At 42.9% G+C, this 72089-nt stretch overlaps 1 protein-coding gene across 1 annotated transcript; it reads right to left on the bottom strand.

The window, feature by feature from the left end:
* Positions 1–20741: 20741 nt before the first annotated feature.
* On the bottom strand, positions 20742–39388 carry LOC147614516 (uncharacterized). Its single transcript, XM_086781070.1, has 3 exons — positions 38939–39388; positions 21553–21868; positions 20742–21422 (listed from the first exon to the last, which is right to left on the bottom strand). The coding sequence occupies exons 1-3, from the start codon at positions 39208–39210 to the stop codon at positions 20997–20999; spliced, it is 1014 nt and encodes a 337-aa protein (XP_086637196.1). The 5' UTR covers positions 39211–39388; the 3' UTR covers positions 20742–20996.
* Positions 39389–72089: the final 32701 nt, after the last annotated feature.

Below are 72089 nucleotides of genomic sequence, written 5' to 3'. Positions count from 1 at the left end.
GAACACTCAAAGTGGGTTTCATTGATTATGTTTGTACCAAAAAAGAATGGAAAATTGAGAGTATATGTCGATCTCAAGAAGGTAAATGTGGTTACAAAAGAAGAAGAGACCATTACCCCCTGCTATATTTAGAACACATTCTCAAACGCATAGTATTTTAGGAAAGAAGCATACAACTTCTTAGATAGATCCTTAGGATATAATCAAATTTACCCTAATAATCAAGCTAAGATTGGTTTTGTTATTATAGAATATGGTGTATTCATTTATATAGAGTTATACCATTTAGTCTCACAAATGTACTAGCTACATTCCAACGACTTATGAATACTACTTTTAAGGATCTCCCGAGGAAGATTCTTGAAGCTTTCTTAGATGATTTATGCTTTTATTCGAGAAGGAGCATTTATCTTGTTTACATAAGGTATTTGAACGATGATTTATGCATTTATTCGGGAATTTTCTTGAAGTTTTCTTAGATGATTTATGCATTTATTTGGGAAGGAGCAGTTATCTTGTTTACATAAGGTATTTGAACGATGTAGACTTTATCGCATATCCTTAAACCCTTTCAAATGCTAATTTTGGATAAAACATGGGGTCATATTAGGACATATAGTGTCCAAAAATGGGGTTCTACCATGCAAGAGAGCAAGATAAAATTTATCTTAAGATTATCCCCACCTATGAACTCAATGGAGTCCAAAGGTTTATGCAACACATAGGTTACTATTATACACTTCTATTCCAATGTTGCTCATCTATTGTACAAGCTTCTCATTGTATTTAAGTGGATGAAAGAGTGCCAACATGCCTATGATACGTTAAAGCAAGCTTTGGCTCTCCAATCTTACAAGTGCCAAACTGGGATATACTTTGCTATTAGATACATCGTAGCTTACCCGAGTGAACACAAACTAGACTACCCAATAAGTTTTGCTAGTGGACAATTGTGTGAGGCTGAGATGATTTATACCACCACAGAACGTGAAGGATTAGCTATGGTGTATGTGGTGAAGAAATTTTAACATTATCTATTGGATAATAAGTTTTTTTTCTATAGTGACCATCAAGCCTTACTGATCAATCTTGAATTTGATTTTATAATCATTGAGACCTTAGCAAAAACATATCATGGGGTTGATCATCTATCTCGCGTACCTAACGGCGATGAAAAACTAGTTAGAGTAGATGATGATCTACTTAGTGCTACATTGTTCAAGGTTGAAGCTATACGAGAGTGTAGTGAGAAAATCATTAACTTTCTAGCTAATGGTTTTCCAAAACTGAAAAAGTTAAGGCTAGATCTAGGAATAAATTATTGAAAGAAGAGGAACCTTACCAATTGATTGCTAGAATCCTTTATAGAAGAGGTAAGAATTACATCCTAAGATGATTCCCTAGGGAGGAATACTTATACATCTTAGAACAAGTACACAAAGGGGTAGCTTTGATGAATAAGAAAAAGTGGCATAGGCCACAAACTGTTATGTGGGCCAACTATCTTGTAAGACAAGATTAGGATGGATCTGGTAATGTTTAGATGCCCAATATGTGGGAGTACCAATTGGACAGTGTGGTCCAACATACACACATATGTAGGAAGTACACTAAACTATTCAAAGAGACTAAGCTGATGCAATGAAAGAAGATTTCAGAGTTAAGAAAATCCAATAGGATTGTACTACTATAAGAAAATGCAATAGGACTATACAACTAAAAGAGATAAGAATACAAGAGAAGATTACATAGTTAAGAAAATGCAATAAGACTGTGCTACAATACAAGATAAGAATACAAGAGAAGAGTTGTTGTACATTACTCTATCAAAATGCATTATAGCGTGAGTGAGTGAGTGAGTGAGAATCTAATTCTCTCTATTAAGTGAATAACTCACTATTTAGCTATCTACTACTCACTATATTGTCTAAGTGAATAACTCACTGGTTAGCTATCTACTTACTAAACCATCTAAGTCTGCATATGTTACTTATACATCCGCCCATGCTAGTTACATTGAAATCCTAACCAATTGATGATTACAAAGAATTGTACAAGGTAATAGGTACATGGGAAGCTACCAGCATGTGGCATTATGGAGGAGTTGACCATGTGGCAAACTAAAAATATCAAAGTTTACTAAGGGGTGAGTGGCCACCTTCATGAGGTTAGACAACACTTCAAGTAAGGGTAGATCCCATGGATCAAAACCTAGGACACCTCTAGTTGTTTTGCTTCAATAGCCTTCTTATCATTGGTAAAGGGGTGGAGGTGGCATCGTTTCACTTGCAAGCTTCCATGCCTCTCTCCTTTCTCTATGTTTTTGCTCCACTTCATAGGCATTGCCTACTTTTGCATTGCATCCTACACTACCTCATTGGTGACCTGATAAAACAATTTTTATATGGATGGGTGTAAACTATGATAAGAAAACACCTGGACATAAAACTTTACTTCCATCTAAAATTGTATCCACCATGGGTCTAATGTCTGTTTATCTTTCTCATCCAATAGAGTCGGATTGTCACCTTCTAATGTAGAAGTAGCCCCTTACTATATCGTAGTACCCAAGGTAGCATCTCATGCTAGTAACAAGATGTGACTCCCAAATGGTATAAATCAGCCTGGATGGTTTGGATAGATGTGGCACCTTATTGTATAGTATTTGAGGGTTTGTACATTTGGATAAATTTCTGCACCTTTTCTTTATTTACCAATGTTGGCAAATTGTCTTTATCATGATCTTCTACCAGCCTTGTCATACATTGAGCTGCATAGTGTAGGTTGTTCCTTTATAACATTAATCTTAAGCTTATGCTTGCCCTTTTATCTTTCTACATCTGTAAAATATTTTGTTGAAGCTCTTTTACTTATGCATCTACTAGCAAAGATTGTGCAAACACACTTTTCCTTTAATTATCTAATGTATATTTTAGTTTCTTAATTTTTTCATTAGACTCAAGCACGTCTGCATCTTCATCTAATTGGCTTTCTCATTAGCATTTGACTATAGTTTTTAGTTATATCACCCTTGTTTTAAGTCTTTGTGTTTCAGCAGTTACCTGTGGTGTGACCTACTGCTTATGTGCATATACTACCTTGTTAGCCTATTTTGTTTTGGACTCTTTCCTTTACCTGACACATTTGTACTGAATTCTTTGGAGACTCGTGTCCTCCATCTACTTGTTGAATTCTTATAATTCTCTTCATAGCTTGGTTGCTTCCTTGGCCTTATAGCCTCCGTAGTGTGCTACATCTCTTGCACCTTTGACTATAGATTTTGATTCTTCTTCTTTTATGATTCGGAGTTCTTGTAGCTTCTAGGCTATGTTTGTCTCTGTTTTTCCTTCTTTTGCTACATTTCTTTCTTTTTTCTTTTCCACAAGTTGGGGATTTGCACCCTGTAGCTCCTCCACTTTATCAAATAGTTGAATATTCTTAGCAGTTAGCTTATCCACTTGTTCGAATTATTTCTGATGATCTTCTTAGAAGCCGTCATATTCATGTTTGAGGTCTTCACGTTTAGCTTGATATGCAATGTTTTTGTTTCTTGTGATCTCTAACTACTACAAATATGATCTCACATTTGTGATAGTTATACTATCAAGGGCATTATTCCATTTCCTTTATCTTTCCTACCTACATTAAATATTTGCATGTGGCAATTACTCTTTTAGCCTTTTCTTTTTCTACTTCAAGGCTCTTGTAGATATTTTATGTGCTTGCAGCTCTTATAGAGTTTGGCTTCCACTTGCAAAGGGGGGTTGTTGCTCTTTTGTTTTCTTACTATAGTGAATCTTTGGGCTCCTTGTTGTTGATGCTATTTACTATTTTGCTAATGGATGTTTAGTCAATTTCTTAGATTCTCTAACTCCTCTATCATGTCTGTCTTTGTCAATCTCTCTAGATCTTCTTTGGATCCTCTATCATGTCTATCTTTGTCAATATCCCTAGATCCTCTATCATGTCTATCTTTGTCCTTTTGTGGTGTCATGAGAAATGGCTTGCATGTGGGACAAGGTAGAACCATGAAGCCCTTAATTATCAAGTTATGTTCTCCTCCCAACATGCTCACAATGTGTGATTTCTTCATCTCCACAGGTTGTACTGCATTGATTTCTTTATCTGCACAAGCTGCAATACATTGATTTCTTCATCTCTACAAGCTACACTACATTGGTTTCTTTATATTCATCTTTTGCCTCTTTGATTCATTGCTTACTTCATCTCCACAAGTTGCACTACATTGATTTCTTCATCTTCATCTTCAGCCTCTTGGATTTGTAGTAGCTTGCCTTCGATGGTGAAACAATTATTTTCTATCTACCTCTGTTACTTGTTCCATATTTGATATTATTTTTGTGGCATGGGAAATCTATCCCCTCTAAAGGATAATACTATCTTTCATTGTACTTGGGAGTTACATAAAACTTGAAAGAGTCATGTTTAGTTCCGATATAAAATGTAACTTCAAAATAACTGACGGTCATGAATTGGGAATGATTTAGCGATGATGGTGGCTATAGATGGTGTGAGGGGTGGGTGCTCTAATGAGGTCCATGTCTCCAAAGACAACATATTGTGACTAACCTTAGTGTGAACTAAAATAAGGCAAGCCCTATAGCTAAGTGGCCTTTCTGAGGGAACTCTAGCTTAACATGATTGGTTTCCATTGATAGTTTCTATTTCAAACGTGTTATGAGGTATCAATAGGGATATGATTTTGGCACCATCCAATCATGCAAACCTTGTCCCAATATTTTGTGGAAGAGTATCCATGATCGCCAAATTATGAATCTAATCCTCAGAGTCGGCAAGCTTCAAGAGGGGCTCATATTATGGTCCTCATATTCACCATCCAACATCTTGTTATTATAAGCTCTATAGATATCAATTGATGTGATTTAAATGGTTATGTATTAGACTCATTAGTAAGAATGCCTCAACCCATGGAATGAGTCTTTCTTGTTTTTAAGTTTATTTTAAAGGATTGGTTACCCTTGGGTATATTAATGTGATTGGTTTTCCAATTATGAACCCACCTTGTATCTCTCATCATGATTGGTTTTTGCCTTACATCTCTCATGTAAGACCTTATGAGGATCGTGGTGTATGACCCTCTTCTCTAAAAATCCATCACCACAAATGTGCAATGGAAGCTCAACCCAAAGGTATTAATCTTTGCATCCTAAAGGATACCCAAAGGTTTAGCTATGCTCCCGCCCATTAGCAATGTTATTGAGGATGAACTCATGGAATATTTTATATATTCCCATGTTGTGTATGTATGGATTCTTAAAATAATTCATGGATTATTTTATTTCTAGGTTTTTATGTTATGAATTCTCCTAGATAGGTTTAGATTGGGATGCCTTTCTAAATCCGGGCGATCGTAGCTTACTTTATGCGTACACGAGTGAATCCGTTCATGAGTAGGAAGATTTTGGATGCATCCTCTTATTAATATAAAGTTTCAGATGAATGTCTATTTTTAATCAATTAATTTATTAATTGATTGGCTTAGTTGATGCAGCTGCAGAGGATAATGGAGGCAAGTTGGTGCTAGTCAAGAATATCTTGAGATGATTAAATTTTGAGTATCGACAAATAATATTTAATTTTGTGACGACACGTGCCATTAATTTATTTGGATACTATTCATATTTATTAGCGATGTGTATATGTTAATTGGGACATGTGAAGGCTCCCTTGTGCATATTTTATTTTTCAAGATATATGCAATTTTATAAGGTTCAAGGCTCACACCTATTTTTAAAACAAGCCTAGCTTGCACACTCAAGAAAGCTATTTTTGAAGCAAGCTACTTTTGAAGAATACCAATCTTGAAGAAGTCGTCATTTTTGTAAAGCATACTATTTTTGAGCCCCAAAAGTTACTCATGAAATATATTTAAGTACACCGAGAGGAAGCATGGGCTCACTCTTGTGTGGGGACAAATTGGACCCAATATTGTGTATTGAGTATTTATTTTAGTCTATTTATCTTCAATATTTTATTTATTTCAATCACTATTATGGGTTCATGTGAGCCTCCCACAATAGTGGTATTAGAGCCAAGAGTGATTCCAAATCTTGAAGAAGTCAACATTTTTGTAAAGCATACTATTTTTGAGCCCCAAAAGCTACTCATGAAATATATATAAGTACACCAAGAGGAAGCATGGGCTCACTCTTGTGTGGGGGCGAATTGGACCCAATATTGTGCATTGCGTATTTTGTTTGTTCTATTCATCTTCAATAATTTATTTAGTGCAATCACTATTATGGGTTCATGTCAATCTCCCACAACAAGCAAGCATTGACCGAAGGTATTAATCTTTACATCTTGAAGGATGCCCAAAGGTTTAGTTGTGTTCCCGCCCGTTGGAAAGCTTTGACCATGAGACTTGTGCGTACGAGTGGGGGCTTCCCCAGGCCTCTCAGATACTGACACTAGCACCACCATCCAAGATTATAGAGACTAAGGTGCCTTTATAAACAACAGGTAAGTAGCATGGCATTCATTTCATCACTTTTGAAATAGTATCCCACCTTTTTTATGTTAGTATTTATGGTGGCTTAATCAAGATCCTAATCAACTGTAATAAGCGTGATAAATGTAAATAAAGAGTGATTAAGGTTAAGCACACAAGACTAATCAAGCTCACAACATAATGATAATGTAGAGAGTAATAAACATGATGAATGTAGATAAAGAGTGATTAGGATTACACACGCATGACTAATCAAGATCACAACATAATGATAATGTAGAGAGTGGAGAAAGACTTATATATATTCATTAAATGCCAACCTATTTATAGGCTAGGTATAAAAGTAATTAAAATATGATTAAGAAATAATCACATTTACCTAATCCAAAAGTTGCATAAAAAAGAGAGCACCCATTGCCTAGAATGGAATGCTATTTGATGTATATATGGACTACTCTCTATGATATCCATAAGCCCACAGAGTCTTGTTGAACTTTATTGATGAGTAGTGAAGTACACCAATGACCATGGTTGTCCATACAAAAAATTTACAGCAATGACATCCTTCATATCATCATCCAAATCCATGCAAATACTGTTTAAAAAAAAACACCAACAGCTGTACACTTTATCCACTTTGATTCATTGCTTGTAGAAGCTCTGGATGGTCTTTCATAAAACCTTCGGACTACCAAGAAGCCTCTTCATTAGGCAAGCCTCTCCGCTTCACAAGGTACTCAACAATAGACCTATTACGAAGGTGTCTTTCCCTCATTCCAATCACCTTCTCCGCCACATATTGAATCATTCCCTCTTCATCCATTGGAGGAAATTCATCAATTAATTCCAATTGAGGACTCACATACTTCTTCAAATGTGCCACATGAAATACATTGTGGATCGTTCTGGTAGAAGGTAACAACAATTGATAAACTACTTCACCAATCCTTCTCAACACCTTGTATGGTCCATAAAAGCGATGAGCAAGCTTTGTATTGGTGTCTCCCTTCAAAGAAGCATACCTTGACTTAGGGATTCTTAAGAACACATAATCCCCTTCCTTGAACTCCACATGCTTCCTCGATTCATCGGCATATTGCTTCATTTGGTTTTGTGCCTTAGCCATGTTATCCTTGCACCTTTGCATTATTGCACACATCTTCTCAACCTCCTCTTTGACTTGAGGATTCACCTTTTCCTCATTGAATGCAATGGAAGGTACATGCACCTTATACCCATACATGGCTTCAAATGGAGACACACCAATACTCATGTGATAGGTATTGTTATGGCAAAATTCAGCTAAGTGCAGCCATTTATCCCATGAAGATTGAGTGTCATAACAATAGTGCCTCAAATAGACTTCAAGCCACTTGTTTGCCCTCTCGATTTGGCCATCCGTTTGCGGATGATAGGTTGTACTTGGGGTGAGTGTAGCTCCCATGGAATCAAAGGCACACTTCCAAAAATGGCTCATGAACTTGGCATCCCTATCACTCACCACTTGCTTTGGCATTCCATGCAATCTAAACACATGCTCCATAAATTGTTGAGCCACCATAGAATATGTATATTGCACCTTTGTGGGTATGAAATGAGCCACCTTTGTTAGCCTATCCACCACCACATAGATGCTATTCCACCCTTGCTTAGTAGTGGGAAGCCCGATGATGAAATCCATAGCTATGTGGGTCCATTTTCCTTTCGAAATAGGCAATGGTTGCAACAATTCACTCGGCAATTGATTTGGATCCTTGTTTTGTTGGCAAGGCAAACACTTTTGCACATAATCATGCACATCCTTCCAAAAGAAACTCTTCCTTATCTTATCATAAGTCTTGAACACTCCCAAATGATCCGCCATTGGTAAAGATTGCATCTCTTGTAGGATTTTTAGCTTGAAGGATGAGTGAGGGACCAAATAGACCTTTCCTTTGTACCAAAGCATTCCATTGCGCACTTCAAAATGTGGATATTCATCACATAACCCTTACTGTAATTTTTGAAACATTGGACCAACCATGTCATCCACCAAATACTCCTCTTGTATCTCATGAATCCAATCATAATGCACCTCCAAAATAGCATGTAGAGTGCAAGCCCACATCCTAGAAAGTGCATCCGCCACAACATTATCCTTTCCCGCGGTGTAAAAGATCTCAAAATTATAATTTTACAAGGTAGCAAACCATCTCTTTTGCTTGGGAGAAAGGTTTTGTTAGGTGAGGAAAAATTGGAGTACTCAATGATCGGTCCTTACTTTGAAATGCCCACCATACAAATAGTGATGCCACTTCTTTCTGGCATGCAAAATGGGCATAGAAAAATCAGAGCAAACCAATGTTGGAGATGAAATGAGTGCTTGCTTGAGCTCTTGAAAGCTCTTATTGGCCACGGCATCCCAAAAAAATGCTTCCTTCTTAAGCATATCGGTAAGTGGGGCTGCCATGTGAGCATAATGCTGTATAAACCTCCGATAGAAGGATGATAATCCCAAAAATCCCCTCAATTGAGTAGTGTTGGATAGTGTAGGCCACTCTTTCACACATTGCACCTTCTTGGGATCCATGTTAATACCATCATTGCTCACAATGTGACCCAAATATTCCACTTCTTGTGACATAAAAGTGCACTTGCTTTGCTTGGCAAACAACTTATGCTCCCTCAATACCTTCAACACTTGCTCCATATGCATCAAATGCTCTTCCCTTGCCTTGCTATACACAAGTATGTCATCAAAGAAGACCAAAACTGATTTGTAGAGGAATGGCTTCAAGACTTTGTTCATGAGAGCTTGAAATGTGGCCAGGGCATTTGATAATCCAAAAGGCATAACCATGAATTGAAATAGACCCCGTTCAGTCCGGAATGCCGTCTTAAACTCATCACCATCTTTCATCCTTATTTGATGATACCCGGACTTGAGATCTATCTTGGAGAAGTATTTTGCTCCTTTCAATTCATCAAGTAATTCATCAATCCTTGGAATGGGATATCAATTCTTTGTAGTGATCTTGTTGAGATCCCTATAATCAATGCACATTCTATAAGATCCATTCTTCTTCTTCACCAATAAAATTGGTGAGGCAAAAGGTGATTGGCTTGGTTGTATGAATCCCATTTCCAAAAGCTCTTCCACTTGCTTTGCCACCTCTTCCCGCTCAACCTTTGAAAGCCTATAAGGAGGCTTATTGATTGGTTTTGCATCCTTCTTAAGCTCTATGGCATGATCAACTTCACTTGTAGGTGGCAAGCATTTAGGTGCTTCAAACACATCTTTGTACTCTTGCAACAAGGCATCCATCCCTTCATCTTGTATTTGCAGCCCATTGTCCTCTTCTCTTGACAAGTGAATTGTAACATGTAAACAAGGCATAAAATCTTCAACTCCCTCTTCATTTGCTTCATGGACACCAAGGTTAAAGCATGGCTACAAATTCCATCCAAGCATAGCTCTTTGCCCTCATGCATAAACCATATTTTCATGTGCTTCAAATCCATTGAGAATCTACCCAAAGTGTGTAAGCACCACATCAATGGGGCCCATATCAAGCACAATCAAGCGGGCATCATAGGCATATTTGGAAGATAAAGAAATCCTTGTTGCAACTCAACTCTTGCTCAGCTCATGCTGTCCATTTGCAATCTCCACTTTAAGAGCCTTCATCATCTCTTTTGGGCATAGATTCAAAGAATTTATTGATTTGGAGTTCACAAAACTATGTGTGCTCCCTGAATCACCAAGTATATGAACGGATCTGCCCCCAATCTTTTCCAAAAGCCTCAAAGTGTTGGAACCTTTGTATCCCGCTTTAGGTTCTTGTGAAATGACACAAAGCATGGCTATCTTTTTTTTTTTTCAACTTCTACCCGAATCAAAACGAAACTCTTGAGAAGGATCAAGAAAAGGCTCTTCTATCACCATATTTGCACAATCTTGATGCTTTAAGGTCCAGCTCTACCATGTGGTGGAGCTAGAATTGCATTTGAGATCTAGCTCTACCATGTGGTAGAGCTAGACTTTGCAAAGACGTACGGAGGCGACTAATGATGAGCCACTCCAAGGTACAGCGGCAGGACCATCCCATAGACCAAAGATACCTAGAAGAGCCAATACAGGAAGGAGACGAGGTCTAGGAAGGAGGGGAGTAATTCCTCAAAGGCCAAGGATGGATCCAATCATTGACCTTAATGTAGCCACAAGGACAGACCTACTAAATATGGTAGCAGAGATGGACCGAGGAATGGTCAGAGAACTAAGCACTACTCTAGAATCTCGACCCTTCTAGTCGAAGCCACATATCATTTCCAAACTCGTCTAAAAATTCTTTGGGAATGGAGATCCTAGAGATTTTTGAATCCACATGTGGAACCCGCGGGCCTGGTAGTGATGTGACAATGATTCATGCCTTCTCATTGACCCTGGAAGGGCCTGGAAGGGAAAGCGCATCAGTGGTTCCGAACCCTCAAGCCTAAGGATAAGGTTAACTTCACAAGACTCAAGAATGTTTTTGTGCCCAGCTTTGCCCAAAGTGGTGACAGATGAAGCCCGGTGGCACAATTACATAATATCAAACAAAAGGAAGTTGAGTCGATAAGAGACTATGTGTCTCTACTTAAGCACTTAAATTCAAGGTGCAAACTACGGGAGAGGTTAACTGATGACGATCGTGTATTTCCTCGCTTCCAGAGAGGGATTAGAGACCATAAGATGCATGATTATCTGGTACTAGCCCGACTTGCTACTCTTGATGCATATTGCAAATTGGCAATTGAATATAAAGATAATATGCTGGAATTGCCGCAACCTGAAGATGTCAAAACATCTTCAACAACTACGACTTCGCGTGTCACCAAGAAATTGAAACTCAGAGCAAGCAAGTCAGAAACATGACTGTGGAGACGAGCTCAGTAATGCGATATTAGAGAAATTGAAAGTAAAGGAGAGAAGAGAAACATCTGGGCATGGGCATAATCATCTTTACCCCTAGCAGGGAATTGGTGTGGTACTCTATGTGCAAATTGAATCACACTACCACTGAATGTCCATAATTAAGAGAAAGGCCATTACTCTATTGTGCCCACTATGTAAAATTAAGAAATCATGACACTTAAATGTGCAGATATCCAACATTTCAAAATGTTGCATAGCTATCAGCACACTTAGAGCTTTATTGGCTTTACCTACGCTACCTCTATAAATCACCGCTACTCCAGGAACTCTTCCTACTTACCTAGGGGGATGTTCCGGGTACAAGACACTTCATCTCTACCACCACCAGTTCTACCACCACAACCACCGCAGGCTAAAATCAATCAAGTATTTATTGAAGAGCCATCAGAAGATGTTGATATGGTGTGTGAAGTAGAACTTAATGAAGAGTACTATGAGGAAATAACGGAGGTCATGCTTGAATTCTACGTCCTACAGAATAACACACCAGTACTTGTGTTTCAAACCACGGTACAGTGGAAGGGCAAGGACATAAACTCAAACCTGAGAAGAGGACCGCTACAATGTTTTGGCTACGGAGGGTCGCATCGAGTCGTCGAGTGCCCAAACAAGAATATGGTTCATATGCACCAACCCCAGCAAGTGGCTGCTACACCCAATAACATGCCAGTGCTCACTTGTACTAAATGTGGGATTGATCATTTGATCAAGGATTGTCCATACCGCGCAAGTGGTTTGACTTCTACTATCAATCAAGCCACCATCCGAACCATTAGTGTGCAACTTGAAAATATATCACCTCTCAATGTCCTGATAAGAGCTCAAGCTCAATTAGGAGACAAGGGAAAGAACCGAGCAGATGCGACTATTTTCAAAACTGGCTGCAGGAGAAGAGTGAGAAAAGTGGGTAAGAGTGACACACTCCAAGATGGATCCAAAAAAGATACAATCGACACGGATCCACCCAATCGAGAGAAGAGGAGGATCAAAGGATCAATCACAAGGGGTCAGATCTAGAAGAGCAAAGGGAGCAACCACCAACTCCTAAAAGGGTCGGTGAATACCCTAATGCCGACGAAGAAATAAGAAAGCTCGAAGACACCAGGGCCTTAGTCAAAGAATGCCAACGGCTTCATGAAGCCAAGCTAAGGGCTAACCGGGTCACGGATACAATTTATCCACGAAACGAGCCAACCAGGGAAAGAGAATTGGACGTACCTACTCCAATTCCGGAAGAAATAGAAGAGGGATCCCAAGCTAACACAATGTCCAGAATGTTTGAGGAAAATGCGTTGGGGGAGTCCATCCATTCCTTCCCTAAGGAGGAATGCAAATCACACACATGGGGAGAACCCTCTATCTCCAAAGAACCCAAAGACATAGGAAGTATCGCGGCTGTACTGTCCACACCTATACAAATGCCATTGGGGAAACTGTTACGCAATTCACCAACCCTATGGATAGATATAAAAAAATAGGTAGAGGACGGACTAAAGCCAACAAGTACTATAGACGAGGCTCTGCGAACCTTGAGACACATAAGGAAAACCTGAGTCATTAAGATACTTGTTAATCAACTGGGACATTATTACGAAAGCGACTACACTAAGGAGCACCTTTAGAAAGAGGTCACCCACACAAATGAGCTCACTACACTTCATGCCCAACAAGTATAGGAGCTCCAAACCAATGCCAGGGCCAAAGAAGAAGAACTGCAAAGCCAAATCTAGTAGCTAACCTCACAACTAAAGACAGTGGAGGAGAGGGCAACTCACTTACAGCAAGAGAGGGAACAAACAAACAAGGCACATGTAGAAAAGATTAGAACACTTGACACAATAAGTGCAAGCCACGTCGAAGTACAAAGGAAAGAGTTGGCCCACCAAGAAGCAATGGCACATCTTACACAGCAACTACATGACATTCAGAGGCTGGCTACCCAAAGGCTCCAACAAATCACCGAAGCAATGGCACATCTTACACAGCAACTACACGACATTCAGAGGCTGGCTACCCAAAGGCTCCAACAAATCACCGAAGCTCAACAGAGAGAAGCAAAGACCAGGCGTGCCCAAGAGGACGCAACCAGAAGATTCAAGGAGTTAGATGCTGCAAGGATGGTTCGGGAAACTACAATTTCAAACCTTGTCAGTAATACTGACTCTCGCTTACAAGAGTTGGAGCATCGGCTGGCGATCCAAGACAGAAGTCAGTAGCCGGAGCCTAACAATGACCTCCGCCTCCTCCTTGAGCGTGCCTACGAGTTGGGTCGGTTGCCAGTAACTCCTTGGGCCCTTCCTCAAACTCTCACCTTGTTTTTGTCTACACTAACATTCTCTTTACTTCAGTATGATATAAATCTATCTGAAGATATAGGCCTAGGTGAACTAACCCTAATTAAACAAAATACTGAAAGAGATACTGACCCTACCATAATAATCGAAGTTTTGCGGGGAAGACTTAGTATTAACTAATCCACAAGACATATTCTTATACCCTTTACATCCTATATTGCTAAACCTTCGTAGTTGGTGTCGGGTCCTCCAAAATTCAAAAATTCTAAACAACAGTGTCGAAAAATTAGACCTGTTTGTCCCAGATGACATTCCTGAGACACTGGCCAACTATGAGGTAGTAGCACATCATTACCAGTGGATTATAAGTCATGGATGGCTTGAAGTATATAATACTCACCAACATCTAAAATTATGTGAGTCAACTTTATATCATCCTTTTGGCATTCTAAAGCTATACTCTAATATTTACAAGCACTTAGAAGCCATGTTAACAAATGTACAATACAATTTTGATGCTACCCACATTGAATATCCCACTATCAATTCCGAAGAGATCCCCGACTTACAAGAATTTATAAAGTCTCACAAGCCTAGCCACCCACCCCCTAGCACAGATCAGGGTCAAGAAGAATCCTCTTCCTCATCTTCAAAACCAACTTACCCTGTCTATTCTAATGTCGCTAGTAAGCTACTTAACCCCTATCCTAACATGTCACCTACTAACACATCTCAAGCTGACTGCATTTTCTCAACCTTCATTCCTCCACAGACAGAGTTTTCCACTAATCCTCTCGCCCTCGAGGAGATACTCGCACCTTACCTGTCTCCACAACGACACTCTCAAGAGGTACGAAATCCTATTCTAGAGGATAATATTGAAGCCTTCACTGATGACACCATTTTGCAATCTTTGTCAAGTGCAGAGTACGAGGGTTTCATTCACGCTGGCAACCCTCTTTTGAAGCCAAATTTGATGTTCAAGGTCCTCATGCAGATCATTCCATTTGAGCCGACTAGACGAATCATGCCAGAAGCCTACTTTGAGATCACCCTAACAAAACAACACAATGTGCCATACCCTCTACAAGCTCCACGCCCTGATTTAGACGAATTAATTCCTTTGGCTCGAGAGGGCACATTATGGGCAAATGTGGCAAAGCACACAAAGTTGGCAAACCCCCAATTAGCTGACCTACTGGAAATAAGGATCGTTACCTTCATGATCAGCTCAGCTACTGCTTCCGCAGGTCTCAGAGGAAGGCACACCCTGTACACACAAGAGGCTGTTATGCCACCATAGTCACCGATGAAGAGCATTGGAAGATTTTGGCATACAACCAGACTGGCGGAAGGAGTACTTGACAATTTTGAAATACAGTCAAATCTATATGGGCGCGCCACCAACACAACGGGTTGATCCTTTATACATGCCAGTTAAGACAAGATGGACACCTGCGGGAGTTTCAGGAAGCCAAAAGACGTGACTCGCATGTTTGCTACAACTTGCCAATCTTCATGCCAGCAACATTTGCAAACATACGGGAGCAAAGACAACAAATGCTTACATGGATACAAGCATGGCAAAGAATTCCAGACCCAGCAATTGTGGCTAGCGTTAGATTTTTAAAATTGCTGGTGGTGCTGATTGATCAACCCAAGGAGCCCTACGATGGCTATGAAGCTGAACAATTGAAATTCGACATGAACCAACGGCCATCTGACAAGGGCATGATGCTCTACTACCACCGTCTAAGATGTCTTCCGGGCTACATGCATGTAGCATTCGAAGACATGGTTAATCCCATCTCGACAATGGTGAAGACCTGTAGACTCAAACAAATCACGACCCTGTCCTCTACCTGAGTTCAAAAGGAGGCCCTAGCATGATACTAATATTCCACCCTCCTCTCCTTGATCGATTGGATCTCCGTGCCTCCAACTGAGACTCTACCCATGGGTTATCTGGGGTCTTCTCCTGAAGCCGGTGGAGGGAGGCTAGGCCCCAACGGAGACTCCTCTCCTAATGTCTGAACATGATGAGTCTGTCATGCACTATGCCCTATAGAAGTGTGCTGATCTCGTGCAGTCCATAGTCGAGCGTTGTGGCCGCCTCTCCCAGCCTAAAAGAAAGGGACTACCAAACCTCCTTGACTCTTCTGATGATCTCTGGGTTCTCGACCAAGTAATCAGGGGATGCGGACACTTTGCTAATGCTCTGGTCTCCATGTGTCCTCCAGACAAAGGACAACTAGCGAATGGTCTGATAACGTGGTGCCTGCGAGAACACCAATCAAACCGCCTCTGCTGCATGCCCACTCATCCACATAAAACCTGTCAATGCACAGGAGGTTTCGTCCCTGTATCCTCTGGTCTGATCTGGAGAAGCGAAGGCTCCCCAGCATGCGGCCAAACTCTGGTAAGTGTCATGGATCCTGGCCCCTCCCCAGCCGTGTACTCTCTCCCTGTGATAGTATCCAAGCCTCCTCCCTTCCGGTCCTCCAGCATGTTAAAATCTCCACTTGAGCACCAAAATCTGCCTGGGAAAGTGCCTACCTCACCTGGGTCCAGAACTCAGTCTGCCCCGCCACCCTGTTGGGGCCATAAATGTTGAGGGAACCCACACCGTCTTCACCAAACCTGGCTATAGTCCACTGCACCCTCCCCTGCACAATGGTGCGTGAATCAAGCACCAACAGAAGCAACTGCTGACTAACCGAAATGCTACAATGGGACAAGGAGGATGCACCTAGGAACAATGCTTCTTGGTCTTTTTCACCACCAGGCAGCAACAAGCAACAGCAAGAATGTTATCTTCACACCTTCCAAGCAACCAGGAATCCTTCAGTAATAACATCAGCCATAGTCACAGTAGGAGCAGGCTGTACAGCAGGCGAAAAAAGCCATTCAGCAGTAGGCACAGGCTGTAGAGCAATCGGGCAGCCTTGTGCAGCTGTCGTACACAACTGCCATATAATTGTCCATATAGCCCGTATAGGTCATACAGGCTGGCAGCACACCCCACATGGTACAAATAAGGGCACCTAGTACAAATGGGTGTAGAGGGTGCAGTGCCCATCTTTAACACATGCCCGGTGCCCACATTAAAGGTGTTCGCACTCGTTTATTAACGAGTTGAACACATTGAGTTGAAAATTTTGTCCAAGTCTTCAAACATGTTTTGGGCTGAATTCTGGCACAACTTTGGAGCCTTGCAAAATGCCAACAACTAGTCAACGTACAAGAGCACAACATACAAGGGCACTCACACGGACTTGGAGCCAATAGTTCCAGGCGCCCCCAACACTACAAAAATGAATCACGGCAGCACAGGCAGCACACTAAGACAAGGCGTACTTCTAGCAAATCATCTAACCAGCACATGCAAACATGAGCTATGCATTTACACATGCAATTTGGAAATCTGCTGCGGGGGCTCATCTCCAGTTGCGGGCTCAACCTCCTCAACTGACTGAGGCTGTCCAGTTGGAACAATCAACTGGGAATCATCATCAAAATCATCTGGGTCTCCAAGAAGTGGCGGCTCATCAACAGTGGAAACCGGAACATGCTCATCAAAAACCACATCCCTGCTGCTGACGACAACCTCGTTCCTCTCTAGATCATACAACCTGTATCCCTTGGAAAGAGAGTTATATCCCACAAAGACAAGCTTTTGGGACTTAGAGTCGAGCTTCCCCCTCTGCTTCTTTGGAATGTGAACATATGCATCGCTCCCAAACACACGGAAATGGGAGACATCCGGTTTCCTGCCAAAATACGCCTCAAAGGGAGTCATGTTCAATACTGAAGTCGTTGGAGAATGGTTGAGGATATGGACAGCCGTAGCCACAGCTTCTCCCCAGAGTGGACGAGGAAGACCACGATGCTCCAGCATTGTCCTCGCCATCTCCACCACAGTCATGTTCTTACGCTCAACTACTCCATTCTCTGATGGCAAATCTGTATTGGCCAACTCCCGCTTGATGCCATGTTCTGCACAAAACTGCACGAATGCATTAGAAGAAAATTCTCCTCCTTTGTCAGCCCCAAGAGTCTTTATTTGCAAGCCAAACTCTTTTCTCCACCATCACATGCGACTCCTTGAACCGAGCAAAAGCTTGATCCTTCTGCGAAAGGAAATAAACCCATGTGAATTTACTACAATCATCAAGCAGCAGCATAAAGTACAAAGAACCTCCCAAGGATGCTGTTTGCATAGGTCCACACAAGTCAGTGTGTACCAACTCCAAAGGTTTCGAAGACCGCCTGGAAGCCTACTTCGGAAAAGATTCCCCGTGCTGCTTACCACGAATGCAAGAACTACAGCGTCCCTGCCTGCTGCCAACATCTGGCAAGCCAACCACCATCTGGTCCCGAAAAGCTCGCTGCAGCGCATCCACATTCAAGTGGCCAAACTGAAAGTGCCACAAATCACCAATCCGAGAACCTGTCAAAGAGGAGAGTGCGGAGAGTTTGTATATCCCATTCTCCACGCCGCCTTCCCAAACAACCTGGCCCGTCTCGCGGTCCCGTAGAGCAACAGAATGCTCAAACTCCAACCAGAAGCCAGTCTTGCACACCTCATGCACTGACAAGAGATGAAAACCAAGTGCGGGGACCAAGAGAACACGAGAGGAATGCTTCCCCCCTCTGCCATCGAGAATGATCTCCATCCGGCCCTCACTGTGACTCAGTAAGGTGGAATTGTCGCCAATGAAAATGCGACCTAACCGCCGTTTCAGATCCTGAAAGAAGTCACCGAAAGGAGTCATGTGCCTAGAAGCACCACTATCAAGAATCCATTCCCGAGTATCCTTGGCGGTGAAGCCAACTGCCTCCTCCCTCGAAGAAGATGAAGCATCGGTGTCCAACATCTCCAAGTGCACAAAGGCTGGAGTCTTTGTCAACGACCCTCTGTTTTCTCTGGATAGTATGTAGGTGTGCACGGGGACATGGTGGACAGTGTGAATGGCATCAATTTGGAGTTAAAAAAGGAAACCCATGTGTGGACAACCCCAAGTGTGAAGGGGACAAAGAGATTTTAATTTAAAAGGTTTTATAACCTTTGGTGGCCCAAAAGCTAATTTGGGAGGCTACTCCACTTTTGGGAGACACGCTTTTCTCTCTCATGCTTTTTGGGGAGGCGTGTGCTTTTTCTCTATTGGAGGGGCTGGCTTAAGCTACACGCGCTTGGGCTTTCTCTCTCCGTCTCACTTGGAGAGGGGCATGGCGAGCAGATGGCATGGCAGGCAACGCATAGGGCTGAACAGCATGCCTTCTTCTCCCTCCTTGCAAAAAGGCTGGCAGGCTGGTCGGGCCAGCAGACTGCGTTGCTTTTGGCTGGCGGGCAGGGTGGTACGCTGAGACTTGGGTGCTTTCTCTTGATGGCTGGTCAGCAGGGAGCACAGGCGGGCAGACTGCAGGGCAGCGCACAGCTCAGCAGGCCCACCCACGAATGTCTCTCTCTCTCTCTCTTGCTAGGAGGCGGGGCTGGATTGAGCATGTTTTCTCTCTCTCTCTCTCTCTCTCTTTTGGGAGGAGGGGTTTGGCAGCTTGAAGAGTGGATTCCAAGGACTTTTTATGGGCTGTTTTTGTTTGGCAGCAAATTCAGCTATGTGCTTTGGTTTCCGGCTGCAAGTACAAGTCAGTTGAATGTGTTCCTTGGCATGGGAGTGATGCAAGCTCGCATGGCTGCATGTGTCAGAATACGCAGCGGAGATGTTGACCAGACCTGGGAACACGAGCAAAACGCAGTGCAGAAAATCTCAGCACAAGAGAGAGAGAGAGAGAGGCGTGTAACTCTGCACTATATACACAAGAAGATCCCGGGTATGATACATACAATGACAAGGTGCTGGGGGCCTATTTAAATGGCCCCCCATCAGCAGTGATCCGAACCTGTATCTCTTTCGGGAACGCGGCATGGTCACGCTTATCATCCTTTGTGTGGATGATCTCATCCTCACCGGCGGTCATGTGGAGCACATTGGAGTGACGAAGGCTGCTTTGTCAAAGGAGTTTGAGATGACCGATTTAGGCTTACTCCACTTCTTTTTGGGATTGGAGATCTGGCAGACCCAGAGAGGGTTTTTCGTCTCTCAGCAGCGGTATGTTCATGAGTTGCTTGAGGCCTTTGGGATGGAGAACTGCAAGCCTATTACTTCGCCGATGGACCCAAACACAGTTAACCGTTACAGATCCTTGTGAGCCAGTTGATGCCTCGCAGTACCGGAAGTTGGTTGGTTCATTGATCTGGTTGCTGAACACCAGATTGGACTTGAGCTTCTCCGTAGGGCTGTTGAGCTCTTTTATGCAGACGCCATTGAAGTCTCATTGGGACGCAGGATTGCGGATCTTGCGGTATCTGCAGAGTACGAAGGATCTGGGACTCTTTTACACAGGAGGGAATGGAGTCAAGCTCCAAGGTTGGAGTGACTCAGATTGGGGAGGAGATCTACTTCAGGATACAGTTTTACCCTCGGCTCAAGAGCAGTTTCTTGGAGCAGCAAGAGGCAGCCAACTATTGCCCTTTCTTTGACGACAGAGGCAGAATATCGGACTGCTTGTGGTGCTGCTTGTGAGGTTGTATGGCTGCGGAGGCTGCTAGGCATAGTTGCCACACGTTTTTTGAAACGCGTTTTTGAAACGTGTTTGAAACGTTTCAAAAACGTTTCAAACAAATTTCCAAAAGTTTTTTAAAAGTTTTTTTCAAATTTTTTTTCAGGTGTTTTTTCCAGGTTTTTTTTAGGGGGGTGTCCATAAATTTATGTTTGGTACAGTTTAATGCTAAAATCTACATTCAACTTTCATATACATGAATCATGATACATCATGAATGATGAATCCATGATTCAAATTTCATACTGAATCCTGATTCTTAATACATCATACATGATTACAATTTACATCATACAATGATCATACATGTAACATGAATCATGATACATCATACATGATACATGGCAGTCTTCAGGAATCAGGAATTAGATCATAGATGGCAAAAACCCATATAATTATTAATAGCATAACCAGTTTGAAGTTACAAGTTACAACTTACAACATACTAAGCAACATACTAAGCACTAGTGAATAGTGTCAAATGATAAATCTGAAATCTGAAATACAGATGTCTGTACCGAAAGACCAAATACAAAAACTCTGAAAAAACAAATGGTCTCCAATGTCTGGAGTCTGGACTCTCAACTCTAGACTCAAGTGTCAAGAGTCAAGAGTCACTAGTAGTAACTAGTAACTACTCAGCATCATCCTCCTCTGAGGAATGTGAGTCTGTGTCGTAAGAAGATGAAGCCTCAGCCTCAGCCTCAGCACTCGTAGATGCATGATCTGCTGATGTCGGTGCCCGTGATCGTGTCATAGTAGCTGGTGCCATCATCTCCTCGTATAGCATGGCATAGATGTCGCGCTCCTCAGCAGGGATCTCTGGTACGTCCTTCACTTTCTCTATGTCGATCTTGTCGACATTCACTTGGCGCGGCTCAATGGGATTGCCTTGCTGCTCAATTAAACGGAGGTTGCAATGACAATACACCAACCGTTCTAATTGAGCAGTGGACAATTTGTTCCTCTTCTTTGTATGGAAGAGGGCCCATGTGCTCCAGTTTCTCTCACATGGACCAGAGCTGCAATCCTGTGAGAGGACTCGTAATGCAAGGCGTTTCTGTCAAAAGATAACAGAAAACTTTATAAATAATAAGAAGAAACAACTTATATAAGTTGTAAGTACTAAGTTGTTACTTCAAAGTGCAAACTTATTACATGTAAGTTGTAACTTGTCAGTGGGCACTTACCAGAACTGGAGTACCGATGCCATATTTCTCCCACCAAGAGACTGGCTGAAGCTGAGTCTCTCTCAAAACTGCAGTGGCTCTCCCAAAGGCATGACTCCCATTCCGAAATACTAGGAGCTCATCCTCTAACTTCCTGAGGAGCTGAACATCACCTCCAGTCCAGGTCTGGATGTAAGACTGCCATCCCTCTTCTAGCTCCTCATTGTTGAACTGCTCCTCATTCCGCCATAGTGGGTGTAGTATATGGGCAACCGCATGGATTGGCCTATGAAACCAATCCCATCTACGGTTCCACACCTCCCTGATGTCCTGGATCCTGTTCAACGACACTTGGAAGCATGGAATTAATATCAATGTATAATGTGGCCACTGGCAACTAAAAGAACAACAATGACATACAATGATACATACCTCTCAGCTGATAGTATAGTGCATCGATCTAGGGCCTCTCCAATGCGGTCCATGAACTCATATAAGAGTCCAAGGGTGCTGCCCTCCATGTCCGTAATGCGAAGCACACTATATATAGGCTGAGTGGCCGTGACAAGTGCAAGGGCCTCAGCCCACCAAGTGTCTCGCATTACCGCGCGCACAAATGCTACTGCCTTGGGATGCTCTCTATCATCCCATGCCATCCACTCCTGAGAGACAACAGTGCGGAGTAAACCTGTACGGACCCGCACAAGCCTCTCAACCACAATGAGCATGTAAGCAAACCTGGTGTTTGAGGGCTTCAACAACTCCAAATCACTGTGTGCACGAAACATAGCTAAAACCTTTGGCCTCTTGGTGACAAACTTCACCATGCTCCGAGAAGTACTAAAGAGGTCGGCAATCCACCCAATTTTGGCCACATCCTCTATCAAGAGGTCCAAGCTGTGTGATGCACATGGAGTCCACACTATCTTTGGAAACTCATCCTCTAACATCCTGCCCATAGATACACAATTTGACCCATTATCTGTAACTACCTGCACTATGTTCTCTGGGCCAATCTCTAGCACTGCCTCACGCAAATGTCTCCATATGAATGCTCCAGTAACAACTGTACCTGGAACCGAGGCATCAATGGCACGCAAAAACATTGTGCCCTTACAACAGGACACCAAAATGTTATATACATTTCTCTTTCTCATGTCTGTCCAGCCATCACAAAGCAATGTGCATCCATATTTCTGCCAGGTTGCCTTCAAAGGCTCCATCTCAAGCTCCACTGCCTTCTTCTCCTTCCTTAAGTGGGTTTTGCGAAGGGACTCATAAGATGGACCCTCCCACTCATACCCAATGCGGCTGATAGCTTTAATGGCCTTCTTCCAACGAGGAGTACGCACGACGTGAAATGACAAAGCGCATTGTATAAACAACTTTGTCAATTCACGTGTGGCCTCCTTGACAGCTTGCTTTTGTATGCCTGCTTTAATGCCTGCCCTCTTTAGAGAAGGCACGGTGGGCAATGAAGATCTGTGGGCTACAGGAATGGAGCTAGACCCACCTGCTTGACTCTGCAAATCATCCTCTGTCCTAGCTCTTTTGGACACATCACCTACAGAATCTGTATCCTGTACATCATCATCAATAGGCTGAATTCCCTTTGCTGCTTCATGTTCTCTCTTCCATTGCTGAAGAGACGCTACAACCTCTCTTGGTACTTGACTGCAAGGGCCAATGCCTTCCCCTCTTACTCCTGTAAAATGGGCCTTTACCCTAATAATAGACCCACCTGACACTTTGGCACAAAAATTGCATTTCCACCTTTCTGTGCCTGAACCCCCATATCTGCTCACAGGAGTTACGTGGTTCCACATGGCATCCTTAGCCCGAGGCATGATGAATGAATGAAGAAATTTGGGCAACCTGGCAAGAAATGCCCAAATTTCAAATCTGAAATTTGGTCCAAAATCAGAAAAAATCAGCATTTAGGGTTATTAAAAACCTGAGAAGCAGGGTGCGTAGGGGCCGGAGGAGTAGGCTTGGTGCGTAGGCAAGGTGTGCATGCACCAATGTAGGCAACCTGGCAAAAAATGCCCAAATTTCAAATCTGAAATTTGGTCCAAAATCAGAAAAAATCAGGATTTAGGGTTAGTACAAACCTGTTACCTACGGTGCGTAGGGGCCGGGGGAGAAGGACTGGTGCGTAGGTAGGGGTGCAAGCAAACCTGGAAGACTTCAAAGGCTGGAAACGTCTCTTTCAAGCGTCACTTTCAAAACTGAAATGCCAGGAGATACTGCATCGTACGTTTTCTATCATAAAAAAAAACTGGCCCAGCAAAAAAACGCGTTTCAAACGTTTGAAACGTTTGCACGTTTCAAACGAGTAGCCTAAAGTTTGAAACGCGTTTTTTTGCAACTATGCTGCTAGGCAAGATTGGGTTTCCACAGAGGGAGCCCACAATCATCCAGTGCGATAACCAGAGTTGTATACCTATTGCTCGGAACCCGGTTTTCCATTCCCGCACCAAGCATATAGAGATACAGTATCACTTTGTACGTGAGAAGATCTTGGCTGGTGACATCTTGCTACTTTATTGTTCGACGGAGGACAATGCGGCGGACCTCTTCACGAAGTCTCTACCTCAGGCTACGCTCAGGCGGCACTCCAGCTCCCTTGGGTTGGTTTCACAGCCACGAGCTGAGAGGGGGTGTTAGAAGTCATCTCCTGTCTATATTTATACACACCAGGGCCTCTGTTGTGGGTGTGCCCGCCCAGTATAAGGTGTTTTATCATTTTTCCACACTCCCCGTATTTTTCCCTATTTTTTTCCATTTTTCCTAGTAGTGGGGAGGGTTGCCAGAGGGTGCCAGGAGCACTCCAGTGCTGGCCGACTGCATGTTTCTCAATCGTGGGCTACTGGACTGCTGGCCGACTGCACTTTCTCAGTCGCGTGGGCACTTATCTGCTGGCCGACTGCATTTATGCAGTCGTGGGCACCTTTTATGCTGGCCGACTGCTCTCCCAGGGATGTATATATAGGCCCCTTGCCCCCACCACTCATTCATTCAGTTTTCTCAGGATCTTGTGTATAGAGAAGAGTTTACACACCTATCTCTCTGTGTTTCTTGTGCTGTTTATTTTCTGCAGCCTACTTGCTCTTGTCTACCCAAGTTTGGTTATCATTTCCGCTGCATATTCTAACATATGCCTAGCAAATACCCACAAACGACCTAACATCATACGTTGTTTCCGGGATCTCCCAGTTCAGGATCTCTGCCACTTTTGTTGGATCTAATCGGATGTCTTCGGCTTTGATTATATATCCGAGGTAGTAAACCTCGTGTATATAAAACTTCGATTTCTTCTCATTGACATAAAGCCCGTTGCTTTCTAGCAACTTCATCACTTTTTCGACGTCAATGTCGTGCTACTCTTCGGTGGCTGAGAAAATCAGTACGTCGTCCAAAAAGATGAAGACACTTTCCTATCAAGTCCCTGAAAACACACATCATCATGCCATTAAATGTAGCTTGGGCATTGGTTAATCCAAAACCCCGAGGGGTCATCTTGATCTTTTGCCTCTTAAGTCTTGACGCCTTTAAGCAGATCAGTAAGAGCTGTCGAGACATCAGAAAACTTGTCAACGTGGGTGAAATATGCCTGGCAAATACCCACAAACGACCTACAGTGCGGAATACGGTTTTGGAAATGTCCCTATCCATAATTCTCACCTGATGGTAGCCACTTTTGAGGTCAATTTTTTAAAATACCCCTACTTCATTCAACCTCTCTAATATATAATCAATTGGAGGCATAGGAAACTTATTCTTTATCATCAACTTATTGAGCACACGATAATCTACACAAAGTATGGAGGATCCATCCTTCTTTTTGACAAAGAGTATCGAGAACGTATGAAACCAAACTGCCGCAATTCTTAGCGTTGACGATCCAACTCCGTCTCTATGGCCTTGCTCAGGCAGTATGGAAACTTACTAGGGGGTTCGAAATATGGGAGGAGCTCAATTTTATGGTCCTCCAGTGGGGGAAGTCTTGAAGGTAAGTTGTCCCAAAGAAAGATCTCCTAGAACCAGTCATGCAAGGCCTTGTACTTCTCTAAAGCACTAGTCACAATCTGGGTGGTCTGAACCTAGATCACTGCACACTGTGCACCTTTCTAAATCTCTTGTTTAGCCTGTAGATGGCTAATGAACAGAAAGTTAGATATCCCGGGTTCACACTTAATGCTTAATGGGGCCTTTGACACATTTCGGGTAATCCAAAATGTGTGTTGGTCCCAATCAATGTCTGAGGTAAACTTGTGAAACCACTGGATCCCTAAGATTATGTCTGCTCCTACGAGAGCGGCAACCATGAAATCCCGCACAAGTTCTATCCCTTGTATGACTAATTTAGTTCGACGAGCTTTAAACTTGATGCTCGCTGTTATGCCCGTGCTAAATCTCTCCACTTTCTTGTCTACCGAGTTCAACGACTTGTCTACCGGGGTCGCCGAGCGGCTTGTTCTATGACCACGTCTTTTGTACTGCCGCTGTCAAAGAAGACAACAATCCTCTGGCCAACTATGTAGGCAAAGATCTTGAGCAATTCGTTACACTCATACTCTTGGTCCACATGGCAACAAGTGTGGGATGCACATGACAAGCCAATGGTGTCAACTGTCAAAATATGCAGGGGAAATGATAACCAAACTTGGGTTCACAAGAGCAAGTAGAGTGCAGAAAATAGACAGCACAAGAGACACAGAGAAATAGGCGTGTAAACTCTTCTCTATACACAAGATCTCGCACAAAACTGAATGATACAATGGTGAGGAGCATGGGGCCTATTTATATGCCCCATGGATGCAGTCCGCCAGCGCATGAGGCTCTCCACGACTGCATAAAGCCGTCGGCCAGCAGCAGATGTCTCCATGACTGAGTAAAACAGGTCGGCCAGCATAGAATATCTCCACGACTGTGTAAAACAGGTCGGCCAGCATCAGCACCTCCACAACTGCAGAATGGGCAGTCGGCCAACCACCATGGGCTCCTGCCAATCATCTGGCATCCATCCACACCATGGGGAAAAAATACGGGGAGTGAGAAAAAATGATAAAACACCTATACAGGGCGGGCACACCCACAACAGAGGCCCTGGTGTATAAAAATAGACGGGAGATGACTTCTAACACCCCCTCTCAGCTCCTGGCTGTGAAATCAACCCAAGGGAGCTGGAGTACCGCCTGAGCGTAGCCTGAGGTAGAGACTTCATGAAGAGGTCCGCCGCATTGTCCTCCGTCGAACAATAAAGTAGCAAGATGTCACCAGCCAAGATCTTCTCACGTACAAAGTGAGACTGTATCTCTATGTGCTTGGTCCGGGCATGGAAGACCGGGTTCCGAGCAATAGCTATACAACTCTGGTTATCGCACTGGATGACTGTGGGCTCTTTCTGTGGAAACCCAATCTCGCCTAGCAGCCTCCGCAGCCACACAACCTCACAAGCAGCACCACAAGCAGCCCGGTACTCTGCCTCTGTCGAAGAGAGGGCAATAGTTGGCTGCCTCTTGCTGCTCCAAGGAACTGCTCCTGAGCCGAGGGTAAAACTGTATCCTGAAGTAGATCTCCTCGTGTCTGGATCTCCTCCCCAATTTGAGTCACTCCAACCTTGGAGTCTGACTCCATCCCCTCCTGTGTAAAAGAGTCCTTGATCCTTCGTACTCTGCAGATACCGCAAGATCCGCAATCCTGCGTCCCAATGAGACTTCAATGGCGTCTGCATAAAAGAGCTCAACAGGCCGCGTTCCCGAAAGAGATATAGGTTAGGATCTGCAACCGATCTCTAAAATCCAGTCCGAACAAAGAAGGAATCAATCTTCTGATTCCAAGCCCTGGGAGCCTGCTTAAGACCATACAAGGCCTTACGTAGCCTGTAAACCATCCCTTCTGATCCTGGAACAATAAAGCCTGGAGGCTGCTCAACATACACCTCCTCCTGCAGGTCACCATTAAGGAACGCAGATTTTACATCCATTTGATACACGGGCCACCTCTGAGAAGAAGCAAGGGCAAGAACGGTCCAAATCGTGGACATCCGTGCTGTCGGTGCAAAGGTATCCTCGTAGTCGATGCCTGGCCGCTGAGCATAACCTTTAGCCACAAGTCTAGCTTTGTGTTTGTCCACCGACCCATCATCGATGGCATCAAGTTCCACCTGCATGGCTTTCCTCCAAGTATCCTGTGAAAGGGCTTCCTTGACGGAAGTGGGCTCCTTGTCCCGCATAATACGAGACATCAAAGCATAGTTTACCTGAAGAAGCTCCACTGTATTGCTTTTATCTCGGACTCAGTGTGATCTTCGAGGGCCGTCCTCTGTGGTCCACTCGGAGGGTAACTCTGTGACACCCGACTCCCGAAGGGTGTCTAACCACCACCTAGGTACTCGAACAGATCGTGGAGCCTCCTGAGGTCGCAGGTCTACTCCAGCTACTACAGGGTCAACCTCCTGTACTGACGGTTGATCAACTGGAATAATGGTCTGGGAATCATCATCAAACTCCTCTGGATCTCCAAGAAGTGGCGGCTCCTCGACAGTGGACACTGGAACATGCTCGTCAAAGACCACATCCCAGCTGACAACAATCTCGTTCCTGTCTGGATCATACAATATGTATCCCTTGGAAAGAGAATTATACCCCACAAATACAAGCTTGCGGGACTTGGAGTCAAGCTTCCCCTTCAGCTTCTCTCATTCTGAGTCAGGCTTCTTCTCAGAAGACTTCTCCGGTGAAGCCTTCCCTTTGCCCTTGTTGTTATTCCGCCCTTTCGATCGTTGGCCAGTTAAGGCCTCCGAACTGCCGCTGTGAGGAGGGTTTGTGAAACGTTCCTCCTGGTCCAAGACCATTGGCACAAGCTCCTCCCAGGTAATGGTGCTGAGCTTGCCACTCGTAATCGACGAGGAGTAGAAAGCAGAATACTAAGTAGGCAAGTGGGACAGCAAAGTGATGGCCATGTCTTCAAATGATCTCTCCTTCCCAGCTTGGAGGACTTCCTGCTGAAGGGCCTGCAGCTTGTTAATGTGTTCCCGCATCGTCGAGGACTTTGCAGGGTTCATAACCCGCATCTGCACTTCCAAGGAGATCCTTTTCATGGGTGATACCCTGTTATAAAGAGAAGCCAAGTGCTCCCATATGCCTCTCGCCAGCGTCATGTGCTTTACATGATTGATCACTTGTGGTGTGCAGTTGAGGAAAATAAATGACCAGACCCTGGCATTGACACGATCCCACATGTGTAACTGTGCCTCTCGGTCCTTCTTCATCGACAGTAACTCCCCTTCCTCTGCTTCCGGCCGTGGAACCCCGATGATGATGAAATCAGCAAGGTCATATGACTCCAGCACAGACTCCATCATAACCTTCCAGATGCCGTAATTGTTCCCGTCCAACTGACGGTCCACTGGGAACGTGGGGAGAGTCGAGATCTTCACGTGCTTCTCAGCCATCTCTAGTAAATCTGCCATCGAGGAGATTAAACTGAAAAGGGTGGGTGGGTGGGAAGAAAAAACTCTAAAACCTGCGAGTGGCTATCCAGCACCTTAGCCCGCCTTCCTCTTGCAACTTCTCTTCCCGAACAGTCCAAAACAGTCCACCAATCAGCAACCTAACTATCCCCCTCTTGCTCAGAAAACTCCCAAGATCTATCACGAGCCTAGGGCTCTGATACCATGTCAAAATATGCAGCGGAAATGATAACCAAACTTGGGTTCACAAGAGCAAGTAGAGTGCAGAAAATAGACAGCACAAGAGACACAGAGAAATAGGCGTGTAAACTCTTCTCTATACACAAGATCCCGCACAAAATTGAATGATACAATGGTGAGGAGCATGGGGCCTATTTATATGCCCCATGGATGCAGTCGGCCAGCGCATGAGGCTCTCCACGACTGCATAAAGCAGCCGGCCAGTAGATGTCTCCACGACTGAGTAAAACAGGTCGGCCAGCATAGAATATCTCCACGACTGTGTAAAACAGGTCGGCCAACATCAGCACCTCCACAACTGCAGAATGGGCAGTCGGCCAGCCACCATGGGCTCCTGCCAATCATGTGGCATCCATCCACACCATGGAAAAATGGAAAAAAATAGGAAAAAATAGGAAAAAAATACGAGGAGTGAGGAAAAATGATAAAACACCTATACAGGGCGGGCACACCCACAACAGAGGCCCTGGTGTATAAAAATAGATAGGGGATGACCTCTAACATCAACACCCTATAGTTATGTTGCAGTCACTAGTGGTCGTATAGCTGTACACGTCAGGGGTTGATGGTCGTGTAGCTAATCCATAGTTGCCAAGCGTTTCATGAAACGCGTTTCATAAACATTTCTTTCAAATCCCAATCATTTCATACAAAACAAGGGGGTTACAGGCCCCAAAATTTATATATAAGTTTATAATATGTAAAAAATATGTTGCCTTCCCTGCAAAACAATATTAAACATGCATCATTTACACATTAAAACATGCTTTCAAGTTAAAACTAAAGAACCTTGGTAAAAAACACTTAAAACGTACAGTTCCCAGGCAGACACGAATGAAACGCGTTTTATTCATAACGTTATGAAACGTCTCGTTTCATTCAAGCTGAATGAAACACGTTTCATTGCAACTATGAGCTAATCATATAGCTGGTCATACAGCCAGTACAGCTTACACCCTTCTTTTTAGCAAAAAAAAAAAATTTCCGAGAAAAGATCCTTTCATTAGTTATATAAAACCGCCCGTAGGGCTACAAAAGATCTCTCCTGCTCCTAAGAGAGATAGAGCAGCGAATACATCATGGCAGCCTGAGAGACTCTCCCTAGGTGCTGCAGAATACAAACATCAGTACAAAGAACTGAGCGGCTAAATCATACAATAGGGGGGGGAAAAGCCACACAGGTGGCCTGTAGTGCCAGCGGGGGGATCCCGTGTGTAAGGTGTAGAAAGGGCCACAACGCCAAGTGGTGTGAAAGGCCTGGCGCCGTAAGATCGCCTCATCCGAGTGTCCCCGATGCGGTCGTACTGTCCTCGCAGGGTGTGAATCAACTCCTGCCAAATCCCCCGTACAGTCTCTGCTGGTGGCTCCAATCTCCCCTCAAAGGCCGTAAAGCACCGGACCCTCCAGGTGAACCAGATGGTGAGGCTGCTGAGGAGCTCCCATCGTAAATCCCTCTCCTGAGTCCAGCTGGCGGACGAGAAATCCGGTGCCGGAACCAGGCGAGGCTGGCCCCTAATAAATCTGATGGCCTGACTGCCCTGCTCCATCTCATAGCCCATAGCAGGCCCTGACGAAGTCGACCAAGCAGCGGCACCCCACGTAAACATACCCTCTGGAGAGAGGGGAGCCAGAATACGCAGCATCCGCAGCCAAATCTGCTGTGCCTGAGGGCAGTCCCAAAGGCAATGTCTCTGTGTCTCCATAGGGTGGCCGCATCGGACGCAGGCCGCCGGAAGACCGCTGTAAACAAGCCAAGTGCCAACTGCTGAGCCCCTGTGGGCGACCAGCCACTGAAAAGCCGAGATCCTGCGGGCCTGCCGACTAGCCCAGAGCCGAGCCCAGAAATCCTCAAGGAACTCCTGTGAGAGTCCCTGTAGATGCCAATGCCCCGCTGCCGCTGGAGAAACCGTCCTCCTCGCCGTCAAAATATGCCGCCCCAGCCGAACAGTATACTGGAAAAAGGTGATCTCTGTGGCCTCAAGGGATGCATAAGGATCATGCCACTCGTACTCCCCGGGGTCCCACTGTAGCCGGGCCAAGGGGCGCGCTGCATATGCCCATATGCGCCAATCCGGGAGCACATCAGCAGGGTCGGGGTCAATATGCCACTTCCGAGAAGCGGCGGCCACTACCCGAATCCTCTGAAAGGTGCACTCTGCAACCAAAGGCGACTCCACCTCCACTCTCTGGAGTCTGCCCTCATCCTGGATCTCATAGTAGAGGCATCTGCCATCCTCAGTGCTAGCTCTGACAGCAATCAGGATCTCCAACTGTGTAAAGGCTCCCATCCACCGTGGGGCCACTGGCTCGAGAGGCGTGAACCACTCCTCTGTGAGTGCCTCCTGTATATCATCCCTCATAATCAAACCCCCTCTGAAGTGACTCAGCCTCTCCACCTGGATCTCCTCTGGTAGACTGCAGAAAGCCTGCCAGTCTCCAAAACTACGAGCTGGACTTGCCGCTAAAGGTCCCCAGGCTAGACGAGGCCGAGAACCCAGCATATGACCCTGCTCCGTGCGAACCGCTGGGCTCCAGATGAGCGGCTGTCGGGCCCGCTCCTCAACACAAGAAGGAGGCCGCTGAGAGAGCCCCGGTCTCAACAGCTCCCAAGCTCTCAGGATGCTCAAAGCAAATCTGTCCTCCCATCCTCTACTGAGGCCTGTCCTCCTCATCTCTATGAAGATCCAGCGAATCTCTGGTGCCCAAGTACCCCCTGCTCTGGGGGCGCCCGAGCCTGTAGTCGCTGCAAGAGAAGCTCTTTCCAAGGCTCAACGCCTGGAAGCAACCCCCGAACAATAAGCTTCCCCAATAAGGCTCTACTCTGATCGACTGGATCTATAATGCCTAAACCGCCCTGAGCCAACGGAAGTGTAATAACTGCCCATGCAACCTTTGCCCGAGCTGGCTGACCGTCCCTCCCGGACCACAGAAAGTTCCTGATCAGCCTCTGTACCTGGCTGATGCAAGAGCTCGAGAAAATCCAGCAAGACGTAATGTACCACATGGTCGCTAATAGCACCTGATTTGCCACCACCACCCTCCCAGCCAAGGATAGCCGAGCTGTACTCCAATACAATAGCTTCTTCCGAATGCTCAGAAGAAGCGGGGCAATCTGCTGCTCAGGTGACAAATCAAGGCCAATCTAGCATCCCAAATACCGCACTGCTGTGCCTGGAGGAATCCATCTAAAACCGGGGTCCGGGCTCCATGCCGGAGTGGGAGCACTACTGATCCAAAAGGCCACTGTCTTGCGCCAATTGATCAGTGCTCCCGAAGCTGCACTAAAAACCTGGAGCGACTGCTCAGCCCGAATAAGATTGGCCTCATGGCCATGCAAAAATAAGCCCGTGTCGTCTGCAAACTCAGCATCAAGCAGGTCCTCCCCCCGGATTGGGAGCTGCAGTCCTCTCAAACCAACCTCTTCTGCCGTCAAATACATACTCATAGCCTCCGCAAAGAAGAGAAAAAGGAAAGGGGCGAGAGGACACCCCTGACGGACTGATCTGGTCAGCTCAAAACTCGGCCCCCGTCCTCCTGCAATCAGCACCTGGCTGCGAGCTGTGGAATACAGAGCTGCCACCCCTCTGATCCATCCTGGCTCAAAGCCCAGGCGAAGCATAGTGCCCTCTAAGAACCCCCAATCAACTCTATCGTATGCCTTCTCAAAATCGAGAAGCATCACGACCAAGTCCTCGCCAAGAAATCTAGCTCGGGCCGTCGCCTCCCAGAAAGTAAAGATGTTGTCAAGGATACTGCGCTCCTTGACAAATCCTGTCTGAGTAGCATGAATCAACTCCCCCAAGAAGGGCTGGATCCTCAAACTCAAGGCCTTTGCCAAGACCTTGTAGACAGTATTGAGGATCGTAATAGGCCTCCAATGCCGAATGTCATCTGATACTCCCTCCCCCTTGGGGATAAGATAGATCAAGCCCTCTGAAAAGCTCTGCGGCATCACCCCAGTGTCCAAAACATGCTGAAAGCCCCTGCGGAGGCCTGGCCCCAAAAGGTCCCAATAGCGCATAAAAAAGGCCGGCGTCAGTCCGTCCTCCCCTGGGCAACTATGTCGCGGCAGGACCCTCAAGGCCTCGGCAAGCTCAATCTCTGACAGAGGCGCACCTAAAACTGTACGCATATGGTCTGTGACCCTCCTCTGCACATGGGCCCACACAGTCTATCTGCAAACATCTCGATCCTCAGTGGCTGGCTCCGCTGAAAGCAGGTCACTATAAAATGCAGTAGCAATGGCTCTGATCTCCCCGAGCTCAGTAGCTACCGATCCGTCCGGTCTACCCAGCTGGCGGACTCCTGCTCGCGCATGTCGGGGTCCAGTGATCTCAAAAAACTCTCCAATCACTCTATCACCAAGCTGCGTCCACTGAGAGGCCTGACGGCGATAGTAAAACTCATGTCTCTGCTCCTCAACCTCTCTAACCTCCTAGCGTGCCTGGCTCAGCTGGGACGCCACCCACTCACATGCAGGCTGCTGCTCCTGAAGGCGCTGTAGCGAAGCAAGGCTGCGCCTCAGCCGTTGCTCCCGCTCGCGAATCTCTCCCAGTCGTGTCAAAGCTGCAGCGTGTAGAAAAGAGCTAAGATCAATGAGTCCCTGGGCACACTGGCCCGCTGCATCCTGGTCAGAGCACTGACTATCATGCCAGATCCTCTCAATGTCCTCAGCGAGACTGGGATCTGTAAGTACCCTCTCTGGGATCCTCAACTGCAAGCTGGGCTCCCGGGTCCCCTCCTCCAATGCCAATATAACTGGCGCATGATCTGAAAATGAGGTGCCAGCGAGAATGCCGACGGAGCCCCCTCGCTCCCCTAACCAGTCGCCCACATAAAAGCGATCAATCCGTGATAGATTAGTCCCTCCCTGCCGGCGATCCGACCGAGAGAAACTAAGGCTGTCCTGAGACCGGGAGAAAGCCCCATGCTGCCATGCATCAGTGATCCTCAGTGACATGCAAAACCGGTCCCAAGCTGCAAGCTCCGTGCCGTGCACTGTAACATGACTGCCTCCCACCCTATTTGCCGGGTCCTCAAGCATGTTGAAGTCTCCCCCAACACACCACTGTGCGGCCTCTGGCAATGCATCTGTAACCTGAGTCCAGAACTTTGCTCTGGCACTAGCATGATTGGGCGCATAGATGTTGAGCACACCCAATAGCTCATCATGCATCCTCAGAATGACATACTGTGCTCTACCAGGCACAATGATCCCTCGATCCACAATGGCTTGCCGCCATACATCTGCAATAACCATGCATACTCCTCCCTGTCCACCCAAAGGACCAAACCCTGCAGACCAAAAAGTGTCCCATCTACCAGGCATCACCGAACCATATCTCCGGATCCTACTCTCACCCAAGTGGTGCTCCTGCATCATCAGAATATCAATGCTGCCACCAACCAGGCATCTCTGAAGCTCCTGCCTCAAGCAGCCTCGATAGCGTATAAAGTGTGCTCCGCCAAGGCCCTGTACATTCCATGAGATGATCCTCATGGATGCCCTGCTGAGGTGGATGCTGTCTCAGCCGTACGGCGGGCCTTCGCAAGCGGCTTGGATGGAGAGTAGTCCCCATCCGAACGGCTGCGAATCTGCCCACCCGGTGTACTGCAAGAATCCCGGATTAGGCGCCAGTGGCTGTGGCCCATGGCGACTGCCTCCTGCTCTGACAGAGCAACTTCGTGTATACTAACATATCCAGGGTCGCGTGCCAAGTCTGCCACTATGCGCACGACCAAATGATGAATCCCTGAGGTATCCACACTCCCGGGATCCAAGAAAAAATGAGCCAACTCCCAAAGTCGGCCTATCACATCTGTCACCTCCAGATCGCTCATGTGGTGCGAAAACTCAACTGCCTGAGTCTTCAAAGTGCTGAGAGCGAGCTCTAGAGTCCACTCCCGGTCACAAGGTCCACAAAGAGGGAACGAGAAGGCCACCGCTGAGTCTAGTGCCTCCTCCCCGCGGGCCGGAGGTATCACTACATGAACGCGAATGGGTGCTGGCTCATGGGGGCCCTCTGCTCCAAAAAGCCGTGTGAAAGTATAATCAAAAGCCTCCGAGCGCTGTCTAATGCCAAGGCGACTCAGCCGACTGCGGATAGATGAAATCCGTGAGGCCCTAATCGGCATAGGTCTCCTCTGTGATGCTCGAGCGAGGTCAGTGCTCAGCGCTCTCCGGACTGCAGGTGAGCGCCAGGGAACTGCCAGGGCCTCCCGGGAAGGTGAGGTGGGCGGAGGGGGAGGAGGGGGAGCCGAGGGAGGTGGAGAGGGAGCGGCTGCCGAAGCCGGAGCGGAGGCGGGAGGAGGCGATGGTGGAAGCGAGGCGGAGGGAGGGGACGGGGGTGCGGGGGGTGAAGGAGGGGGAGCTGGCATCTCCTGGTCCTCAGTCGCTGCAGGGGTCTCCTCCTGTAGGGGAGCAAAGCTGTTCCTCAGGGGAACCCAGTGAGGCTGAGACTGTGGCTGCTGCTGCAGCGGTCTCTGGGCGTGCTGCTGTGGCTGTCTCCCTCGGCGGCGCCCCTGTCCAGGCTGCCACTCCGAGGTCTCTGTGGCCTGAGCAGGTGTCCCAGAGGCAGCCTGCCGAGCCGAATCTGTGGGTGGGCCATCAGTGGCCTGCTGCTGTGGTGCGGGTCGAGGTCTCCTGCGAGGGCAGGCCTTGGCCAGATGACCGACCTGCCTGCAAATGAAGCACTGGTTCGGGAGCCCCGAGAACTCCACTCTCTGATCTATCCACCCCCCCCCCTATCCTAGGTAGCTGAATGACCTTAGGAAGGGAGGAGATGTCAGACACCAACACTCTGACCGAAGGTAGCCCCGCTGCTCTGGCCACCACTGAAGCAGCTGAGGGGCCCGTCTCTAGTACCGAGCCCACCAATGCTCCGAGCCTGGAGAGGAGCGGAAGATACTCCCGACGGAGACCAGGGAAACAAACTGTAACATGGAAAAGGCGCTCTCCCTGCTCCGCCGCTGCTGGGTCAAATCCATGCTGGTCTGAAGAAAGCCCGAGCACCCCTGATGTCAAGGGGACTCATGGCAAGGACCTTGGCAACGCTTTAGCGTTAAAATCACCTTTGTTGTGCTTTTAGATTTAAAACAATAATACCTACAAAGGTTAGAAAGAACACAAAATATTTAAAATATAGCATAAGGATGCATATTATTTACCCCTTCCTAGTGGTTGTGTTGATGTTTGTGTTGTCTCATTTGCATGGACACTTTTGTTGGGCTCCTAGCCTCACCAAGTCTGATACTCGTTTTTTAAAATTCTAAAAGGTGGAAAAAAATACGTGAAACAATTCATTGGAGCCTATTCTGTTTCAATGCATGGAGTTGGGTCCCAAAGGCCAGGACGGCCTCTCCCTTATAGCGTCTAGTTTTTCTCCCTTGTCTGCATCATTTTTCTGCCCACTGCTCACACCCCTGGACGCCACTAAATTGCCCCCTAGATTGCATGCCATCGCACCTATAGACCTCCTGCAGGCACTCCTTGAGGTTGGTTCTTCAATTTCTATAATTTTGGGCTGATTTCAAAAAATGCCAGGGCTTTTTTCTCCAGGCAGTGATCAAGACTCAAATGTCAATGTTTCATGCAATTTCCATGTTGGTTGTGGATGTCTTAGTCATTTGCAAGAGTTTCTAGCACCTGGACTTGCATTTTTGAAGAGACAAGGTGGCATTTTTTTGACATGTACTGCCCATTCCCCCCTCGTACAAAATGCATTTCAATCATTATTTCATGAATGAATGAATGAAATATGTTTCATGATACGCCTCAAAACAATAGAACCATGCACTGTGCAGATATGTTTATGTGCTTGCAAGGTTCATTTTCCGTTGTTTAAGCAATGTACTGATTGTTTAATTGCTTAAACCACTTCCACCCTCTAACAAAAAGTTTACCTGATGTCTAGACCATCAGGTACTGTTTACAGAATCAATTACATCTTTAGTTGCACAAGGAAGAAGTCTCCTTAGTTAAGAAATTGCATCATACATTCACAACCCTGGCACACTCAGTCCCAAGGTCAGGAACCCTTCACCCTCTCTTCCCCTTCCCTTTTTTTACTATTTGGTTTACTGATATGTTACAAAGGCTAAAAGACTGAAATCTGTTGACACGGTTCCGTCATTGTGCTCCAGGCTGGGAACAGAGCAACACCTCTGATCGTCTCCAACTTGCTCCTTTGTTTGCTCGATTTCTGGCTGGTTTTGAACTTCCAATGGCTGCCTCTGCTGGCTGCTCTTAAGGGACTGAGGGCTGAGAGGATCCAAATGAAGAATGAGAGACATATAACCCTATTTACAGCGATTCCCCCCTACCTCTACTGTTGGTCATCCAGCAGTGGAGGACACATTTTTTTAATAAAATTTTATAAATGTGTTCCCTATGGAACTAAAACATGCCCATCCACCCATCACCCCCAATGGCTGGCTGCCTGGTCTGGCCTGAATCTGAGCCGCCCATGTCAATCTGAGCCATCCATGGATGTCGGGGCTGAAATTTGAATCTGGGCTGCCCATAGATGTATGTTGATCATTCTTTTTCCAAACTGCACAATGTCATAAACCTTTGCTTCCACACATCAAAATCCATCATGGGTGTGCACCAACTCTACCATAGTACATCCCTACTTGTCAGATCATTTAATGGCCTCATCACTTCATAGAAAAAGGCTCATAGCATACATCAAGAAATCCACATGTAATGCATGAATTGCTTCATAAGGTAAATGCTCCATGAGCAAAGTAGAACCAAGTATGGTCTACTCCTTTCTATTCAAAGTAGAACCTTTGAATAGAACCAAGTATGGTCCACTCCTTTCTTAAACATAACAGTCAACAGAAAACCCAAATAGATGAGACCACTTAAAATTAATTTTTCAAGCTTTTCAAAACATATTCCTCGCTTAGTCAAGATCAAAGCATAGTTTGGCCTCGTCCCATGGTCCATTGATCTCAAATTTATATTCCTGAATCCTGATTAACCAGTACGGACACACCAGCATTATGAATATCACAACTGCCACAAACAGCACTAATGCAAGGCGATTGAGTGGGAAAATCAAGCCCATAGTGACAACAATGAGCATGCATGAGAACCACAGATGTAACTTGACAGAGTATTGCTTTATGCACCGAGTCACTAGAGGAAACAGAAGAAAAAACTCAGATGAGAACAGCATCAGTGCAAAGACTAGAAGGCCAGAAGGTAATCTAGATGCAATAAGAACAGAGGCGACGATCGATGCATTGAGGGACACATTGCCACTCAGCGTCGCAGGCTTCTTGACAGCTAGCTTTCCAGACAGGTCATTGGACTTGGAGCCGCGGGACGAAGCAGAGGTTCGGGCTGCTGGAGGCGGCCGGATGGATGAGTCGATGTAGTCGTGGAAGAAGAGATGGACCATGAGAAGGCATACGGTCAGCGCCCATATGGAATCCGAACTGATGGAGCTTGTCAGGGTTTGGAAAACTGGTGCCAACACATACAGACCACTGACAAAGTACGTGAAATACAGTGCATATCTATACAGAACAGCTAAGGAGATGCTGCCAGTGGTGAGAAGCAGCACAATGAACCCGAAAAAAAGTAAGACTGTGTCAAGGATGAGCAGGAGCGATGCATCAAGGACCCCATTCAAGGAGTATGTCCATACAGCAGCAACCATGGAAACTACGCATACGTACTGGGAGATGGCGACGGAGTCACGGACGGCGGTCCATGTGTCGCGCTTTACGACGTTGGCATTCATCACCATGGCCTCCAGGAAGGATGAATCTGTGTGGTTGTCCTCGAAGCCGGGCTGCATTCCGCCGTACACCACCTTCTGCCACTTCACTGCTGGGGACGCTGGACCAAACCCTCGCTGCTGCTGCTGCTGCTGCTGATCTGAACTCTCATCCTCCTCCATTGGCTGCTTTTTCGCCTGTTGCATTTCTTTTTTTGTGACTTTGACCATCTCTCTCTGATTTGGCCTGAATTCTTCTACCCTCGTTCCGGCATCGCTACAGCTCTTCTATTTATCGTGTGATCATCCGTCCTGCTTGGCTTAAAATGCAAGAACGCCTTCATAATTTATTGCCCTGCCTAAGAAACTCAAAACTTAGGGTGGATGCAGACCGCCTAAGGGTGTCACAATACCGCCACCCAAAAAAGTGCCTTGTGCACTCTTGAATGGGCCTACCCCAAGTTACTCGCCAAGTGTCCATGCCTACGTTTATTAAAAAAGTGATTGCCTATGCATGGGCGCTCTCTTTACACACCGCCCTTTACACAACGTGCATCTCCACCAGCATGTTAACTTGCATATACATGCAACATGTAAAGAGCCTGAGTCAGTGCATGCCTACTCCCAATCTGGTGCTCAACACATACGATACAAGTGCAAGTGCAAGTGCTCCTACTGTCTTTCTATACTATGGAAGAATGAATTGGTAATCAATAATCACTTACCCACATACTTACATGCTTCACCCTGTAACTTACAAGATGCTCCCAAACTTCATCAATACCCTGCAAAAGCAATTTCCATCCATACAAATAGAGAGTTAGGGACTTGAACCCCATCACCACAGTGATTGTGGCTACACCCTGCTCTCTTCGAGAGCAGGGGAGGGGATGAACTAGATTTATCTTACCCCCTCCCCTCCTCCCATCTACAAAAAAGAATGAGAATCAGTAGGCATATGAGATTTAAAAACCAAATAAACATCCTAATTAAATAATCCAAAAGATGTTTGGGGGATATTTTATAAAGCCTACAAAATATGATGTCTTAGAGATAAACAAAATACCAACATTGTGTCCAAAATCATAACATTGTGTCCAAAGTCATAACATCCAAGCACTATTTCATCTCCTACTCACTATTGTCACTCTCATCAGTTGAGTCATGATCACCAAATACAATTCTCACATTTGTCCTCTCTCTCTCTTTATACATAACTCTAGCAAGATTGCATCACAGAACTCCAGAATGATCTTTTGGCATAAGGACATAGAGACCCCATACAAATCTGCTTATTAGGGATGGCCTAGCTAGATTCATCTTTTGTGTTGAGAGAGAGAGAGAGAGAGAGAGAGAGAGAGAGTATATAGTAACATGATATTTGAAGATTGTGAAAAGATACGAGTTGATTTGTTTCCAAATATGTGCACATCTTGGAACCTTTGAAATTCACAGAAAAACCAGGGCTGCCATAGAAAATGGGGTGGTTAATTAATTAATGCCACCAAACAAAGAAAGATTTTGGTGGCCTATTCTTTTCTTTTTTAACAATATACATAAAACATCTATATTATACAATAAAGTATTATAACTATCCATTTTTTGTACAATACTAAAATTAAGCAAGATAAGATTGAACATATATAATAATCTTAGTATTATAATTAAAGAATATATAAACAACTGTTATAATATATTATATTTAGTAGATATTTATGTATGTATCTCTCTCTCTCTCTCTCTCTCTCTCTCTCTCTCTCTCTCTCTCTCCACTCGACATACAAATGTAGAAGGTTCTTCAACACCATGGCATACTTCCATCACAAAGGCTTGATATTCTCTTGGCCATCAAATTGATATTGGCTCAAGCAGGCATTACCATTAGTTGATCATGGCTAATTTACCTCATACACATGGTCATATTCATTTTCTTTCAATTACTTTTCCATGGCTTAGTATACCCATGGTATCATTATCTCATATTCTCATAGAACCTTGGGGCCTTCTGTAGATGTTAATATACATATATATATATATATATATATATATATATATCAATGTGCATGGCATACAAAGCTACACTTTACTTGTTCAAAGTTGCACACAGAATAAGCTTGAAATTCTTTACCACAATACCTACTCTCTATAAAGCCTCATTTAAAGGGAGAACTAGAAATCCTAATCTTATGAGAAATCCTTAATCAAGTTCTACTTATTCCTCTAAAAGAAACTATTGAATAAGCTCATTTACACTAATCCTAGCCCTAGTGAAAATTATGCCAAATTGAAATTATTATCTAAGGAGGCTCAAAGCAATAATACACACATTTATGGTTGAGTAATAAAGCATATTAGCACTTACTTAAACAAGGCTCAAAGCAATAATACATAGAGATGCCAAGTTCACTTCAAGATTTTGGACAACGTTCTTTGAAGCCATAGGAACTTCCTTAGATCTCAATACGGCATATTATCCCAAGAAGGATGGACAAATTGAAAGAGTGAACCAGGTGATTGAAAATAGTTTGTGAGCCTATTGTGGAAGATAACCTTGAAGGTGAATAAATAATTAACATTCGGTCGAGTTTTCCTACAATGCTTCATAATAGCAACGCTATTAAACATGAGACAATTAAGGCCTAAAATTTCTTGATGAATATGCTTGGCAAAATTGCCTTTATATACAAGATTTGAAAAGGAAATCTCTTTTCTCCAAAACTAAAGCACACTTTTATTTTTTTTTTAAAAATTCTATAAAAAATATCACTTCTAAGCTTTGAAGCTTGTCTTAAGCAAGGCTTAGTGAGCAAATATTTGCTCAAAACACAAACTTAATCTCATTACATCAAGGTGCCTCTTAAATAGCTCCAATGAGCTCAAATCACCACACAAATAAGTGGTTCAAAACATGCCAATCAAGTCACTGTAAATGTTCCCACAACACCAAGTGACAACCATAACTTCTTGAATATTATACACATTTCTTCTACCCTTTTCACTTTTTACAAACTATCCAAACACAAGTAACCTTTGCCTAAAGAACCATACCTAAGCAATAAATGCTCCTCTTGAACATAACAATAGGCCACCATTAAATTTAGTTGTATTGTCTACTTGTATTAAAGTTAAGTCATATTTTCTACTCATATATAGCTTACAAAAAATCTTAGTTCTTTACATGTGTAATTATGGCAAAATCCACATGGGTTTTATGTCTATCAACCAAACCTGCATTTTGATTTTTTACGATACTTTCACCGAGGGTTTTCATTTTTTACCCATGTACATACTACAATACTACATTTTTTACTCGTGTGCACAGTACAATATTACGTTTTTACTCATGAAAGACACTACCATATTACACTTGCACACACACACATTTTTTACTCATGGAAGACACTACCATACTACACTTGCACACACACACACACACATCAATACAACTAGCAAGATGGAAATCATCACTTATGTCCTTCTAGCCTATCTATTATTGATATGCAAGGCCTACCAGCCCCCACAAAATATTTCATGTGCCCCTCTCTAAATCTTCTATTTGGGGCTCAAATCAAAATCTAGATTATTGCAATCTCCTACTTGTGTATTGGATATATTTTATTTTCCTTTTTTAGTAATCTAAAATGATATAAAAACAAAAACGTCATGCATTTGATTATTGCAATCTCCTACTTCTGTATCGTATATCAATTTATTCTTATGTGATCTAAAATGATATTAAAAATGCAAACAAGCATTTAACAGCTCTAATATAGATTCTATAACTCACTTTATAAGTTACTACAAAACATCAATATGATTTCAAGTCTATATGGCCTTTATAACCCTTTTGTCTTCACGTTTAATATGTTGAACACAATCACGGATCATTCCATATGACCTTGCATGAACATGTCAAGCTTCAAAGATTGACCTTCATCTACTTGGTAGTGGGCTATCCGTTTGTGGACACCAATAAGATAATTTGGCTACCAAACTTAGCCAAAATGTTCCTACAATTTTGGTGCTAAAACCCACATTAATTGTTGTATTCAGCTTGCTCCAAAATCTCCTAAAAGTCATGTAAAAAAGACACTAAATGAGTCGGCATTTACTAACCACTTGGCAGCAAGTCACTTACTACTATGTCTACTAACCACTTGGTAGCAAGTCATTTACTACTACATTTACTAACCACTTGGTAGCAAGTCAGTACTGCATAATACCTCAAACTACCATCAAATTTGTGATGCTACATCAAGGAATGGGCTATCCATTTAGGGACACTAAGAAGATTTTTGGCTACCATACATAGCCAAAATGTTCCTACAATTTTGGTGTTCAAACGTACATTAGTTGTTGTATTTAGCTTGCTCTAAAATCTCCTCAGAGAGTGACATGAAAAAGACATTGAATGGATCCACTACTAGCTCTTGAAGTATAAATGACATAAATTGCAAGTTTTAAAAAATCTTTTTCTAATGAAGTGGGTGTAATGAAAGAGGCGTTTGTACATAAGGAGAGGCTCATGGGCATGGTTATGGCCGGTCAAGTATGAGGCCCAACATTAATGAGTGTGAAATGGTGGGCAAGTATATAAGTGAATATTGTAACTAAGGTCATAACACACTTTTACTAATGAAATCATACTTCTTGGAGCTCCATGCTTCTATGACTATGGTGGTACTCCCTCTACTGCATGTGGTACTCTATCATGAGTGCATGTGGTACTCCATTATGAGTGCAATCTTTCTTTTCCCCATCATTACAATGGTATCAGAGCCTTGTCTTTGATCCAAGATTTTTGAAAATTTTAAAAAATTCTTAATTTTCTTGGAGTTTCTTGGGAATTTTCTTAATCGAGAAATGGGGCATGGGGAGTGTGGAATGCTGAAATTTTCTTGGATTCTGATTTGATTAATGTTTTGGGGGGCTTGGGGTCACTATGGACCAAAAATTGGGGCAACCGCTCCAAAATTTGAGGAACAGGACCAAAATTGGGGGAAGATTTGAACTGATCATGATTAGTGAACTAATCCAAAACATTTATGATCTTCCCTTCTTCTCCACATGTTTGATTCTGAGGGAAAATAGGGTTTCATCCTCTTGCCATTGTGTAGCATGATCTAGGGTTTTTAAGGAAGCATCTTAGGAGCTTCCCATTGATCTAGGGTTTTTAAGGAAGCAACTTATGAGCTTCCCATTGATCTATTGGATGCCTTGCTTCACGTTTTTTTTCCCATGGAAAATCACAAACCTACATGCTGATTTTGGAGGTTCTTGATGCCATTTTGCTGCGATCCATGCCCCATGTAGCAAGCTTACCTTTGCTTAACCTAAACCTAAGCTTAGGCAAGCTTAGCATTGCAACAAGTTCAAACAAGTGCGTTTCTCTTGGCTGCGTCTGTCTACTTCGTGCTGCGCACATTCGTGGAGAGTAGGCATGAAGAGAAGCCGTGGCAGAGGCAATTTCGACCTTCAAATCACGGGCAGCAGCAACGTTTCGACGATTTTGACGTAGCAGCCACCTACGGAGGTTAAACAATTTAATCATTTTGATTAGGCTCGTTTTTTGGGAATGCGCTGTACATTTCATGCGTTTCTTTTCTTGAGAGCTTCTATAATCAAGCTTAGTAAGAGATGCAACCATGGGGTATGGACATTTTGGATGTCATAAGCTAATATGAAATTCGAAAGTCAGTGCTTCTTGGTGTTGAGATTGAAGTTTTTTTTCCAACAAGGGGTCTCATAAAAGCATTAAAATCATGACTAGGAGCAAGATTGATGTGTTGGGATTCCATATTGATGCATGAGATGATTTGCTTTCATTCCATGCCAATTGGACTCTCTAGGGTACATGCAATGATAATATGCATTGCCAATTAGCTTTGGAAGCCCCTTGCATGTTCAATGTGCCTACCCTTGAACTAATTTTGGAATGCATCATATGAGCCCTTGATTTGCTTAAGCATTAAGCAAACATCACTCCTTTGGGGTTCATTGAACCAATTGGAGTCTACTTGCCATATGATTGATTGATTGGTTCATTGACGAGAGCCATGGAGTAAAGGCAAAAAGGGTTGAAGTGATGAAAATCAGTGAGTTGTGCTTGTGAATCACATGATTCTGGATGCTATGTGGATGTTGTTTTTGTGGTGATTGATGTGACGAAGCCACTTTGGATGAATGGGGAAAGCATGAGTACATGCTCTTTATATTGATGAAATGAAATAGCATGTCATGCTAAAAACATTGTAAGTGCTCTATCTTATCCTTTTGAAGCTAAATCCACTTACACTTCACTTGTATCCCACTTTAATTCATAGTATCTAGTATGCTTGTGAGGGTACCTCGGGCATTGGAGGAGAGGCTCAGGGGGAACATGGCATGAACTCTCCTTGTCATGGGTGCTTTTGGTAAAGCAGCAAGGAAGGGGATTAGGTACTTGGATGTGAAGACTTGGCCCCAACTTATGCCTAGAATCGGACTAGGTACGAGGGTGGGAAGGCTTGGTCGAACGATCAGCCAAGCATAAAGCTCTTCTTCGACACATAATCGACCATATTGCAAGAAGGAAGCATGCTTGACTTTCAGCAAAAAGTCAAAACAGAGAGGTATTGGGGTGCTCAAAGTGGTGATCCCAGGGTGATAGAAGTGTTCATCTCGTCAAAGCAAATGCAGCAAACTAAAGAAATCCAAATTTGGTTGCCATTTGCTATATTAACCACTTGGTAGCATGGGGAATCGAGGAAGGCCATCGAGATCTCAAGCACAAGTGCTCATGGAAGACAACCAAGCTTATGTTGATGCCATGAAGTTGTTCGTGTGTGATTTGGTACAGGTGGGTGATACTCCATTGAGTGAGAATCCACATTCCAATGTTGAGAATGGGCAAAGTTCAAGGGCTATGCAACAAGATAGAGTATGAAGGAATGCCGACGCACACTAATGGACATGATCAAATCTCATTGGGTAACATTACTTTGGATATGTTAAGGATTGCTCTTACCGATGCAATCAAAGATGCTAAAAAAGAGGTGTTCTACATTAGTAGTGAGATTGTGCGGCAAGGCAATGAGAATGCAATGTTGATGCATCAAATGGTGGACAAGTTGGATGAAAGGTTTGCAACTCTTGAAGACCCGATTTTAGGTGTACAAAGGGGTGTGGACAGGTTTGATCATGCACCGAATCCACATGGGAATCTTGGTGGTATGCAAGGAAAGTCCAATATGCCTTTAAGAGATCATCAAAGTGGACATATCACGGGTTCTAGGTTGGGAAAGCAGCCCATAGTTTTGGATCCCATGGAAGGCCCTTTAAGAGGTGTTTACAATGTTAGTGGGAGATGGGATATTTCGCACAATACCCTTGGTTGTTCTACATTGGAATCACCAAGAGACAAAGATGTGAAAGACAAGATTACACCTCCCAAGTTCAAAGGGGTGAATACAACCACCAAGGAATTGGAAGAATGGACTAGCAAGATGCAGATGTACTTTGCATTGTATCCCTGTGAGAGGAAGAAGACAAAGTATAATTTGCCGTGTTGCATTTGGAAGATTATGTCCATTTACGGTGGCGTTTTACTCAACATGAAGGCTTTGCATTTTGCCACTTGGGAGGCATTCAAAGATGCCATGTTTCAAAACTTCACATCTCCATTGGAATGATTGAGAGTAGACCTGCTATGACTGGTGAGAGGAGGACACAGGAAGGGAGAGCTGCTCTAGTTTTAGTGGGGTTACTGACTAATTGATGCTAGGTATTATCAGTTAACCCAACAAATGGAAAATTTAAATTTGAGTTTGTTGAAAGGAGGCAGGACTGCGCCTAGGGCAGGAGATAGAGAAGGAATGAGAGGCAAGGACAGAGGAGGCCCAAACCTAAATGTCCAATGCCTTAATTGTATGGAAAGGGGACATATCTCCCCTCAATGTCCTTATCCAAGAAGAATGGGTGGAGATGTGTACCCTCTCGTACCTAGAAGAGAGGAAAGGCCTGATGTTAGAAGGGAAGAGGAAATTCCACACCCACTAGGACCTAAAGTTTAGCTGCCACAACCTTGCAAATGGGCCCAAACCAAGTGAGGTGAATCTGATTGGAAGAGATGAGGAAGCAGATATGTTAGCCAACAAGAGAACTAGGGGTGCAGAAGGTGAAGATGAAGTTAGAACATCCAGAAGGAAAAAGGGGAAGCAAATTGAGGACTAAGTCAAAGAAGAGAAGAAAAAGAGCAGACCCAGGAGTCGTTTACGCATGGAAGATTTTCCACCAGAGATGTAGGTGGAAGAATATGACCTGAAGAAGAACCTCTAGCAAAAGGGACCTTCTTTGTCTTGGCCTCAGCTGCTACAGATGTGCCCTAAAGTCAGGAGGACCTGGAGCAAGCTTGTTAGTACAAGGATTTCCAAGGAGCAAAAGAAGAAAGTAGGACAGCTGAATATTGTACGTGTCAAAGGAGACAAATTATCTGCTTGTGGATGCTTGGATAAATAAATTCAAAGTGCCTAAAGTGTACATTGATGGTGGTGCCCAAGTTTTTTTTATGACTCAACAAACTATGGAAGCCTTAAGACTCAAGGTGACTGCACCATTAGAATTCAAAGTAAAAATGGCCAATAATGTAAAGGTTAAATGTTTGGGAGTGGTGTTGAGGTTGCAAGTGACTATCCTTAGGCTGGAAGCTGAGCTTGGATGTGCATGTCATGCCAGCAAGGATAGAGGCTTATCCTTTGATTTTGGAATGAGAGCAGGGCAAGATTAGTGGGATGACATAATTTTGGGTTTGGATCAGCTTGCTAAAAAGAAAATCAAATATGACATGGCTAAAGGGAGAGAATTAATCCCAAAGAATTCTTCAGAGGATGAAGATGAAGATGCAGAAACCAATTCCATAGATGGTACTGAAATAGAGGATTCTAAGACAGAAGAGGAAAGCCCAGAGGATGATGAGGGGGAAGTTCCATTGCTAGAACTAGACACATATCTCATGTGCATATCTCTACAGTTGTGTACAGAAGAAGGGGAGAAGGTAGAAGACGAGATTGAAGAGTCAGCCAAAGAAGAAGTTTTACAGAAGATGCTTGCTAAAGATCTGACAGTGGTTTGAGAAGAAAGAATACTTGATAATGATGTGGCAGTTTCTAGATCTCTTTATCTCTTCTTATACTCAAGTTAAGGGGGTGTCAGCTGTACAACATGAAATACAATTGAAACTTGAAGCAAAGCCAGCGGTGCAAAGACTGAGAAGATTGGGGGTAGTGCAGCAACAAGTATTGAGAGAAGAGGTGAGTAAGTTGTTGAAGGTAGGCTTCATTTTTCCAGTTGATAACTCAGAGTGGGCTTCTCTAGTTGTGATTACTCCCAAGAAGAATGGAAAGTGGAGAGTCTGCATAGACTTTAAGCCCTTCAATGTTGTGACCAAGAGGGACCATTACCTATGGCCTTTTCAAGATGAAATCTTAGATAGTGTAGTTGGGCATGAGAGGTACAGTGTTTGTGATGGATATTCTTGTTATTTCCAAATCTCTATAGCCCTAGAGGATTAGAAGAAAACTACTTTCATTACACCACGGGGGTGCTTTGCATACAGGGTATTGCCCTTTGGGCTTACTAATGTACTTGTTACTTTCCAAAGATTTATGAACGTAGTGTTTGAGCTTTATTTGGGGTCCTTTGTCAGAGTATTCATTGATGATTTCTGTATATATAGTGCAGACTAGTTCACTGTTAGAATCTGAGGATGGCATTGAAGAGGCTAGATGAACTAGGTGGAGAGTTAAAAACCCTAATAAGTGTCAATTAGCACAGGCCAAGGTCACCTTACTGGGAAATTTAGTTTCTAAGAATGGAATTGAGGTAGACCCTACAAAGGTATAACCTTTGCTTCTGTTAGAGGCACTTTAGAATGTGAAACAACTGATGACATTCACACATAAGGTGAGATAACTGGCTAGATTTATTTATCTTCTTTCTCAGGCTTTGTACCCCTTGCACAACAAGCATCCCAAAAGGATCCTTTTGTGTGGCAAGCCAAGGAAGCGAAAGCCTTTCTGTAGGTTAAAGAATTTTTTAGCACTCTACCAGTTGTGATGCCCCCAGATTGGAGTAAGGAATTCTTTGTGAATCATAATGTGGGAGAAGATGCCATAGCTACGGCAAGGAAGAGAGCATTCTTACATGAGGCTAGTATATTTTGTGAGTAGGACAAAGATAGGTGGAGAAAGGACTTATTCTAAGGCAGATCTTGTAATGGTAGTTGTGGTGTTTACCCTAAGAAAGTTTAGGTCTTACTTACTTCCTAAGCCTTTCACCATATTGACACATTATTCTTTACTTCCCCATTTGATTCAATCGGATCTTCCATCAAATAGACTCTCTAAATGGCTAGTTGAGCTGCAAGAGTTCCAATTCACTTGCATAGTGGAGGATAGTACAAGGGCTACTTTGGCAGATATTTTGACTTACAGACAAAACACTTTGGTATTGAGGGAAGAAACTGTGAAGAAGAAAAAGGTACCCATGTAGCAAGAACGTGAAGCAAATCTGTCCAATGCTTTTACTCTGTTTTTTGATGGAGCTTTTAAGAGGAGCTCAGGGGTAGCCAGTGGGTGGGGTTGTTTTGTTGACTACAGAAGGTACTTTGATATATCAAGAAGGAATCAAGTTATAGGTGCAGACCATCAATGAAGCTGAGTATGCAACCTTAGAATATGGACTCCAATAGTGTCTGAAGAGAGGGATTAGCAGACTAATTATTAAAGGAGACAATTTACTGGTGATTAGACAACTTCAGAATTTCTAGAAGGCTAAGAATCCCAAATTGAAGGGGTGGTGCTTTCAAATAAGAAAGATGCTGCAGAGGTTTCAAGAAGTTCAGGTTTAACATGTGAAAAGAGCACAGAACCAAGTTGCAGACACATTAGCAAGGGGGGGGGGGATGTTAGGCAAAGATTTGGATACATATGCTATAGATGTAACTCACCTTAGTTATGTTGGAAGGGAGAGTTTACATGAAGTGGAAGAGTTTTTGCATAGAGGTATGGTACCTTCAAGTTTATCCAGAAAATAGAAGTATTGTTTCATTAGAAGGGCTCCGCAGTATAGTATTCTTAATGATCAATTGTACATGAAAGGTAAGTATATGGTTCCAAGAAGGATCCCAACCACAGCAGAGATCTTTGCCATAATGGTTGCATGTCATGAGCGGGTTTGTGGAGGGAACTTTGCCCTAAAGTTGACTTTGAGGAAAATTCTTATTGCAGGTTGTGTGGCCTAGTGTGAGGAAAGATGTCTACCATTGGTGCAGAAGCTGTGAGCCATGTCAGAAGCACGGAAGGAGAGTATTGCACCATGAGTTGAGGAAAACCATTATTTCATATGGAGCTTTTGGAAAATGGGGTTTAGATGCCATTGGCCCTCTATCCACAATTACCAGGGATAGGACCTACATCTTAACTGCAGTGGATTATCTTACTAGTGGGCTGAGGCTAGATGTGTAAGAAGCATTACTGCCAAGGAAGTAACCAGGTTTGTCTTTGAGGATATTTGTGCCAAGTTTGGTATGTCCTTGGAGTTATTGACAGATCAAGGACCTGGTTTTAGAGGCCAAATCATTGAGAAGCTTATGTAGAAATTTCACATTACTCATAGGTTTTCAACCCCCTATTATCCACAGTGTAATGGGTTGGTTGAGAGGTTCAATTGAGAGTTATTATAACCAAATGTCTAGAAGAACATCCCAAGCAATGAGACTTACATGTAGCTTCAGCTCTATGGGCCTATAGGATAACTGTGAGAACAGCTACAGAGTTTTCACCATACCATCTGGTTTTTGGGAAGGAAGTCCTAATTCCCATGGAAATGGAAATCCCTAGTCTGCAGTTTCTATTAAAGCATCAGGGGAAAGACAAAGATGAGTATAAAGAGAGGTTATTGGATCTTTAGGAGTTACAGCTGGCAAGGGAAGAAGCTTTGGACCATTACATCCAACTGAGCAACAGAAGAGCAGAGTTGTTCAATGAGAAAGTGAAGGATAAAGGCATTAAGGAAGGGGATCTGGTGCTTAGGTATAACAGCAAGTTGGATAACACTTTCCAGACAATATTCCAAATTCAATGGGATGGCCCTTTTAAAGTTGTACACAGGTATGAGAATGGGACCTACCAGCTTGTAGACCTGGATGATTAACTTCATTCAAGGAGAGTAAATGGCTACAAATTGAAGCCATATTGGTGTAGAGTCATGACAATCCTAAAGGATACATAGACAAAGGATGAAGACTTGTTTAATGATAAAGCTGTTGTAGAGGAGCATGAAGTAGATTGTTGGGATTCGAAGGTATTGTTTGCTAAAGATTGTTTCAAAGAATCCATAGCAAGTGCTTAAGCATAAATGCTTCAACCATGGGGGGTTTTGGCAAAAGATGATGGATTTTTTATGGCCAAGGGGATATGCCCTATGAGGATGCTCATCCCAACCCCAAGAAGAATAAAATAATGTTGCATGGGTGGTTGCGTATTCATAACTTGATGTAATCATCTGCTATTAGATCTGTTGCATGGTGGCTAGCCGATAGAATTAGATAGAGTATGTGAAAGCATGCATGGAGATAGGGGTATTGTTGCGCATGAAGAAAAAAGGTGGAGGGAGTTTTTTGGTGAGAGCTTTGGTATGAGAGAGTTATGTAAGAGTCTTGGTGTTGTGCTGAGAGAGTTTGGTCTTTTGAGTTTGTTTTGAAGTTGGTTATCTGAGGGATTCTTCTGTGTTGAGAGTGACGTGAGTTTGTGAGAGAAGACTAAGGTGTGTCTAGAGCAAGGAGTTGCAGGAGTGGGAGAGGGTTCTTTGTGGTGGATAGTGTCCCAGAACCTCTTAGGGAGCACTATTATTAGAACTTGGACCAGTCTTGAGGATTTCTCAAGCTATCCCCGTTGTGCCAGTCAGTGAATCCTACAGATAGTTTTTGCAATTGAATGATTGATTATGATCTTGTAAATATTTGAGAATTTTCCTTGTGGTCATTTGAGAGAGTTTTCTTTTGATCTGTTGTTTGTTTACTTGATCTCCTCAAGATTGAGGCTTATTACGTGTTACACAGCCTTCTTTGAACATCTAGAGGATCGAATTGTGTGATATCAAAGTTTTCTTTTGTGTTTTGGTTCAATTCTATGTTATATGGATGGAGTTTTTTTGGTGATAAGGCTACAAGTGAGAGCTAACTTTGGTTGAGTTGGGCTTGGGACAGTGGGCTTGGGACAACTAGCTTGAGTTAGGGTTGATTCTGAGTCATCCAAGCATCAGTAGGTGGTATAGAGATGTTGTTCTAACTAGTATTAGTTGAGGGGGAAGTGATTTTGTACATTAACTGACAATTCTGGACCTGTCTGAAGACAGCAGATAGAGAAACACTTCCTTAGACAGTCTTTGCCATCAAAATTCAACTTGAGGGCCTCATCTTCACTGGAGTCCTCTCTGAAACAAATCCCTCCTCTCCATCATAAAAATTGGCTATGGCAGATAGAGCGTAGTCTTCACATATCCTAAATGTATTCTGTATATCACTCAAAAGGAGATACACCTTCCCACTAATATCAAACTCCGGGAGTACAAGCAGGATCAGCTGGCTATCTTCTACATTGAACTCCCATAGATCATCTGGCATCTTCAAACCTTGACTCTTGAGTCCTACCAAGTCTAGGGTCTTCTACCGCCCGTTCAAGCTGGACCTCATTAACAACCTCTATCTCTTTGTCATTAGGGGCATGAAAGAATCTCCAAATTTTGTGATATGAATTCCATGGAGATAGAAGAACATATGGTCATGGTTTGTCCTCAATATACACATATGCGACGCGGTTTCAGCAAACTCCTTGAAGGCCACACACAACTGCCACAAGTATTGCTTATAACCACACCCATTGTTTTGAGGGCATTCATCACTCGACTCTTCAAACATAGAGAGGAGCTTGAGTCACATTATGCCACACACTAGCTTGCTAGTTTTACCCTTCATAGTAACAGAAGGAGACTTTTTTTGTTGTCTTGTACTAGTTTGTTGGTCCCATGGGTCATATTTGGCCCCCAGTGGATGAAAATACAATCTTCTTCTTCTTCTTCTTCTCTCTCTCTTCCTATCTCTCTTCTACACACTCCACCATGATGTGATGATATTTCATCCTCCATAGCTTCATGTGTGATCTCATGTGATATCCAATATGGTATCAGAGCTCAGGCAAGCCATGAATCTTTCTCCTCTTCATGTTGGCATCTTTGCATTTTTAGGGTTTTTGCACTTCTACTTTTAGGAGGGTTTTGTATTTTTAGGGTTTTTACATTTTTTTCCTCATCAAAGCCTAGTGTTCATCTATTCAGCCCATAGTTTTTTTCCTCATCATGCCAGTCTACATTTTAATGTGAGTTTAATGCTCATCCATTTAGCCTAGAGTTTTTTCCTCCTCATGCCATTCTAGGGTTTCTATGTTTTTAGGGTTTTTACATTTTTCCTCATCAAAGCCCAATGTTCATCCACTTATAGCCCAGAGTTTTTTCCTCATCATGTTGCATTTTCTTTACTGCCATGTCAACCACCTTTGGATGTAGCTTCTACCACCACCTTTGGATGTAGCTTCTACCACCACATACTCATTTTCTCCACTTCATGTGTGCTGACTAGGAGAGGCAGGCCCGTCATAGCAATATCAACATCCTCTACACTAGCTCCATTGTGTGCTAGCTCAACTTGCACAGCTATCTTTATTCCTTGCAACAACACCAACACATCAAACAACCAGCTAGGCTACAATATTATCATTAACTGTGCGCTAAAACTCAAATAATTTTGTGGTAAAATCAATTCAGTGGATCAAAATTTTTTCCAATGTTTTCCTTCAAGGGGGATGCACAATTAGCACAAAGAGGTGCTTCACACAATATTGCTAAAATCTTTCAACTATGTGGTATCTTGGTCATAGAAGAGGATATATTCTATGCCTTAGATGCTATGTTTGACTATATCATGAGTATGCTTCATGTGGTAGAAAGTTTCCTACTCAACCATGGCATTCACAAAGGCCAAGAAAGCTATTTGGTCTTTGTTATTGGGACCACCACATGTTCTAGAACCTATGCTTCTTCCATGGAGTTCTGGGATGTTTCAGCATTGATGCCTATCTCAAGGCATATGTGTTCAGCATCGACATTAACATCTTCATCGAACACATCCATTCCCAAGCACTCTGCCTTTCCATCTCTTCTTTGTGTTTTGCATCTATGTGTTCCTATGAAAGGTGTTTATGGATAAAAGAAGACATGGAGTTTCTGTGCATGTGACATCGCTTGAACGTATTATGAGGAGCTTTGAGTATGGGACCTATGTAGTGGTTGGGAGTGTTCACCAAACACAACATACCTTTGGTCGTCCATGGCGCTCATGAGAGCTCTGTCTTACCTTCTCTATCAGACCACATGGCAGATCAGAGCCGCCTTTGGAGGTCAGCGGATGCACCTTGCAAAGGGTGAGGGTAATTGGCTTTCATGCACATGCGTGGCACATAAACCCTCCTTGATTCTCACGGGATGCCCTCTCATGTGACTCCAGTGGGACTTGTGGGAGTGGACATGACAGGATCCCTATGATAGTGAGGAGGTTTCGGATACCCCTCCTCGATTCTCATAGGGATGCCCTCTCACATGACTCCAGTGGGACCTGGGGGAGTGGACATGGCAAGATCCCTATGATAGTGAGCATGCTCTTGACACCCCTTCTTTGCTTACATTGCATGGATTGACCATAGGATTTAGATGCTAGAGATCAAGGGCACTCCAACAGAGCAGGGCATTGGCAATCTTAAGGCCTCCCTCAATTTCTCTCAAATTTCTGGAAGAGGCTTTGGAAAAGTTTTTGGTCATGAAGGTAAATGGGCTGTTTGAGGTGTGGCCATCTCCAGGAGTTCGAATGTCATTGCCTTTATGCCTACAAGTATGTAAGCCACAACCAAACATAAGATAACAATAGATAAGTAGAGCCAGACATCACAGAGAGGACATGTGGCATTGTCACATGGTGATAATGATGTGGCAATAGTTTGATATAAAGTTGGTCAACTAAGAGCATTGGTGTATATATATACGTGGGTCATGAAATCGTCATATTCATCTACTTTCCTCAACGTTGTACTTCATAGAGCATGTCTCTGTAGACAAAGTGCTAGCCAAGAGTGAATAGTAGGTCACATGGCTGCGATTTGACGTCTTCATTCTCAGCCACATCTTGTACTTGAATTTCAGTTGTATTACTTCTTGTGCATAATACAAAGTAGTAGTTTAGAACTCGTGTGTGTTGTATGTGTGATTCCTCTGCACTCTTCTTTCTATCTCTGGAAAACCCTAGCACATAGGCACAAGTGTTCTCCAGTTCATATTAGAGCTTAGGGAACCTGTAAATTTCTTTTCTTTTCTAGCACCCATGTGCTTTTAGGTTCATGAGAAGTGAATATTTGGGTTATCTTCATTGCACTTGGGTTATTTGGGGTATATATTATGCTTCCTTGTCCCACCAAACCCTTATCCTTTGGGTCTCTTCATTACACCTAGTTTATTTGGGGTATATTGTGTTTCCTTGCCCCACCAAACCCGTCACCCATTACACATGGTTGAAATCCCTCACCTGGTCCTTGATCACTAGATATTTGTCATGGATTCACAATTCATTGATTTGCGTCTCAACATCCATGGTGGACGTGCATGTGACTAAAATGGAAGGAATATCTACTAATCTCTTGATAGGATGGAGTCGCCACCTCAAGCACCTAGTATTCCAGATCTAGGATCTATAAGGGCCCATGCTTCAGAGCAAGTTTTGAACAATTTTGAGGACAAAGTGAAAAAACGTTTTGGAGGAGGATTTTTTACTCCTTTGGATGTCCTGGTGGATGAGCCTCGTTCCCAGTCTGATAATCATCATTCTACACTTGCAGCAGTAGTCGGCGCGCGAGAGACGCCGTTTGCATCACTATTGAACGGTCTGTGGAGTCCCTCTCCATCGGATTCTTTGAACAATTCTCACTCACCTTCATCGGCTTGACATCGAGACTACCGGTTTGCGAGTTCTTCCTCCATGCCTCATGAGGAACGAGCTCAATTAATGAAGCTTCTCAAGCCTCCCAAGTTCACAGGAAGATGGACAGAGAAGTCATCACCAACTTGACTTGCGAGATGATTGGAACATTGGCAACAAAGAGGTTTAGATATTTTTTAGCTCCATTTGGTGCGTACGGCTTTGATGGCCGCTCTCTTCTGGTGGGAAGACCACCTTAGGCACCACTCCATGACTTGCTTAAATGACTGCCACAAGGCAAACTTGAAGCAATTTATTCTTGTTGATTACCAACATGAATTGAAGAAACAATGCGAGTGTTTTATGAAAAAACATGGCGAATAGATAAACCAACTATCTCGCTCGTTTATGAAAGCTTTTTCTGATGCTCCGACAGTCAAAGCAAGTGAGCGATTTGTTGATGGTTTGAAACCATACTTGCATTATGCAGATGTTTGTGCACATCAAGCCCATGATCTTTCAGATGTAGTTTGTGTTACTACAAACCTTGAGACGCGAGAGAGTTTCAAGTTTGGGACTCAGCAACAAGGGGAGCATAAAGGCAAAGACAAGGGTAGCAAGTCGAAGGCCAAAGATGATAAGGACAAGGCAAGTGGGGGAGCCTCGATGAATTGCCTCACCCCTAAAGACCATCGTGCCAAGATGGTTGTCAGATAGTGCTTTTATTCTGACTCCACTGATCATATTGGAAAGGAGTGTGCAAAGAACACGAGAAAGCATAATGGTAAGGGCAAGGAGAAGGAGAAGGCAAGTTTTTCTACTGCTCGCAGCCGTATCTACGACATCGACACTGACACCGACACCATCTACTCCCTTCCCACTCCCACCAGTACCACAATTGCTCTTCACTTGACCTAATATCGAAGGATCTCGGTGGTCCTTGGCCGGCATGATATAATGATGCATCGAGGGAGATCAGGCTTCATGGACATCTGATGTCCATACTCTTTGATGGAGGAGCCTCGAAGGACATCATTAGAGACCATGTGGTTGAGCGGTTGAAGTTGCCTAGATGGTGGACACACCAATGGCATAGTCCTATAGCCACTGTCACCATGAGAGGCAAGTAGAAGAAATCTAACCAGTTTCGGGTTGCGAAGACCTTGGAGGATGCCCCTTTGGCTTTTGGGGATTTTTTTGAACATCACACGTTCAAGGTGGCACCTTTGGATCAAGTGGATATTATTCTAGGCCATCCATGGTTGTATGATCATGCAGGCGTGGTCTACGACAAGGGGCACAGGATAACTTTTCAAGATTCTTATGGCCATTCCTTAGAGGTGACTGGGGAGTTCTTATCATCTCACACAGGCCTTTTTGTGTAGCTATATCTGCCCTTCAGATGAAACGAGTGGTACACAAGGGTATTTGTTCAGGCTCTTCAGCCAAACGACTTGGAGGATTTAGCGTCAGATAGACAACACATTTTGGACAAGCGTGGACACTTCTTTAGTGCCGATTTACCAAAGGAGTTACCTTCGACACCACTTGAGGACCACCACATTCATCTCATTCTTGGTGCAGAGTCCCCATCTCATGTGTCCCATACTAGATGAGTCATCGAGAGATGACAGAACTCAAGTAGTAGCTGGAGGAAATGTTGGCCAAAGGCTTGGTCCGCATGAGCTCCTCGCCATTTGGAGCTCCAACCTTCTTGGTCAAGAAGAAGGATGGGTGTATGCGTCTATGTGTGGATTACCAGGTGCTCACAACAAGCTCCCTATCAAAAACAAGTTCCCACTCAACTGCATTGATGACTTGTTGGATCAACTCGTAGGGGCGAAGTGGTTTAGCAAGCTGGATCTGAAATTTGAATACCGTAAGGTTCTGGAGGATATTTAGAAGATAGCTTTTCAGACTTTGTTCGGTTTATTCGAGTTTCTTGTGATGCCATTTGGGTTAAAGAATGCCCCGACTACCTTCAGTAGGATGATGTCTCGAATCTTCCAACCTTTCCTTGGGATATTCATCATTGTCTTCTTGGATGATATCTTGGTCTTTAGCAAGACTAAAGATGGGCATGGAAAGCATGTGGAGACGGAGATGTCCTTGGGGTTGATTGATGCCCATAATAAGCAGCTTGACCCTCGAAAGACGAAGTTTTTCATGATCAAAATTCCTTTTAAGGACGTCATATTTGAGGATGGAATCTCGATGGATCTAGCGAAGAGTGGCCCATACTAGAAAATGTACATGAGCTTTGTGGATTTCTTGGCCTTGAAGTCTTTTATTAGCATTTTGTAGAGCATTATGCTAAGGAGACCAATCCTCTGGACAAATGCTACAAAGGAGAATCCTCCACAAATGCTAAGGAACCTTTGAGCAAATGAGTGCATACCATTGCTTTAGAATACACCTTTTAAGATGTGTGGTTATACGACAAGGATTGACTTTGTGTCATCAAGGGTGAAGTTATCCCATATTTTCTTTTGGCTTCGCATGAAGCAAGATATTCATTAGTATGTGCGATTCTACTAGGTATGTCAGAAGTCAAAGCCAAACATCACGAAAGCTATCGATAAGCTTCAGCCATTGCCAGTTCCAGAGTTCCCATGGGAGGACATTTCTATGGACTTTGTGGTTAGATTGCCAAAGAGCGAGAGGTTCCAAAATGATTGTATCCTTATAGTTGTTAATTGGTTCAGTTAAGCAGACCCACCTTATTCCTTGCAAGCTAGATGCGGATGCTCAAGAGGTGGCTAGGCTTTTCATCCAGTAGATGTTCTGCTTGCATGGACTTCTGAAGAGGATTGTCTCAAACACGGATCCAAAATTCACTGGAGGTTTTTGGAGGGCTTTGTTTTATGGTTTGGGGATGAAGTTAGAGTTCTCAATACCACCTTTCATTCCCAGACAAATGGCCACACTAAGAGCATGAACAAGACTATGATCAAATGCTAAGGTGTTATTGTCAGAAGCATCAAACTCTTGGGAGGAGTTCTTTCCATTGTTGGAGCAGGCCATCAATGACATAGTGCATGCATCGACCAAGAACACTCCCTTTGAGAAGGTATATGGTCGTCTGGTTATTAACTAGATGCCCTGAGCTCTTGAAGCTTCCATAAGGAACAATGGTGTAGACCAAGCGATTCAAGATTTGGACCAGCTATTGCAACAAGTTTGGAAAAAAATACGGAAGGGGAAGACAAAGCAAGTCTGCGAGGCTAACAAACATTGTCAAGATAGTACCTTCAGATAAGGAGATTGGGTTTATTTGAAGATCATGAAGCAGAGGCTCAAATAGTTTGGGAAAGTTGCTTCCAAACTAGCTCCGAAGAAGAAAGGCCCATCCAAAATTATCAACAAGCTTAACGATGTAGTGTTCAAGCTAGAGTTACCGAGCCATTGGAGGATGCATCCAATGTTTCATTATTCGAGCAACCTTGTAGAGCATCATGGGCTTGACTTGAGCACTCTTCCGAATGAGGATGAACCCAAGTTGGTGTGGATGATAGAGGTTTACAAGAAGTCTTAGTACCAGAGCGCGTTGTTTTGCACCAGAGTACAAGGTGAGGTTCTCAAACGAAAGCAGTTCCAGTATCACGTACAGATGGGTCAAACTGGCAATACACGCTAAACGCCCATTCTGTATCCTACACAACATTTACAGAATGTGCATTTGTAGAAGCATCCGCTATTGTGGCTGCATTTGACTCTTTCTTCTTTGCCTCTTTAGCCCTTAGCTTAGGGCAATTCTTAATGACATGATCAGTTGTCTTACAATAGTTGCACCTGATTTTTTTCTTGCCTTTATTAAAGAGCCTTCTCAGACCTATTGTTGCTACCTGTGGAAGGAGAAGAAGTTGCAGACCTACTAATAGGAGAAGAAATAGTGGAAGGGGCTGGCTTACCACTTCTTCTTTGCTGGTGGGTAGTAACAAATGCCTGATCAACTGCACGCTGCCTAGCCTTGTTTTGCTTGGACTGCGCTTCTTGCAAAAGCTTGTTGACTAAAGTATCATACTTGACAACATCAGGTCTGTCCTCAGTAATAAGTCTCCACGTGGAAGCAAAAGTCTGATATGACTCAGGTAAAGCATCAAGAACAGTCTGCACAAGAGAATGATAAAAAATAATCTCACCTGCAAAAATCAACTGTTCCTTGAGATCTTTAATCTCAGCAAGAAAAACATTTATGTCATCATCTTCCTGCATAATCTTCGATTCTAGCTCTTTACGCAGGTAAGAGATTTTTGCCTCGTTTACGACCTGCATACAAACCAGCTAGAATATCCCACCCTGTTTTGCTGTTTTAGTTGAACAAATATGTGGAGTAATGTTACGTTTGACAGAAAGTGCAATCAAGGCATGAGCCTGCGTATCTTTACCATCCCAACGAGCTTGTTCAGCAATGGGTAAAACAGCAGCAATAATAGAACTACTAGAACCTGCAACATCCTCAACAGATCCTACATCCACAGAACCTGGACGTACATCCATACCTTGCACAATGTTCCACACTCCTTTTGTAACCAAAACATGCTGCATCATGTATGTCCAAAGTGGGTAGTTGCTGTCTTCATCCAATTTATCATCAACAGACAACATGTGAAATACATCATTTGCTGTTATCAGCCATGGCCACTAACTGAAACTGATGCAAAAGCTACCTGTAATGAAGCAAAGAGACTGAACAGAAAACAACTCGTGCTATGTAGCACGGTCCACAATAGAATACGTATGCCTGTTTTGCAGAAAACTGCACTGTCAAAATTTTTACACAAAATGACGAAAACACCTGTACAGAACTTGTAATGCAAAAACGGAGCCCGAAACGACCTCAGATGCAATTTTTGCAGAGTATAGGGACCTGCAAGCGCTCGTGAAAGCTCACCTCAATCGGAAAACGTGAGTCGGAGGGTGCTAGCGACGTAGCCCTGGGAGCCGATGCCTGCTCTGATACCAATTGTTGGAATTAGGGTTGCAGGAAAGCACACAAAGCTTGGAGAAGAAGAAGAAAGAATGCACACAACACACAGTGTATTAGATTGTGTCAATGTACAAAGATAAGTTAGCCCTAGAATGATGGGCATATATACAAGCCGGGGGAAAAAACCTCCTATAAGGAGGGAAAAAGTGCCCCGACGGTCCTAAGTGTGTTCACACACATCACTGCCTATATATATGGCAACAAGAAACCATCTAGCATATAAGAATCGAACACAATACAAGCAAGCAAGAGTAGAAAAGAGTGAGAGCTCACAAGTATTCTATTGATGAAATGGAATGAATGCGTATGAGAACAAGAGTAGAGAAGAGACATATCTCATAAGTATTCTATTGAAAGGGAATGAATGTATATTAAGAATGAGAGTAAAGAAGAGGAATATCTCACAAATATTCTATTGAAAGGGAATGAATGTGTATTGCTCAATGTCAAAAATCACTTATATACAAATGTCTATTGTTCACACTTGCTTGGCCATAACATTAAAATAGTCCTAGGCCACTAGTTCTAGCCTTGAGCAAGTATATACATGACGTGTGGGACTTCCCTATTTGGTATTAAGCTCAAGGTAAGGCCACTCTATGAAGTCTAGCAAAGGCTTACAAGAATTAGGCTTACGTTCCATGCAGGCAAGATGGTAAAATGCCTTACAAGGTGGGTAAAACCATGTTAACCTGCAAAGTGGTTAATAAGGTGGGAAAAGCATTTGCTCAGTGCTTCACCTTCACGTGGGTGAAACAGAGGAAGTTCACATGAATCATATTACGTATTTGGAAGGAGCACACGAAGAGCTTAATAAAGCCCATGGACAGGTAATGCCTTCCTTCTATGCTATAGAGGTATAATAGAGCAAGGAACAGATGGAGTTAGCTGGAAGCAGCAGCCATCAATAGGTAGTGACACATTTGATAAATTCTCTCAATGAAACAACTGTAAAAGTCGACACCAAATACTAGCTTCTTCAAAATGCATTGTTCCAGCTTGAAGAGGTGACAGAGCCGATAAGAACACGGACTCTAAAGACATATATGCCACTCTCCTCTAAGAAGGTAGCTCTTTTAAATGAATCTCAAGCTTTGTGACCATAGCACCCACTTCTAAGTTAATTGGACATTCACTTGTGGTATGCCCTTGACGAAAAATCGAACACCAGTGAAACTCTCTCTGTGTACGTTATTAGGAGCTTTTCATTTCCTCTTATAGAGCCTTTGAGAAGTCAGTCTAGGTCATTTCTACTAAAGTACTATCTTTAGCTATAGGTTTGCAGTTGTGGTGCTATGACTGCTAGCCACCACGGATGTAATAGAATTAGAATCTCAAGCTCTGGCATTATCTGTGACTTCATCCCACATGGTGATGCCTCTAATGGCCAAGCCATTATAGATATCCTCATGCTTAAGCCCCATGGATAAATCAATCAAGTAGTTGATTATTTGAGAAGCACTCATGTCGTGCACAACGGGAGTTTAAATGCTTACGTTGACTAATAAAATCTCTCACTGGTCAGCTCATCTTTTTCTCTCTTAGCTTTATGTAAATGTGAAGCCATTATACTCCACAAGGCTCCTTCATGCACAAATTGCTTTAAGAATAACCTTCTAAGATGCGTAAAGTTTTGATGCTCCTCAACTCTCAGGGTTTGATATCGATCACTAGCCTTGCCATCTAGTGTAAGACTAAAGGCGTTGGTCTTTGCTAGCTTATTCCTCTTGCCTAGGGATCTGCAAACTTGATCAAAAATTTTGTGGTGTCTTCCTGTACATTAAACTTATGCGTGAGCTTTGCAATCTATGAAGCCTTTGCAGAGCTACTTCATCTGTTATCTCTCATGACAAGTGCTATACTCTCGATGTCCCTAATTCTTATGCAAAAGCTACTGGATCAGTTGGTAGGAAGTTTTGATAGAGTAATTGGTATTGTAGGTGCAGCATGTGGTATGAAGGGTGTTGCCTACATGCATAGTGGCATGAATCCTGCGGAGTAACATGAGTCCGATAAGTGGAGGATTGTATAGAAGCTGTCTAGTTTTTTACAAAGATGTCCCCCTTGCTCTTGGGTGTATTTATGAAAGAGTAGAGGGAGATGTAATGAATGGACGATATGAGGTGCAGGCTCATCCAGTGGCCCTAGCAGGTGATATGGATGTGTTGAGTAGGCCTGGAGCAACGGTTATGGGGGTGCAAGCAACCGTGGTTTTGCTATAGTTGTGACTAGGGCATGAAACTAATAGCTAACACTGTGGGATTGGTCATAGGTGCTATTATGAGTGGTGTAGTACTTAGCAGCACAAGGTACAGAATGGTGCCAATAGTATCGTGTGTAGGCACATCTCTAAAATCTAGAAACATGAAGCTCATGCTAGTAGGTTCTTGGATTCCCATGTAACCTTGTGGAATGGAAGCTAGACCTTGGTTTATGGTGTAGCCAGGTGTCACTACCTATATGGGATCAGTCGAGCTTATCTCAATGGTGTCTCTATCTCTTGCTTTTAGGGTAGGAGCCTGCACATTGCTCATCCTAACATGTGTCATAGGATGTTAAGGGGTGATGGTGGTGATTCCATGTTTGAGCCTCTCTTGCTCCACCATAGAGTATGAATACAATCCATGACCATTTGAAGATGCTCTTCCTCATCCGTTGGGCAAAGACAGCTTGCTTAATTTCATCCCAAATGATAGCATAGATGAGGCATGTAGCTAGGTCTGGTCAATTCCAAATTCTTAGTTTACAATAGTGTATTTGAAAATCTTATGCCATCTATTTTGGATAATATGAATTCACTGTGTAGGCTATCATGTACAAGAAATAGATACTCAGTTTGGGTAGCTGGTGTACTTTGGGCCGCTAATCTCTGTTAGGCTTGATGTAAAGTTTCTTCCTATTTTGCTCTAGTAGCTTGAATTAGGGCCTCTTCTCCTTGCACTTCCTCTTCTAGCGTGCCATCTAGCAATAAGATTTCTGTAAGGTTTAGTTTAATAGGTGTTGGGTTGCTGATCATGATAGGTTATGTGTGGATAGGAATCTCTACATGCATGAGGTTCATATGTGATAAGGCTACATTGGGTGTGGCCTTGGAGCTGAACTCAACTCCTTCATCACCAGTTTGAAATGCTGCATGGGTATGTCCAGAGGCTGCAGCCAAAGCTGAACCCCCAAAGTAATTGGTCATATGGTCAATCAGGAAAGTGACTGGTCTTGTAGAGGTTTTCTCTCCCTAGGTCTTTGTAGTCCTTCCATTGATCCAAGATCAAATGAAGTGTCACTACCTGCTAAGAGTCTTATGCCTTGCACCACACTGAGCTGAGTCCCTAAAGAAGGTCCCAAAGCCAAGGGTGGGATGGTATGAGACTAGTTGGGTGGAAGTGCTTTCCTCTAAATCTACCTCTAAAATGCATCCAAATTGCAAAACTGTATGTCATTTCAAGCTCTTTAGGTCTAGGGTTATATCTCATATATATTTTGATTTTTCATCTCTTTTTAAAAAACATAAATTATTTTTTAAGTGTTTCCCAAGTTTGTCCAAAGTGGGGTTTAGGTGTCTGTGAACAACACTACTCATCACCAGTTTGATACGTTGCATGGGTCCAAAGGCTATAGCCAAAGATGAACCCCTAAAGTAATTGGTCATAGGGTCAATTAGGGGCGAGTGACTGGTCTTGTAGAGGTTTTCTTTCCCTAGGTCTTTGTAGTCCTTCCATTTATCTAAGATCAAAGGAATTGTCACTACCTAAGGGTCTTATGCCTTGCACCATGTTGAACTGAGTCCCTAAAGAAGGTCGCGAGCCAAGGGTTGGATGGTATGAGCCTAGTTGGGTGGAAGTGCTTTCCTCTAAATTTGCAGCTAAAACTCATCCAAATTGCAAAACTGCATGTCATTTCAAGTTGTTTTAGGTCTAGGGTGATATCTCATATATATTTTGATTTTTTCATCTCTTTTTTTAAAATTTATTTTTTAAGTGTTACCCAAGTTTGTCCAAAGTGGGGTTTAGGTGTCTTTGAACAATACTACTTGTCGATAAGAAGCATTGCACTTTTTTCGGACCAATTTAGCCAAGTGTTAGTTCCTATAGTTAAGGGCCCCTTATGGGAATCTGAAAAATTTTGGGGTCATATACAAGTCAAAATGATTGCAATGACCTAAAATAGATATTTGGCAAGTTTGCACATGTGTACTATTTTTGGTGGCGCGCAACACTTCCTTTTTTAAAACATTTTGTAAAATTTTAAATAAAAATTTCATAATCCGAGTTTCATTTGCATTTTCGACATCCGATCGGTTTGATTGTTTCTAGGATGCAAAGCTCCCCTTCTAAGATTTTGCCATGGTTGGTGAGAGTACATTAGGTGCATTTACTACGTTATCCAACCCAAGGGACACTTGGCATAATTGGTGGATCGAATTCAATAGGATTAGTCATTAGATTAAGCCTAATGATAAAACCACGTTCATGTAGAAATTAATACGAAATCGAATTCTCTCTAATCCAAAGAGACCAACATTGGCTATGTAATAGGTCTAAACTAAGGTTTCCCCTATGCCTAGATTTTGATTTTGGAGTTTAACTACCTAAATAAAATTAATTTCAAGACCCAATTACTATTTTTTAAAAATTAAAAATTAAAAAGCTTCACATAAAATCCAAAAAATGTAAAAATTATAGAAATTACAAAAATGTGGAAGCATTGGGGGATTAAGGGTAACAAGAAGTTAAATAACAATGGAAAGAATAAAATAGAATTAAAAAATAAGCATAAAATACATCAACAATCATAATTAGAAATGATTTTCCTTCTCTAATATTTCCTTGTTAGTGTAACCTCATTATTGTTTAAAATTAAAACAACACAAGATGCAATGATGGCTAAGCGGTGGAGCTATTCCTTAGTAGCAATGGCAATTATGTGTGTACCATGGGAAAGGTGTAGGTACACTACTAATGTCATGGGGGATTGCTACACCACCCTCAAGAACCAAAGGTGAAAGTACACTACCAATGTTATGGGGATTGTTACATCGCCCTCAAGAGACAAAGGAGCTCGATCAAGAACCAATGTGCCATGGTTAGCCTACGAATGCATGGTTGGGATGTGTCACTCACCTCATGATGAATACTCAGATTTCTTGATCCTATCACCTATGGAGCACACTAGAGCTTGACCTCCACATTGCTACCCGCACAAAAGAGAAGCTCAACCGTCTTTACAACTTAATCTCTCACTCACACATGCTCACACACATGTAGACAAGCACACTAGAGCTCAAATCAAGTAAGGCAAGTGATAGGCAAGAAGAAGAAAGTAGAGAAGAAGAGTACTCAATTGCTTAGCATAGGAGAATACAAGAGAGAATGAGGGGTTGGGGTTACATTTTGACTTATCTACTTGGGTTTAGGGATTACACTATTTAGGTGGCCAAAGCTAAAAATAAGATCCCAGGCCTCTAAACTGCTTACACTAGTGTAAACCTTATAGTACCCTTAATTAAGCGCTCTCGCAGCATGCCTTCCATGTAAAAGTGGTGATTGTGCATGTAAAATAATACATTATAATCATTTAATATGAGTTCACCCTTTTGAAGCCCATGGTCAAAAGAGGTGACAATGATGGAATGGCTAAGCATTGACATCCAAGAGGCTTGAGGGTTAAGAGTGGCTACCCCCATGATTTCTATTTCCAAAATAGCTTGCGCCTCGGTCTCTATATGATGATATGCCTCTACCACTACCTATATATCTGAGTAGATGGCTTGCTTATGTGAATTTTCAAAGGATGAACCTTCTCTAATATTTGTCTCCTCACGGATGAGGAGAGTAATCAGTTTGTGAAAATCTAAAAAGTTCTCTTGGACTCTAATCTGAAACTGATTGTATTCCTTCCCAAAACCATTCAAGGTCTCACCAATACCATATCATTATCATCTACTATTGATCCAATAGAAGCAAGGGCATTTGCAAGCCCTTAATCTTCACTGAGTTATCATTTATACTCAACTTTCCTTTGGTCACATTATGTAGCTCTTGATTTAGCTACATCTTTCAAGATTGGGCGTTTGTATTGTACATCTTCACCAAGGTGTCCTACGGCTCTTTAGGCATTTTTGTTCATCCTATATATGCATTATCATAGAGTTTGTCACATAGTACCTTTATGATTCTTTCATACCATCCTTTATATATGCCTGCACACCTATTGTGTGGTGGGATTTTCTTTAGCAATCTCTGGCTCCTTTTCATCACGTGATGAACTCTCAATATCCTTTTTCCATAATGAAATTGGTCATCTTGAACTTCTATGCTTGGAAGTTATTCTTATCTAGCTTCTCACATACAATGTGGGATAGATTGTCAAGACATGATTACCTACAACAGTAACTTACCAAATAGTGCTTGTAAATACTTTTGCACACACAAATATACATCCACTAACTTGAAAATCTTAGATTCTTTGCATAGACTATCCTGTAAACCAAATTTCCATTGTAACTTTACTCCGACCAAAATTGGGCATACACAGTTAAAATCGGTACTTTCAATAGAGTGCCTCTGAAAAACTTACAAAGTTAAAATGGGGCTTAAAATGCACCTGAATCATGTCGAAACACAAAAATTTCAGTTAATTGTACAAAACAAAGTCTTCTTCCTTCATCCACCAGAAAGGATGCCTCAATCTGTGAGACAACAACTTCCTTGTCTTCCTGTAGCTCTAAGTGTTGCTCCAAAATCAAATAGGGGAAGAGATGGAATTACCCTTACCCATGCTTTCTTTCCTCTTGACCTCTTAACATGAACCGACTCTTATGATACCATGAGAAGAATGTGGAGGAGGATGACCTTGAGCTCTTTGGTAAACATACACACACAAGAGTAGACAAGCACACAAGAGAGATGTAAGGGTGAATTTTCCTATGTTCTCTTCTCTTCTCTACAACCATTAACATAAAGAGATAACATAAAGAGATATGAGTACATACTATAAGGGAATATACTCTCCTACTATAACATGAATGTCAACTTTCAATCAAAACCACCTCTGTCAAACCAAAACCACCCTTCTTCTTCCTAAAACTTCCTTTATGAATTTTAACCTCTCCATAATCCATCTGTATGGATGGAATCAACAAATTAAGGAGATCAACGACCTAATTTTAAAATTGCTAAGTACACCGTATGTTCATAATCCATAATTGAGGGTGTAGGTGTTCCCATAAATCAAATTGGCAAAAAGTGCTTGTTGGTTATTATATAGAGAAAATAATATTGGAATTAAAGCTTTAAGCAAGGGGAAAATCAAAAGGTTGGAATTGTTTTTTTTTCCAATTCAAGGGGCGGGCTAAAATTTTGTTTTGTTTTGTTTTTTCGAGCCGGGGTCAAAGATGAGCACGCTCATTTTTGAGACTCGAGAAGAGAAATGCTTAGCTTCGTCGTCTCGGTTGAGAGAACGATTTTGCTACTTCCTTAAGGCATGACCTCGGAAGACCCATGTACTGGGCATGACAACGTCTAAGAACTCTCGAAGGAGCCCAGGTACTGTGGGACTTGCCGTTAGGCTCACCCACTAAAAACTCTGCAAACCCGACAGGTTTTCGGAGAGGAATTGCCCTACCCACGTTGGGCATCGGCTCGAAATTTTTCCTCTCCACCCTCTGGTGATGGCAACAACAATCGCGGATGGGCGTGAGTTTCTTCTTTTCGTTTTTTTTATTAGAAGCATGCAACGTTGTTTATAGCTGTGGATAGGCTTCTTTTACAAAGCTTAATTATAAAGCTTTGGTTAAAGATTTATTTTTAATCTTTAATTTTTAAAAGAGAGAGCCTTATGCGGGCTAGTGGGCCAAATTTCAGCTGTCGTGAAGAAGGCTTAAAAAAAACAAGCTAATATATTATAAGCTTTACAAAAAAAAGAGCAAAGATTTATACCATAAGCTTATAAAGCTTCATATCTTAAAAAAAAAGAGAGACCTTAATATTGTTGGCTACCTTCAGGCTTTTTCCTTCCTTTATTGTTTTTTTTCTCTCCTTTTGGGTGCTCCCATCAGCGTTTAATTTTTGACCAAAAAAAGCTAAAATTAGCTAGTTTTCATGAGATCTTCATGTAATATCTATAGAAGCTAATAACTAATAATATATCTATTAAAGCCATTAAGCTTACCTTCTAGAGTTATGAATTTAAAAAGCCTTGCTTATTTAGTCCCAAAAAGTTTTAAGTCTTGCTCGAATTTAAACTTGTGGAGTAAAAATTTAAGTGACCCAAAACCTTAAGCATAATTTTTACGTGAGAGTGTTAGATACCTTATGTATATGTATACATTTATTTCCCTTGCTAAAGCATCAGTCTAGACCGTTTGAAACCAAGAGATGGTGGAACAATTAGTAAAATATTCCATCATGAGACATTAAGAGTAAAACTTATTAGAGATTTCTATTTTTTAACTTGTATGATAATTGGGAAAATATGACCAAAAGGTTGCCTTCCTCAATTTTGAGAGACACTTGCTATAAATATCTTTTGAAGGTATTTATACAAGATTCAATAAAATTTATGCCTTAGGTTTTAACCATTGCTAGAAAGAATATTAGGTACAACTTTATTTTGTGTGGCCTAGTTTGAATTAGAGATTTTATCATGTTTTCTCGTTTACATGCGAGTTCGCATGGAACTCCACTAACACAAGTGCATGATCACAACTCTTTCATTGAAAGGTTGTACAAACCTTAAGTCCTATTTAGTTTAGAGACCTTCATGTGATGACCTTAAGAAGCAACCACATAAGACCTATCCCCAGTAATGTATTTTGAAATTAACTCGTTTTTATGACTTAAACCTTGTATTTTAAGTCATAAGAGAGAGTTATCACATGAAGTAGTTAATCATGTTTTCATTTTTATCAATCAAGATTGTTAGAGTTGTTTTTGCTAGTCATTCATTATATTCATCTTTATATTGTTCTTAAATTTTGAATGTATCGAAAGTCAATTTTTAACTCAAGGTAAGTTTCTCCTATATTTATATCAATAATAATATTCTATTTGAATGATGTCAAGTTTCTCATAAATTGTGTTGAAGAACTTCATATTTCATATGCATAGAAAAGTATAGAGATTCACATGTTTTTGGAGTGTTAAATTATTTCTTGCCAGATAATTTCTCAATCATGGAGGTATGTGTTGACTTTATTTCGTAAATGCTTCACATTTATTTTTACATTTCTACTATCTAAAGACCTAAACAGTAAACACTAGCAAACCATATTGAGGAAATATTTAGATCCCATCTATACTTTTGCAATAAAATTTTGAAAAGAAATTCATTAGTATCTCAAGTAACAATAGAATTTAGCATGCATACTTTACATATTTTCCACACTTTAGCTATTAATTAAATAAATTTAAGGTAAAGAAATTTTGTTTTGAAATTTAAGTTTCAGAGGGAATTGGCTCCTCCGTCTCAAACTTATATTCTGAAAAGGAGTGATATTGGGAGTTATCTGGTGGTATGGGACATCATATTCATTTCATGTGCTTACACCAAACACATTTATGTTTTCTATCTTTTACCATCTTGTGTGTGTATGCGGAATGCGCCTTTGTAGTATGGGACACTTACACACATTTCACATATGTTCATTTGATTGGTTAGTTGTATATATGCATTATTTGTTGATCAAGTTTTTGCGTGCATATCCTGACCTCATCCAATCTTACTTTCAAACATAGGCAAATTGATATGACACAACTGAGGACAATTGTTATCCCAGGTAGGAGGGATGTTATGATTTGTTCGTCATCCTTCTATGGTTAATTGGGGACGCCTAATTACCACTATGTTCATAGCATGACACTTAGGTGATTCTCAATATTCCATGAGGAGGACATACGAAATTAGGGATAGCTGGAACTAAGTGTTGGATTTAATGCTTATGTGTTGTGTAATTTTAGCAGATATTGCTAAAGTGTAATGTGTTTGAATGGACAACCTGTGTAGGTTGGTGAGATTGACGAGCTTTGTGCTCGTAACCCAGAATGGCTGGGACATTGTGAGGAGAATCTTGACCCTCCCAAACACGATGTATAAATAAATAAAATGTACATAAGATGGTGTGAAGAGGATCCAAGGTGGAAAAAATGGTGTGGCCAAGTGGATTTGCGTAGATGCAAAAATGAAAAAAGAAACAGTATGGGAGAGCAAAGGAGACGGGCGACAACATTCCAGAAATGTAGGCGGTTGACGGAGTTGAAGAAGGGTATTGGGAAGTTTTCAAGAGACTCTCCAAGTGAAGGACTCTCCAAGAGGTGTGGCTATGAAGACCACCAAGGAGGAGAGTAAGAGAGAGATTGCAATGGAGAGGTCTTTTGCAGGTCTATTTTCTTGGTTGAGGTTGCAGGCTGGAGATCTTGCTATTTTTTTCAAGTTTGCAGAAGAGAGAAGATTAGTGCAGTGTGAGAGAATTTGTTGAGGTCAGAGCAGAGGGTGTGCTAAAGACCAGAGAATCATCTAGAATGTGTGTGCCCTAGGTTCTATGTGTAGCATCTCTCTTTTAGAGACTTGACCCAGTTCAATTCCTGCTCAACTATAACTGCTATTTGCAGCATGCTGAGTGTTGGTTGGTATGTACGTGAGAAATATATTTTGTTTGTTGCAATGGAATCAGAGAGATTTGAAGTCATAATATAAAGCTTTGGAGAGTTGTGGCTGAGGTCTAACTATGGGGGATCCTTGAGCTTTTAGGTGTTTTCTTCTTATGTTTGTGTGCCCACGTCTCAGGGCTGTTGAGACATTGATGTGCTTTTGTCTATATGATGAAGTCTGATAGTTTGGATTGTGTCAGTTGTTGTGAATGGATGCAAAGTGTTTATGTTTTGATGTTTTGTTATGGTAAATGAGTTGTTTTGATTGAGTTTATGGAGATGGAGCACCTGTGTGTGTCAATCTGGTGTTTGGTGAGATAATGCTGAGTCAGTGTTGACTTAGTCAGCATCAGACAAGAAGGTACAGAGTTAGACAAGGTCAGCTAAGTATCAGATGAGGTCAGATGAAGGTGTAGAGGGCTTG

This window comes from Cibotium barometz, chromosome 42 (assembly GCF_041138505.1).
Source record: "Cibotium barometz isolate CiBa-2024 chromosome 42, ASM4113850v1, whole genome shotgun sequence".
Classification (NCBI taxonomy): Eukaryota; Viridiplantae; Streptophyta; class Polypodiopsida; order Cyatheales; family Cibotiaceae; genus Cibotium; species Cibotium barometz.
Note: the sequence above shows the minus strand (reverse complement) of the source record. Positions and strands in the feature narration are given on the sequence as shown.

Coding starts and splice junctions, on each gene's coding strand:
- LOC147614516 (XM_086781070.1), bottom strand. CDS start 39,210: ATGGTCAAAGTCACAAAAAAAGAAATGCAACAGGCGAAAAAGCAGCCA. Junction 21,869..38,938: donor GACTCCGTCGCCATCTCCCA/GTACGTATGCGT, acceptor GTCGTTGAACAG/GATCCAGGACATCAGGGAGG. Junction 21,423..21,552: donor GCATCGGTACTCCAGTTCTG/GTAAGTGCCCAC, acceptor ATCTTTTGACAG/AAACGCCTTGCATTACGAGT.